The sequence below is a fragment of the Lonchura striata genome, chromosome 1 (assembly GCF_050655825.1).
Source record: "Lonchura striata isolate lonStrDom1 chromosome 1, ASM5065582v1, whole genome shotgun sequence".
NCBI classification, from domain to species: Eukaryota; Metazoa; Chordata; class Aves; order Passeriformes; family Estrildidae; genus Lonchura; species Lonchura striata.
This window is the reverse complement of record NC_140703.1, coordinates 2,436,055-2,508,143: the sequence shown is the minus strand read 5'-3', so window position 1 is coordinate 2,508,143 and position 72,089 is coordinate 2,436,055. Positions and strand designations below refer to the sequence as shown.

At 38.3% G+C, this 72,089-nt stretch overlaps 2 long non-coding RNA genes across 2 annotated transcripts; one reads left to right on the top strand and one right to left on the bottom strand.

Moving 5' to 3' along the window:
- The first annotated feature begins 10,849 nt into the window (after positions 1-10,849).
- Positions 10,850-20,268, top strand: LOC146768563 (uncharacterized). Its single transcript, XR_014954273.1, has 2 exons — positions 10,850-13,726; positions 19,775-20,268. It is a non-coding gene; the product is annotated as an uncharacterized LOC146768563 (long non-coding RNA).
- A 2,222-nt stretch (positions 20,269-22,490) lies between these two features.
- LOC116184163 (uncharacterized) lies at positions 22,491-67,594 on the bottom strand. Its single transcript, XR_004148909.3, has 3 exons — positions 62,986-67,594; positions 59,130-59,228; positions 22,491-22,623 (listed from the first exon to the last, which is right to left on the bottom strand). It is a non-coding gene; the product is annotated as an uncharacterized LOC116184163 (long non-coding RNA).
- Positions 67,595-72,089: the final 4,495 nt, after the last annotated feature.

Sequence of the window (72,089 nt, the reverse complement as noted above, 5' to 3'; positions counted from 1 at the left end):
ACAGCTTTGCCGTACCTTGAGAAGTTCTGCCCATGAGGGAAATATATAGTTTCTGTGATTCTTCTGACACAGACTGATTCCCAGTCAAATTGCAGAGAAAAAGACAGCATCAGTAACTTTGAAAAAGAGGGTGAAGCAAGAGCATAAGTTCAGGCATTAAAAGCTTTGCTTCATTTATAGCAGCTGAAGGATTTACACCAGCATAACTTGTGTGAACATCTCTGAGAATATATTTTTATCTTTAATCTATCTGTTGATGCTATTTTACTTTACACCACTGTGTTTTATGATTTTATCCTTCAGCCTATTCCTGCTTCCTACAAGGCAGGATTTTCTGAGCACATCATCAAAAACATGAAGGCCAGCCTCATCTGATTCCCCAGTGGCTGCTCTGGTCCAACAGAGATCTGCAGTTTTGGGGAGCATTGCCCCTACTCAGCCTGTATGGATCTTCTGTGGGGATTTCTGGTTTCCAGGTTCAGCTGCAAATGAACCCTTCCTGACAAACAGGTTAAAGAACTAAGGAATACTTTAATTTGAGAACAACAACAACATCATTCAGGGTTTTTTTTGCTTTACTTAAGATGCTTTACCAGACCAAAGCCTGCTTTAACAGGTACCACACTAGACTCTGAAGATTCAGGTCAATTCCCATTTCATCAGCAGACTCTGTATGTGACCTCTTTAATCTATTCCGCAGTACTTATTCACAGATGTGAAATGGAAAAATTCCCTGCTTCCAAATGACGAGAGGAGAGAATGCATCAAGGATTGTGAAATAGTCAGCTATCATGGTGAGCAGGAGCTTACAAGCACATAGACAGTGATACTTCATTTGGAAGCTGACCTCTGCTTCTGGAGCATTCACAGTCCTTGCTCTTTTAGACCCATCCATTTACACCTCATGATTAATATCAGTAATTCTGCATTTCTCTTACTCCCTAGATCATTATAAGAAATACCAAAAAACAATTCAGTAGCTCAAAGAGATGGTTTTTAGCTAGGATTTTACATTGAGATTACAGCATTTGGTCCACAGGTTTTCTATGCATTTAGAAGCATTTTTTCCTTGTTTTACTATACCATAATTACAATTAAATTGCATCTGGAAAAACAAAATACTGGATATTTTATGATGCATTATTCTTGGGCTGGATTTGTTTTGCTTATTCACTGAGTAATTTGTGAAACTCAGTAACTTGCCATGGCTATCCCAGTCATTAGTACAAATTATTCTCCTTCTACTGTATTTGTTTGTAATTGCCTTTTGAAATTAATTCATTTTAATTTCTTAAAAATAATTCATTGCAGGATGTTAGCTTTCTTAAGAGGTTTTAATTCCTTAAAAGAGTTCTAGGATTGTGATTAAGATGCATATTTAAAGGAGGTGTTCTTATATATTCACCTTGGAAATTTATGCTTCATGTATTAAGAATCAGTGTGTGCCACATGCTGGCCACACTTAAATTGCTTTTTTGGGGTAAAACTCACTCATATTTGACTGTCTGGTAAACTATGAGATTGTACACCATGCCTGGGTCAGCACTTCCACTGAAACCACATCACATTACTTTCTAGAGAAAAAGCATTCAGGGATGGCCAAGGTTTTCACCCTGAGTATCACACTGAAATCCTGGACATCTTTGTAAATTTACAGTTCCACAGATTTTTTTTTTTTTAACCAGTGTTTCTCATATATTTATTTATTTATTGTGAGAGGTATAGAAAGTGCTTCTTCCCCCATTTGCATAATAAAGTTGTATTATGATGAGACAAATAATCTTGTGGAGATTAACACTGAACTTTGATTTTTCAGCTATAATCACCTGAGCAGCACAGCCTCCTTTTGTGCAGCTTCTACATCAGTAAAATTTAGAGTATCTCTGTAGAGCCTGGAGTAACAAACCACTTAAAAGTTTAAGCGAGAAATCTCAGAATCAGAGGGAACAGAAAAGTAGCTCCATTCCACCCAAACCATTCTCTGAGCTTTCATAAAGCTCCAGTTACATTTCAGGTTGTAGGATCCACCCAGCTCCTGGTGACATTATCATATGGTGAAATACAACACTCTTTTCACAGAGGCTGAAACAATTATTTTTTCTAATGACAATTCCGGTAATTAGTTAAATATGTACTTAAGAGGGACCTGAGTACAAACTTTTACCCTGATGGCTCCAGTCACATTCAAATTTCAGCCATTAAATTTAAGGAATTAGATTTTTGGAAGGTGACACTCTGACTAATAGGGAAAAAATAATAATGATGGAAAATTTACTTTGTACAATGATTCCTTTCAGTGTAATGTGCCTTGGGCTCTTTAAATCACTGAATGTCAGTATTTGTCTTCCTTTCAAATCCACCTTTATCCAGTCTCAATGAACTGCCCAGCAGGTATCTATCCATGTCCTTTGGTTGCACAAAAGTGTCTGTGAATCTTTGAGTACCATAAGACATCTTTGTATCACTGATTTAAATTAGCATGTGTGTGCATGCACACACAAAATACAATATCTTCATACAGCGTATATATATACAATATCTACGTACAGGGCATAATTCTAGATTCTAGGTTCATAATTCTAGGTTCTTGCAGATGAGGTTTTTGTAGATGAGCCAAAGAAAAACCATCCTCATGACATGCACCAGTGCAATTGGGTGATACTGTACAATTGAAACCCAAGGTGAGAGAAGCCAGACATCAACAGATTCACCTTGTTTCATCTGGCAGGTGATCACAAGCAGTACCTCATTTAGGTGATTTATTAAGCACTGGGAAAGCAATCTCAAGTGTATGCAACACTGGGAAGAAAAGGAGCCTGCATTTGTAGGAATTCTTAGTCTAGGAGAGAACAAGGAGCAGCTGAGATGCAAAGCAGCAAAGCCAGTGGGATAAGCACACTTCAATGTGCATTGTTAGTGCCAACAAGGCTGCAGCAGCTGCAAAAGCCATTTGGAAAAAAAGGCTGGAAAGTAAGGATAAAAAGGTACTTCTTATACTGGTCATCCTGCTTTTTCTCTTTCTTCACTCCAAGGTGGGGGCAAAGAAGAGGGTTTGATTTTGTTAACACTTAGGAGAAAATCTCCATGGGAGGAAAGCAAGCAAATGGTTCATTTCCAGGACATTTTTTTAAGAATTTTATGTTTCCTAAATAAAACAAAAAGCCTTCTGGGGAGTTGACACATTGCAATTTTTGTTTTACAGGGATTCTATTTCTAGTCCTGACTTTTCTGAGTAGGCTTTCTCACTAATGGCAAAAAAGGAAAAATATTTGTGGATGTGGAGTTCTGTACAGATTTGTGCACAGAAATGGAAAGCTTAAACACCAAAATCTAACACAGAAGGTGGAGAAAGCTATCTGGTTCTGAGCTTTTAAGACAGTTTTAATGCCATTAGGTAGAAATGGACTGACTGGAATATAACAAGACAAACCAAAAATCCAGCAAGAGCAGCATACCAAAGAACCACAAAAAAGGCAGTTGGAAGCAGTGTACCAAGTCCAGAACTATGTTTACAGATGAGCATAAAAAAAATAAAATAGAAAAGCAGAGCATTTTTACAATGTATGACTAGGAACACCAGCCAAATTAGTTCCAGGAAGAATATCCTATTTACAGAGATCTCTAGAGATTCTCTGGGTTCATTCAGCTGGCTCTATTGCACAATCACTTCAGTTTAGCTTTCTGTCTTCCACATTTGCAGTATATTTGTGGCTATTAGCAGTTCTCTGAGGATAATTATTCTCTAAGCAGCAAAGATATTTCCCCTTTTCCTTACTCACAGACTCTTAGGAGAATACATGCCCAGAAGGTAAGAGCTCAAAGCAGAATTAAGCTGGATGCCTGAAGATGGGACTCCCTGACAAAATCATAGCTCGTGTAGGAGGACAACTGCATTACTCTGTTATATGGTCACAGTGCATTTCTTCCCATCAGTTGAGTTTTCTCGTTCTTCCTGCAAGCTAGAGAACATCCCTGTATTTGCTACACTCTAACAGTAAATTAAACAATTATGGAAATGTTCATGGAAGTGCTTCATTTTGTCACAAAGATGCAGACAAAGAATCTAGAAGAAAGGAATAAATGTTTCCCTATTGCTTTATGAAGATTTTCACTTCTGACAAGTGGATGAGCAAATCTAGGAATTTACTGATGTTCCTGCAAGTTTTTAATTCCATTATTAGCAACATCTGAACTAACTGCTTTGGGAAGTGTTTTCCAGCCCCTCTTGTACTTTTGAGAATGGATGACTGCACCCATATAATAGGTTGAATGTAGTACAATCTGAAGAATTAACATTTGAATAGTGTTTGTGATTTTCAGCCTGAATAGGAGCTAATTAAGAAATCACAAATTCCAGGAGATGGCATTTCTTGTTACAATTTTATATCCTAGTTTCCAAATGCAACCAGGTAGAGCTGGATAAGGAAAACTGGAAGGTGATATATCAAAAGAGCCATTTATATTTCTTTCCCTGATTCTGTGTTTTTTATTCTAGTTTATCTTCTGTCACAAAATTGATGTCAGCTTCTAGTTGCTCCTTCTGGTTAATCCAGGGTGAGTAGAGGAAGAAGATAGCCAGTCACACACTCTTCCTTTGGTCACACACTCTTTTCCTTTGGTCACACACCCTGAGGAAGGGGAGTGGAGAGGGAGCTGCTGATCTTTTCTCCTCAATATCCAGGAATGGAATTGGGTGGAAACAACAAAAACCTCCATCAGGGGAAGTTTAAATTGAATATTAAGAAGCATTTTTTGCCAAGAGGGTGGTCAAGTACCTGAACAGGCTTCTAAGAGGGGTAGTTGATAAAGCTTGAGGATTCCACAACGAAGCAATGGGGATGGCAAAAGAATCAGGCAGAACAAACTGAGTGCCCTGGTTACTTGGTGTCTTGGATCCATTCAAAGAAAATAGACTTGCTGCAGTGAAAGAAATCAATGAAGAAACATCTGGGAAGAAGAGATAGAGGCCCTGTCAGGACTGTATCATCTTAGGAGCTGTGTCCTAGAATGAAGGGAGTAAAAGAAAATTTTGTGGGTTATGTTGGATGAGCCACAGTGATCACCACACCAGGGTAAGAAATGTTGGTGCATTTCTTAAGCTTTATGTGCTAGAGCATGGAGACTGCATATGGGGAAATTATGTACCTCTGTTACATTCATGGTGCTGATATTAGAAAACTGCATGCATTTTTAATAGACACGTTTAAATATATTTTAAACACGAGAAGTGTGTGGAAGTAGGGAAATGTCAGATAAATTCCTTCATGACTGGAAAAAAATATTTTACAGTGCCAGAAGTAGGAAGTTCAGTCTGTTGATTTTATCAGAAAAATAGATTGACAGCTGACTTAATGCCAGCATATAAATATCTTCATGGAAAGAAAATGAAGGTGCTAGAACAGTATCTTTCTTATTAAAGCAAGGACAGACATAGATACGATACTTGGAAAGAGAAACCAGACAATTTGAGATAAAAACCAAACTTTTTTTGACAAAAAAGTATGGTTAACTCACTAAAGAGAATGACAATGGAAAAGAGTGTATGCTTTCAAAACAGGACTAGATAGCTTCTTTATATACTTGCATTTTAGTGAGCTCTGAACATGAGCTGAAACATGGGCAATAAGGTGAAAGTTATTACCTGGTAAGGGTTGGTTTGCCAGCAAACATGAGAAAATTGTTCTTGCTGACCTGAAACTGGATTCACACCTGTCCCCTTGAGCATGATGGGCATCCTTAATTCCCTCTGTATTCACATGATCTTCACAGAATCCCCAAATCACTTAGTTTGGAAAAGACTTTGAGATCATTAGTCCAACCTATGACTTAACACCACCTTGTCACCAGGCCATGGCACTGAGTGCCACATCCAGCCTTTCCTTGAACACCTTGAATACAGATTCCTCCTATCCTTTATGGATACATTTCAAGAGTGGAAATTCATTGTCATTTTTACACTCTTGATTTACAAGTCTGGAAAGAGTGAAGGGTGAGTCAGAAGGCCCTATTACAGTTTTGGAAATCGTGCTTCTGTTCAATAATCCAAGGAGGAACAAAAAATAAGAAATAAAAAAAACCCCTACCAGTAGGAGAAATACTAAGATAACTTTAATGAAAGTTACCAGGGAAATACTATTTCAATGGCATCTCCAGGCTTTGTAAACATGCTGTTTTCAAGCCCTCTGTTAACCAGAACAACAGCAAAATCTGTAGCTACTCCTTTTTTAGTGGCTTGAACAACAGTGATAACAAAACCAGCAGCTTTGCTTTTCCCTTCCAGAAAGCAGCAATGTCAGCTAGAATTGGCAGCCAGCTGAAAATAAAGTGAGGCCCCAAACAACTGAGGGACAAAGTTGACATTTCCCACACTGCTGTACATCCAGGCTTCTCACCCTATAATTCAGGCTTTTTGCTGCTATTTGGAAACAGGATTAGGGCAAGTGAAAGTGAGCTAGGAGTTCAGTAATTTGTTCCTCTGCCTTTGTTTGCCCAGTTACTTTTCCAGAATGACAGGATACATTTCAGTTGAAGCAGTTCACAGTCTTTGTATGCCCTCACTGCAACCTTTTTATAGAACATTTCTTTTCTTTTCCTCCCCCTGTAACATTTGGTATTAATGCTATATTTTACTGGTAGTAACTAGTATTTTTTAAGTGTGAACAATGCTCTTTGGGACATTTAAGATACAGGGAGAGAAATTATTAACAATATTTAGTGACAGGACATAAGGGGGAATAGCTTCAAACTGAAAGAGGGTAGGTTTAGATTAGGTATTACAAAATAATCCTTTACTGTGAGGATGCTGGAACTGGTTGCCCAGGGTGGATGTCCCACCCATGAAGTGTTTAAAGCCAGGTTGGACTGAGCAACCTGGTCTAGTGAAAAGTGTCCCTGCCTCAGGCCAACATACATTTCTGTGAAATAGGTCTCAGTTCTAGGCAATTTTTATTGAAAAAAGAGAATATAGTTCAAAAAAACCACCCACAAAACAAAACAAGTAAAACCAACCACCCTGGCTGATCCAGAGAATAATCTTCTGGCAGGCTGACTTGTTTCTAGCACAACCACATATTATAAAGAATGTTATGGAGGGTCAGATGCAGCCACCCATGTTGGAGAGAAGCTCTGCACATTTCAGTAAAAACTACTTACTGCATTAATTAATTTTACCAAGTGGGACAAAATCAGTCCTGCAAAAAGGGAATATACTTTTACAGAAATGGATTAGCATTAGCAAGTTTTGCAAAACAGAAATGAGATTTTGAATACAGAGTTGGGTACAGCAACAGCTGAAAGGAATTCTGACAACAGAGGAGAAAATTTTATAAAAAGGTTTCATGACAGAGAATATAGAAGTTAGGAAGGAAAGATAAAAGTACATACATAGACAAGAGAATCTGTACAGGACACTAAAGGGAATGAGCATCGTCTTAATTTATTGAATAAACAGGGTTTGGATAAGGCCCCCTGAATTTCACATTCAGAACAACAGTCTAAGCTTGTTTTAACTCTTGCATTTCTGATAGACAAGGATAAGACTTCAGCTAGAAAGAATTAGAGTAATAAAGTAGAATCCCGTACAGGAAACTAAACCAGATTTCTGAAAAAGGAAACCAGAATCACAATTTTATCATTAGACTTTGTGTTAGGAGACAAGAGAGTAGCACCCAATGTACCTTTGAGAGGGTTTGGAAAATGATGATGGGCAGGAAGCTAAGGAAATTTGCATCAGTTGAGGAAAAAGTGAACTGGAAGAATCATCCTAAATGAGAACATTCAAATGTCCTTTAGATCAGGACTCTGCAAAAAGCTAACCAGTTTCAACACAAGGACAGTGCACAAACAGGTGAGATCACCCACAATTTAAATGAAAATACAAGCTGGCAGATTTTTTTAATACACAGATGAAAGATGCACCTAGATTGTGACTCCTTTAAAGGATTAATTCTTGTCCTCTCCAATTAAAGACCTTTTGAATCCCCTGAGGTAACACATTCATGAGTGACCAAATATTCCTTTAAAAGATGCCAGTAGGACTGAGGAATTCAAATTGAAATGGGGAAATATGAAATTGAAATATGGAAGATTCAACAACAGAACAATTTATTAGTAGTAAGAAGAAAGAAAGAAGAAAGAAGAAAGGTGCTGTAAGACAAAAAGCAGTCAAAGTCAGAGTAAAGAGAATGGAAAAAAACAATAAAAATAAAGATGATGCCTTAAGCACCATTCAGAGAGAACAATTGGAGTTTTGACAGAAATCAGTAGAAAGGGGAACTGTATCAAGGACTAGTAAAGATGAATCCAAAGAAGTAATCAAAAAAATAATGAAGACATCAAAACACTTTACATCTTTATTTTTCTAATTAATTGTTCTTAACAAAAAAATCAAGGTTTGCTTTAATTAATATTGCTTTTTCCTCCTTTTGTGATAAAGCAAGAACAAAATAGTCAATTTTTTGGTTTTAAAACAGCTTTCTATTTCAACTCAACCCTTTTTTCTCAAGGGCAAAGTGAAAATGGAAAAGGACTTCATTTTGAAGTAAAAGTGTGATATTGATTTTTTGCAACTAGTGTATCTGGTTACTTTTTGAGCTATGCAACCTAAAAATTAGATCAAATTTTAAAATATGAAGAGATAAGAAAGATGGCATTAAAGACAAAACCCACATGTTTGGAAATTACCAAGCTTGGAAAGTGAATAAGCAAAGGCTTCATTTCTTAGGGGTGAGAGCATGAGAATGAGCAACCCTGGTGTAAGTCACAGTATGGCAAAATGCAGACTCAGTCTTTCCAGCCATACTAGCCTAATGCAGCTCTAAAATCAGCATAAGGTAGTGAAATCAGATCTTCACACAGCAGGCTTTTTAGGAAGGTAAGTCACAAAGAACTGTGTCCTGACTGGCATGTGTTTTTCCCTGGCAGCCAATAAGAGGTGCTGGAAGAGAACAATTTGCTGTTTCACATACACCGGGGCTGAATCCAGGATGAATCCTGATTACCTCTGCTGTCCAAATGGATATTTGCTTCTGAGAGTGTCTGGGCTGTAACACACAAGTGTGAAATAAATGAGAAAAGCATACAAGATTTAGAGACAGGAAACTCCGTGGAGACAAACGGAAAGGTAATTGCACAGGAGAACAAAGGGATTTATGTAAATGTACCTGGGTACCTTAGGTGAACATTTCAGTGACTGCAGCTCTCCATGCAAGGGAATTCACCTTCTGAACTCTCTCTCTCAACATTTTCTTTTTAATCTTGTTTTTTTTCCCACAGATTTGTGGCTTTAATTGTGCAGATCTTAGACCTTAAGGATGTTGTTTTCCATTAATGATGATACACAAAGCTGACATGAGGTCAGAACTTAATTAATTTCAGCTCCTTGACTACTTCTAGAAGGCAGCAGGAGAGGGGAAAAGATTAATACTTTCTGTCTTTCGAAAAACCAACAACAATTATTTTAAATAAAAAGACCTTCTCTCTCCAGGAGTAACAAAAATGTAGTGTACAGAAATAGATGGCACAATTTGTGACTGTGTGAATTTTTTATGAAGATGTATTTCCACATTTGCTTCTCCTGAATCATGTGAGTTACAAGCATGGCTTCTGATAAGTATCCTATTTTTGTGGCTCTGACTGTGTACTGCTAATTCCATTTTCAAATAATGTATCCTTAAGTGGCATATGTATGTTTGTGTCCTAAGAACTCATCAGTAGAAAAGAATATTGAGTACAATTGATCCAGTTTTGACAGCCACAGAATGCAATATTTTGTTTGCATAGGCAATTGGTGCATTTGTCTATATCTCCTTAGCCTAGGAAAGAAAATATTCTGGCTTCTGTGACAAACATTATCAGTAAAATGCAACAGAGTTGTACCAATCACAGTAAAAGTTTCCCTCTGAAAAATCTTTTATGCGAGAATAGTAGTTATTTCAAATAACATAGCTCTATGTGAAACTACTTGCTTTCTTTATAATCAGAGCTTGCTTTTTAAAGTACACTAGAAAAACAGTAAACTTGTATTTTAGCAACAAACAGCTATTTTTATTCTGTCATAATATCTTTGGGTACATGAAGACAGTTTATATTCTGTTTCTGTTCAGGCCTGTGAACCCAGTTCTGTGGTGAAGTTATGGAGCTACTGTGAAGAGTCTGCAAAATAAACACCATCTTGCATCTTGGGTGCTGTAGTAATTCTGCTGGCTGTTAAAAATTACTAGGCAGATGAACTAAGGGAGAATGTAGCTTTTCCTGAAAAGTGAAAAACAAATGAACCAGCCGAATCTCAAACTTACACAGAAGAGACTGTGGAAGAAATGAGTACTCTTAAAACTTTATCTAGTGATGGGTACCAATAGATACCCATATAGATAGACAGACAGACAGACAGACAGATAGATAGATAGATAGATAGATAGATAGATAGATAGATAGATAATAGATAGATGGATAGATTGTCTTTTTCTCTCTACCAGAATGTCAGTGAAAAAATAATAATGTTCACAAATACTTTCTCTGCAAGAGTGACATTTCATCATTAACAGTACTGGTCCCTTAGCTCCCTCCAGAAAACCCTGGGTTTATGTGCATGTCATAGAAGAATAGCCATATTTCCTCCCCTTATCTCTTCCTCTTTCCCTCTGACTGCCTTTCTTTTCTTCTCTGTCCCACTCCATCTCTTTTGCTTTGCTTTCCTTTTCCCTCTCCTCTCATATTTCCTAGTTAAAATATCAGTGGATCATTGTCTGCTTGCACACAGAGAATATGGGCAGGACAATTACCTCTTCCAAATGCTATAGCACAGCTTCCAGTCAGGCTGGGAGGAATTGTGTCAGCCATAGAGGAAACTGCCCAGTAGTGTCCTTGGCCAAGGTGGAGGATCCTGCCTTGAATAAGTAAGAATTGGAAAAGACTTTGAGATCATTGAGTCCAACCTATGACTTAACACCTCCTGGTCACCAGGCCGTGGCACCGAGTGCCACATCCAGTCTTTCCTTGAACACCTTGAATACAGATTCCTCCTATCCTTTATGGATACCTTTCAAGAGTGGAAATTCATTGTCATTTTTACACTCTTGATTTACAAGTCTGGAAAGAGTGAAGGGTGAGTCAGAAGGCCCTATTACAGTTTTGGAAATCGTGCTTCTGTTCAATAACCCAAGGAGGAGTGGCAAGAGGAGCCAGGGCTGAGCAGGGCTGTGTTGGTCACACTCCACAGAGGTGACCTGAGAAGGATCACAGCTTAGGCACATGGCTAGCGATGCTGCTCTTCCAGTGCAAAACCAGCACACCAGGGCTGGATACTGTCAGAAAAGGAGAGAAAGAATGAGCTTCCAGCTAGTGGGATGAACACAGTCAGCCCCCTTAGCAGGAGGATTTCACTGCCCTGGCCACGCTGTGGTGTCACGTCAGGGACACGCTGCGCGTGGGCAAACTGGGACACGGGGTGACACGGAGCAGCTCCAGCGCTGGGACGGGCGCTGGGGCACTGCAGCAGCTCTGCTCAACCAGGGGGTCACTGGGAAGGCAGAAGTGCCCAGAACAATTCCTGGAAATGTTTGCAGGCCCAGAGGTTGTGCTCTCCTGGGTGACTCCAGAGGGCTGCTCTGGGCTTGGCGTGGCTCTGAAGGTGACATTAGGAGCCTTGTGACAGCACCAAGCAGAGGCAGGGCATGCAAGCAGAGCAGTCAATATTCACAGGCAAGCCCACTTGTCATGTAAATGGCCAGAAGGCACAAGGGAACAAGCTTGAGTTAAATAATTCCTTGGCAATTTCCCCAGAGAGACAAGGACTGTTCTCACTGCCCTGTACAGGACAATTCATGTCCCCTCCACGCCTCTGTGGCTCACAAACACAACCCAGCACACAGCCACACATGGACACAGCACTGCCAAACCTGGGCCTGCGCTCACTCCCCCCAGGCAAGGCCATTATTTCAGTTTTTCCATGCACTTGCCAGCATTGCAATCTTGGCAGTCACAGAGATCATCTCCAAAAAGAGGACAGCTCTTCTATCCAAGCTCTTCTATCCAAGCTCTTCTATCCAAGCCAACACTGACCACAATCCCCTTCTCTTTACTTTCCTGTCCTTCCTGTCCCTCCATAATTCAGCACCATTACAGTTACTGAGCATATACAAACTTCCTTCCCATTAGCGGAATAGGACAAAGAAATAGGAATGAATATTTTAAAATTCCATTTGGCAAATCTGCCTGGTTTTTGCTGGCCTTATCTTTCACTGGGAGCAGCCTTTTCAAATCTGAAATTATGTTTAATACTTTCATTTTTTCCAGTAAAAATAACCTCCTGCAAACTAGTTGAGTTCATCATAAAAAGGCATAGTTCCTTTTATAATTTCTTGTAGAAACACCCCATTAGCATGTTGGTGCTATTAGAGTACAATTTCCTGAATCCAAATACTGCTGTGAACAGAGCTGTGGAGATTTTTCTTTATTTTTTTTTTTTCCCTTTTTTAAATAGAACAGAATATCTGGGATTCTATATGGTCTAATTGCAAGTAAGATCATGCTTGAGAAATGAAAGCCTGTGTTCAAGCTGAGGTGACAGATAACCTTCAAGACCACCATAGCTTGCTAAGGGATTAGGAGAAAAAAACTTCAAAGTGAACTTTTTAATCAAATATTTTGAGCTGGAGCTATGAAAAGGGAATCCAGCTCAGTCTAAACACCATCTGTTTGCTGAGTGTACTTGCATATTTTCAGTTGCTTTATTCCACAAACTGCTATTTACTACCTCAAAATGCCTTTTGGTGTGAAGACAACATCTCATAATAAGATGCTTTTCCATTTGGGGCTACTGTTGGTGGGCCATGCAGTAGTATTAAGATCACCAAACCTCTTCAGGATCTGAACAAAGCAAACAAAACAATTAGTGAAACATTAAAAAACAGTAAAAATTATGCTCTCTGCTACAAAAAGTATGCCTAAAGAAAAATTGCAAAAATAAGAATTATTTAGAGATTATTTTTCTCATCATGTGTGCTTCCAACTTCAAATTTCCTCCCATACTTATACTTTCTGGTTTCTGATAATTGAAAAGAACTGGCACTGTATGTATTCTGATATGAATGCTAACATTAAAAGTTTCCTACCCCAAACAGCACTTTCTGGTTTATTCCTAACTTTTTAATGACAATTTCTTTTTCTCTTCCCTTTTAAGATTTTACTATCAATGCAAACAGAGATGTTATAGAAAAATTACATATAGAAGCAATACTTAAAGCTGCAAACAGTAATCTGAGTTGGATTGTACTGTTGAAAGCAGGGATTCATCTGCTTTCTATAAAATACAGCAGGCACAGTGTGCTCCCCTAAATTACAGCATTTAAGGATGGCCTCCTGAATGACTGTCTGTGCCAGCACAATTGTCTGTGCAGCAGAGAACCCCAGACAGGGAGCTGCTTCCACAGCAGAGCTAAAAATTACACCCTGCCTCAGCCCATTTCCACATGGATGCTGTTCCCATTTCTGGTGCAGCAGCCACAACACAGAAACATTTTGCAGACAAGATGGCATTTCTCTCTCCCTGCCAGATTAAGTTGGAACATTGCTGTTCCCTAGGGTGGTGGGTAATGGAGAAGTTCCTACAGACTGCATGCTGCCTGTGAACCGTGGGTCAAGATTATCTAAGATCTACATTTGGAGACCCTTAGTCAGAAAAATGAACCTTTATTCTTTCAGGAAGACTGTTTTGAAGCCAGCTGAGGTAAGTAACTGCTACTGAGGGATATCCTCATGTTCTTGTCAAGAATCTGCTTGTTGCTGAATTAACCATAACTATTTGATTCAAAAGGATAGTTGTGATAAATGAAATGTTTCCTGTGTGAAACTCTTTTCACAGTGAAAGCACTTGCACAGCCAAAGAATGATGGAAAGCTTCCTGTCCTCAGGAAGCAAATTTATAAACATATATCATTGCAAACATGTAATGTGGTAATTTTACTGCATATAGAACATAACTACTGATGTGTAGTGTAGTCGGTTCAAACTTACTGAACATGAATGATGATGAGGCCAGCAGATAAGCAAAATGTCTTTATGCTGCTCTATAATCAGCTTGATCACGTTGCATTAACACATCAGTGCTGTTTTGGGCTCAGTGCTATTAGCAGATAAAGCACTTAAAAAATTATCCTGACATTTATCTTCTCAGTTACATTAACCCATTCCCTGCTCCATTAGAAGTTAATTTATGAATTTAAATTTCTTTTCTTGTATCATTACACAAAAGATTGTCTGAGAGGAGGGCTGCTGAAGCACTATTTTTGGCCCCTTTGCTTAACATTTTTTCTTTAATTAAATTGTTTGAGTTATTTATGTTGTACTGGCATTTGTTTGCCATTAGGTCCAATACAGCAAGGACAGTGAAGGTCAATGAATCCAACATTTTTTGATTCCACTATGAATCAGCAAAGATATTGGCCATTTCAGTGACACCATCCCACTGTCCTTCCCAAAACAAGCCCTCTCTCCCCCTACTCATATGATTTAGGCATATAGTAACATCAACACAGAACAGCTTGGCCTTAAACAATTCCTGAAATCCTCATGGAAACATATATCCAAAAAGCTACTCTGACATTGGCTAGACACTACATCTTGGAGTCCTGGGAGAACCTAAAGCCTTGTAGCTTTTCTGTTTCAGTACTTGGGAATGCAGTGGAAATATGCTGATTTTTGGTTATCCTGTCTATTTTGGCTTTCCTCTCATGATTTTTGAGTGGACCAGAGTTTTTCAACTTTTGCACTGCTGACCAAAGTGTGCTGCACCCAAGTGCTCAACCTTCACATTCAGTCACCTCTCACCAGAGTGCAATCTGTGGCACTCTTGGTCTGACGGGTGGGATTTCTCAGCTTTCAGCTTGTTCCCTCAGAATTTAATAAGTCTTTTACTTTCAGAGGAAATGGGCACAGAGCCAGACTAATGCTGAGAGCCTTAGAAAAATCTCATTCTTCGTGTCACCTCTCTTTCATTAGTCTTTGAGTCAGATCCTCACCTTGAGTGTACTAGAATACCTTCATTGATTTAAAGGAAGCTGCACTGATTTACACAGCCTAGGAGCTGTCTGCCTCTATTTACAAAGCAGTTCCTCTGCCCTTTAGTGGGTATAGGAGCCTTATAATGAGGGTTTAGAGAACAGTTGTCCAACCAAAGTATGATTGCTTCAAAGTAATGAAAGATTAGCTTAAGTCGCCATGAACCTGCCGAGCCCGAGCTGACGCTGCTCTGCACATTGTGGGTACCTCTGAGCATCTCCACGTGCACTGCCCATGACAGAGGTCCCAGCTGGCTTCCAGGGGGTAAAGCCAGCTCTGAGCATCTCCACATCCACCTGAGTGTGGCACTCACAACAAGGTTTGATTGCTGAAACCCCTGCCTCCCCTCAGAATGAGGCAGCCCGGGAAGGCAGGCTGTGCCACTGTGCTGTGCAATACAGAATATCCTTGAGACTACGTTATTCAGACCTGACCCTCTACCACCTCTGTGTTTTTATCACTTTTAGGTAGAAAAACAGCTGCTTACCTTTGCTACCTATGTAGTCTCACACTCTTTAAATGCACTTATCATTGAACTATAACAGTGTTATTGTTGCAACATGGACAGGACAGCAACTGGAAAAAACTTTGCACTAAACCCACCTTCAGAAAATTAAAAAACAAAACAAACAAACAAAAAACAAACAAAAGCAAACAAACAAAACCCAAAAAAGCAGAGCATTCCAAACCATTGTCCAGAACTCCCATGTATAAAGCTAGCGTGTATAACAGGATAATTTCTAGCACCTCATTCCCTTTCTTACTCAGGAGGCATTGAAACAAAAGAAAACTGAAAGGCTAGTCCATATGGGTGCTCAGCTGTGCTCTTCAGGAAGTGCCCAGCATCCACTGATAAAAAATGCTATGGTTTGGAGATCACTGCAAGCAAGAGACTGGAACTGGCTCTAAGAAAAGCAACCTTTGTGGATTTAACAAAAAGAGATTTGTTCAAGTTTTCGCAAAAAGTTTGTGGCAGAAGAAGAAATCCAGGTGGGATCTCTTGAGTTCACATACATTTCTGTAGGACATCCTTCCTCTGTATAGCTGGAGGGAAATGTCTAGAAAAAACACCACATTATGCACTGCTCTCTAAAATGATTCTGTGCTCTTGTCAGCTGATACATCTTTCTCCATGAAAATCAGTCTCTCATCATCTAACTAGCCCTGCAGCTCTCTCTGCATAGATTGTCATTTCTGAGCCTTGACTCTGTTTTGCCTTTGAAGATAAGACAGCGTGTTCTTATTGCAGTATCTGTCTAAATTTCCTAATGTGCCAAGCCAGGGGCTGGTCTGCGTTTCCTTCTCCTCCTTCTCCCACTTTGTTGCTACTTCTCTTACATGAAAATGTCTGAAGGCTGGTACAAAATTTAGAGAAGTCCATGGAATGACCCATTGACTTGACTAGAAACTGGATCCAGTATATAGCAACAGACAATTTCCGAAGCAATTTAATTTAAGTTAATTTGGTAAAAAATTAATTTAACCTGATTTAGATTACCTAAGCAGCAGAACTAGAGGTACTTCAAGCCAGTGCACTCCATGTAGCAATATAGGATGGTTCAGAGACTTCACCCCCTCCAACCAAGCCAGCACCATTGAGTTAACTATGACACTGGGAACAAGGTACTCAAACTATGTCAAAATAGCACTGCCCTCAGCATAATGATTCCCCCAAGAGGCAAGGCTCGTTAGCTTGTGCACTGTGCCATACTAATGTGCCATTATCTGGGGTACTTCCATGCTTTCAAACCCGTCTATAGAAGCAGAAATGCCCTGTGGAGCTAACAGACATGAGTCGTTTCCCCCATTCCTAACAGAAATCAGGGTATCAGTCCATCCCTTTGTTAACTGCTGATGAAAAGGTCTGGGACCTGCTGCAGAGCTGCTCAGCTATCTCTGGTCATTATGGCAGAAAAGCAGCCAAAAACTCTTGTAGTAAAACCACTTCTGTCTAAATGCCTGATATATATTTTTTTACACCAAGGCTGGTGTGGACAAATTACTTCTTCTCTACCCAAGAAGTTCATCAATTCAGGTATAGATGATTTTGAGGTATCATTTATACATATGTGTCTGTATTTGTGCATACGTGTAGGGAAATAAATGTGTTCATATGAAATAAATGGAGGCAATTACAAATTTATCCATTTAGCCAAATTTAGCCAATTTATCCATTTTTCTTGAAGTTTCTCTTGATATTTTCAGTGAAATATCTAAATTTCATAATGAAATAGCAAAATTTTCAGCATTTAAATGTTTAAAATTATCCACCTAACAAATTTCACAGGTGTAACATACATTAAATAAACACAGGACTGCCCTGGGGTACATAAGTGGTCTACATTGCATATACATGGATTCTTTCCAGATTAGAAGTTCTCCTTTTCCTGCCATATAGCCAGCTATTAATCTTCCACTAGGAAAATTATTTATTTATTTTGTGGGAATTCAATCCACAATTTTACTGACAGTTGTGACTGATGGGGGGGAAAAAATGGCAGAAGAATGCCAGCAGTGTCTTCAAAATCAGCCCAAATCACTCTCTCAGAAACATTTTGAAATTCATCAGTTGTCAGTGCTGTCCAGATTCTGGGACGAAACGACCTTACCTGAAAAGCTGAACATATGGAATTTGTCAACATTTGCTCACTGCCTCTGCTGCTGGCTGCACAGCTGATCCAATTCAAGCACATCTTCATTCCTTCAGCTGGCTGGCCCTGCTGCTTTCAAGGATGACTAGATCTTACCTCAGCGGCCCCAGTTCTCCCGTCTGAGTGACAACTTCTGACGTTTCAGACTCCAGTGAACTGCAGAATTCAGTTTAGAAAGCATCCAGTTTCCCTTCCAGTCAGTAGGGAACCTTGACATCTTAATTCATGCCTCTCTTGGGGATCTCTTCAGCTTCTAGACAACCTCCAACTTTGTCTTGTTTTGCAGGTTTCAGCAATTCACTGACAATTCACTTGTTTTGTCATTGAGTTCCAGTGCAAGATGCCTTTTCTGTTATGTATGTACAGACAGCTTTTAAAATTTCTTTAAAGCTGATCTTCCTTCACTGTAGAAATCCTCATCTTTCTCAGCCAAAGCATTTTCCAAGTTTCCTTTGTCTGCTTCTCTAAGAGAAAAAAGGCAACTACAAAGAATATCTGGATTGCTTTTTATTTTTCTCTGCAAAAATTCCACCCCAGTCAGATATGTTTGTTTTTTTCAAATTTCCCGTTTTTTCTGCTATTCATATTGTTACTAATACGGTGAAAATATGTGACTAAATAACAACTCTGAATTCTGTTTTATTTCTGGTGTCCCTGAGCATATAAACTTCTCATTTTCGTTTGTCTTTAATTATTCTTCATCTATACCAAATGTCTATTTTCTGGAAAGTTTAGGTGCATTCCTAAACAGGCACTTTTTATCAAGCAGGAATTCTATTCAGGGGTCAGACCTTGCATTTTCTTCCTTTGTAAATATTAACTATAGAACAGTAGACATTTGAAAATCAAGGATGTTTGTTTAGCAACAGTTAGGCTTTAGTATAATTGCTTAGCTGGTAGAAGTATTTCAAAAAATCATCAGCTGATATAGATATAGATAGATATATAGATATAGATATAGATATAGATATAGATGATATAGATATAGATATAGATATAGATATAGATATAGATATAGATATAGATAGATATAGATATAGATATAGATATAGATATAGATATAGATATAGATATAGATATAGATATAGATATAGATATATAGATATAGATATAGATATAGATATAGATATAGATATAGATAGATATAGATAGATAGATATAGATGATATAGATATATATAGATATAGATATATATAGATATAGATATAGATATAGATATAGATATAGATATAGATATAGATAGATATAGATATAGATATAGATATAGATATAGATAGATAGATATAGATAGATATAGATGATATAGATAGATATAGATAGATATAGATATAGATATAGATATAGATATAGATATAGATGATATAGATATAGATAGATATAGATGTATAGATCTATAACTTAATCTTATCTAATGCTACACTTCAGAAATACCAAGTTACATCTTTGGCAGGAGAAGTCTGATTGTTCTTTGTGTCTTTTAAAATACTGCTGCTGTTTGTTTCTCATTCAAACCTGTCCCCACATATATTTTCATTTTCAGATGGTAACTCGTGGTAATTAACATCACCCTGTTCTGTACTTGCCTTAAGACAGACACTCTGAAGAGAAAGAGGGTTTGAATTAAGATGCCAGGCTGAACTGCAGGCACATGCCCTCTTCTGGGAAGTCTTCCAGAGACACAAAAATATTTGGCAGAGTAATGGGTTACACAGCTGAAAAACCACGGTAAGATTCAATAGAGACCTCATCTACAAAAGCTCAGACTGGCTTTCCTTACAAACCATAGAGCAATGCTGCAGGGTTTCCCCAGAGATCCAAGGTGCTTTTAGCCCTCCCTTCTTCACAGGCATTCCTCATGGGTAGTTTTTTATTCATGTTTGCAAGAGTTTTCTGTATCTGCTTGTTTACACAGAATAACGTAGCAGTCTCAAAAGCCAGCTCAGAGCAAGATGATGTGGCAGACTACAGAGACACTAACCAAGCTATTTAATCCTATTTGTTAGCAAAGCTGGTCAGTGTGGGTGGAACAATGTTCTGATGTATATTCTTTGTACTTAATCCTGTAGCTTCTGAGAAAGGAGTTGAAGAGGAAAATGGCCATCATCCAGAATAAAAAGCAACCAGGGAATTACACTGACTTTTGTTACAAAGAAGAAATCAACAAACAATAAATGGGAAATATGAAGATCTGTAACATGGAGCAAAGATGCCCAAATGGAAACAGAGGGCCAGACAAAACCTGGTCTGGCAGAGACAGGACTTGCCAGGCAGTATGATCACTTCTACCACAGCCTCATAGAGCAGCCCTCCCATCCCTCCCACCCAGCCACGGGGCTGACAATGCTGGGGACAACGTGCAGTCTGCAGGGTGAGGGCAAAATTAGCTTAGTTTTATTTTTTTTAAGATTCCTTCAGAAGGATGGTTAGAAATTTATACATGTTTATTATTATTTTGGAAGTGTGCTATTGTGGTTTATTTTTGGTATAGCTGTCCCATGTGTAAAATTTAGTGATTGGCAATTAATGATGTCATCAATAAAACAACAAGTTACTAAAACCATTATCTGATTTAAACTGTGTGAACCACATAGGGGGTTTTTTGGGTTTTTTTTTGTCCCCAAGACATGCCTGGTCTTTAAAAATAACCAATATTGCTTGTATTTTGAGACACAGTCAAGATATTTTTGTATCATTGAGAGCTAGGGCTGGATGAGGTCCCAGAAGACCTCTTGCTTCTGTTAAACATTGCCTGCTTCTTTTAAGCATCCCCTTTCTATCTGCTTGATGTTAGACAGGTCTCAGAAGAACTTCTTCCTTCAGAGCCCCTTTCTCTCATGGGTTTGGTCACATCCTTCTTTATTGCACCTGATGACAATCATTCCCTGCCCTGCTCTGACTGTTTCACACCTTTTTGCCAGAAACCATTTCCAACAGGACAGGCCAGATGTTTTCCCCCAGAAATCTGTTACTGAGGCCAAGTCCAGAAGCCAGGGACAGCTAGGAGAGACAGAGGAGAGATATATATATATTTTTAATTATTTCTCATGTATGTGTTAACACATAAATGAAAACAGGAAAGGAAAAACAGTAGGAAGATTACTGAGGAAAATAGGAAGATGCAGAAGGAAGAGTATTAGAAAGCAGAGGAATAGCCTGGGAGTGTAGGAGGGACACATAGGAGAACAGCACTGAGAGTCTTTGGTGGAGCTGAACAAAAATTTGGAAAGCTGGAAAAAGAAAAACAAAGCTCTGCTAAAGCAGAGAGAGTAAGGAAGGAAATGAGAAGAAATGACACAAAATACAGAAGGAAAAAATGAAAAAATATGAATAAAGGAAATGGGGAAAAAAGATCAAGAAAAAAGAGAGAATCAGTGCAATACATGTTCTCCAAAACATCCATTAAAGTAATGGACAGAGGGTTTAATTTAAATCCCTTTTCTGTGTAGCACATTACTTTAAAATGACAGCCTGTGTTGCTATACAGTGCATATACATTTTTTAGATGTCTGCATATAATACTTTTATTTATTCCATTTCAACATTTTAAAAAATTAATGAATTCTTCATTCAAAAAAATGCTGGAGGGAAAATAAACACACTATTTATGCAGAAAAGAACAAACAAGCAAAAAATCCTACAAATGTGTGGTTCAAATTTTCTGTAAATCACACCAAGTAAATCTATTTCAAAGTATCACTTTTGCAAAACATTAAAGGATCTTGATTTTTAAAGAAAGCCTCCCACATATTCTCTAAAAATCATACTGCTCTGAAGTGTCCAGCTGAGACAGGCAAAGTTAACAATCATGCCTGGAAACCAAAAATCACATTTTTGTCACCCTTTATATCCCCCTCCCTGCCCACACAGACTCCCTGCTGGACTCACACATGGAGAGGACAAAGTCATGCTCAAGACAAAATCCATCTCAGGAATGGTGTCAGCTTCCCCCTCTGGTGGAACTCGTTGGAAGCTATTAATCTAATGCCTGTCTTCTGGCAATTTCCAATGTGGACAGACAGCTATGGATGACTGAAGTTTAATTATGTTTCTAAAGATGTAAATGAATCCAGAGGCTTAGGGAATAGGAATGTGTTTTAATAAGTACCAACATAGGTAAAATAAATAAACCTGTTATTTAGTTGGAAGGGAGAAGGAGCAAGTTTATATTAATTATCTCTTTCTTCTTGTTATAATTGAAGGGCAGCTCAACTAAAAACCCCACTCAAGCAGGACTGGAGAAAAAAGCAACTTCCACAAGGTCACTAGCTACATCTTTTTGATGTCCTTTGCTAGAAAAACAAAATTCAAGTTAAACTGAAGAAAAAAATATAACCATTTCTTTGCAAAATACATAAATCCACCACCTCTTGCCACAACATGCACAGCACTAACCTGCTTCCAAAGTTGGTACTAATCTTGGAAAAGTATGCACTCTCTCTTCCTATTAGTAGAATTCCAGTGTACATTCATGAATTTACTATTTACGTTTCAAAAATATAGGAAGAAAGTAACATAGTCCCAAAATTTCCTAGCCCCTGAACAACTCCCCTAACAAACAGCTGTTTCCTCTACACTTGGAATTTTAATCTCTTTATTCTTCTTAATATAACTTGTTTTATTTTATTTTTAAGTACTAGAATCAAGTTTACAGGCTGTGGTGATCTACTGGTAGCACTGCTGCTAAAATAATTTTGCATTACCATAATCAGTCACGATTCTTTTCTTCTTTTCTGATATGATTCTGTGCAAAGGGAGAAAAACATCATTCCTGAGGCTGCAAGGTCAAGGAAGCAGTATTTTCTTACAAGAATGTGGTGGAGCACCTTCTTGGATTCTTGATCTCCAGAAGATCCAGGCTCTGCAATCCAGCCAATATGGATTCACCCAGATTTTATTGCATGCAGATTTTTCCCATCTAGAATAACAATGAGTTTACAGAAATGTCACAAATGTATCTTGCTGATGGCGCTTGCTCCCATCAGATGAGCATATATTGCTAACTTAATTCCCACAAAATGAGTAGTTTTCTTCACTATTTTTTTCTTTTTGTAAGAGTTTCCATGTGGTACTAATAAGTACTGCTATTTCTCTTCCAAGGGGATGCACTTTTGACTCCAATAATTACTCCCATTTTGTCCTCTTTGTACAGCTACTAAAATAGAACTGTTTCATTTTTTTTCCTAGATGTTCCCCAACTTTCTGATAAATTTTGCCTGTCTTTCTGTCCCTTACCTGACTGATACACCCTTAAAGTTGCAGTTCTCTCCCAAAAGTCAACCAGTTGACAGAAGGAAATGTGTTTGTGGTGTTACAAAAGAGAAATAATTTGTGTGTCATGTTCCTCACAGGCTGCTCTGGTCTCTTCTAACCCAGTTTGCAAAAACATCCCACTGCTGAGTTCCTGCACATCTTCTCTGTCACGCAGTGTCTTTTTACACCCTAGAGAATATTATGGTTATTCTTTTTCTGACAGTTTTACCACTTTTTTCCCTGTCTTTCTGTTCATCAGAGTTGCTACAGTGCACTGTATTTGAAAATACAAACCTTGAGCAAGAAAAAAGCCATTCAATTGTATTTTACTGATCTGAGGTCATGGGGTGGTGTTGTATATGTCAACCCTGACCAGTGGATTAAATACCCCATATCTGTTTATAAGTCAGAGCTTTGAAAACTTTAAGGTTAAGATTCAGATTGGCTCAGATTTTCGGCTTCACTCTTGAGTCTCTAGATTTGCTTTTCAGTGTAGTTTGCAGTTAATTATCTTACAACACAAGCACTTCGGAAATTGCTACCATACTACTAAAGACACTGAAACTCTGAAAAGAGAGTCTTAATATTCCATGCTGACAGCTATTCTTCAATGCTTACTTCCACTCCACTCTTGGTTGGTTTTTTTTTTTTTTTTTTGGAGCACAGACAGAACAGCTGCCTTTGACAATGGAAGCTGTTATGATCATTTTAGTCTAATTTCAGAAACATTCAGTCCTATTCCAATAGCTCTATCAGTTTTGTCTCTGTCTGTGCAGACAACTCTGTCTGCAGTGAGTGCCATGGTGTTGGGCTTCATTCCAAATAATTCATTCCCAAATGCACTCCACTCCCAAAACAAGGCATGAGACCAAGAAAGAACTACCTTACTCCTCATGATGCAGCTGAAGGTGCATCATGCAAATAAAGAAATCCATGCATGACTCAGAGTCCTGCCACCCTTGTGAGTCAGTAACTCAAATATTTCCACTGTTATCATGGAGAAAGTCAGCATACCCAACCTCAGATGAAGCTTCTGCTAAACCTTCAAGCAGAAGCAAGCCATGTGTTTTATGTTGTAGGAATCTCATTCCTGACATAATTATCCACCAGTTTAAAACGCAGACATAATTATCCACCAGTTTAAAATGCAGTTCAGTAGGAAGTAGACACAGTGCTCCACTTAATTAGGTGTGACCTTTAGAAGCACCATCACGTGGTGGGTTGACTTTGGCTGGACACCAGATGACCACCAAAGCCGCTCTATTCACTGGATAGAATCAGCTGGATGGGGGAGGGAAAATATAAAAAAATATTTGTGGGTTGAGGTAAGGATATAGAGATATCACTCAGCAAAACACAGACAAAATAGATTCAGCTCGGTGAAATTAAATTATTACCAATCAAATCCAAGCAGAATAATGAGAAATCAAGCCAAATCTTAAGATATCTTCCACACACCTCAGTTTTCTTCCTAAATTTAACTTCACTTGTGCTGTTTTTTTTTTTCTCCCCCACAGAGGGGGACAGAAAATAGGGACTGTGGTCAGTTCATTATGTTTTGTCTGCTAATTGTTCATCCTCAGCAGGAAGACTCCTCACATTCTTCCCCTGCCGCAGTAGTTGTCCATGGACTTCTCCAACACAAGCTCTTCCTGCAGGTTGAGATTCTTCACAGTCTGCTCCACATGGGTCCCTTCCACGGGGTGCAGTCCCTCAAGAACAGACTGCTCCAGCAAAAATCCCCCACAGCTTCACAATTCCTGCCAGCAAACCTGCCCCACTGTGGGCTCCTTTTTCCATGGGTCCACAAATCCTGCAAAAGCCTGCTCCAGTGTGGGTTCCTCTCTCCATGGGGCCAGAGGTGCTGTCAAGTCTGCTCCAGGATGGGTTTCACATGGCATCACAGCTGTGGGAATCCAGGGCTTCCCCCTGGCTGCCCTGGCAGGTCTGGGACCCTGGCAGGGGTCAGGAACCCCCCTGGACAGAGCCCCAGAGACACTGGCTGTGATCTCTGCCCATGCAAAAGAGTTTGCAATCTTACAGGATGAACTACCAGCTCTGAGGGTTTGATATAAGTAATAATTAAGTGTGGCATGGGTGAAAAAGTAAAATTTTAGGATTCTAGACTAGGGGTCCAAAGGGGACAAGATGGAGGAAATTGGGTGTGTCTTGTCCTTTTTCTCCTCCTTTATGCCCTCCATGTCTCACTGTGGTGTTGGCATTTTTCTGTTGGTTCAGGCTGGGGACACACTGTCCAACGTAGGTGACAGATATTGGCACGTTCTTGTAAATGCAGCCCAGGGAGTTTCTGGTATTTAATGTTTGTCACATCCCACTGAGGGCAGAGCCCCACACGCTGCCCTGCAGGACAGAGTTGGGCAGGGCAGCAGAACATGTGAGAGATAAACAGAATAAACAACCTGGAAACCAGCACAGAGCAATTATGGCTTCTGCTTTGGCAGCGGGGCTGACAGACAGAGACTTTCTACAATCTCGGAATGATCAATAGCTCAGATTCCAACACACAGCCTCCTTCAGGTATCCAACTGCTTCCAGCGTGGGGTCCCCCATGGGCTGCAGGGGAATCTCTGCTCCAGCCACTGCAGCACCTCCTCCCCTCCCTTCTCCTTTGCCCTTGGTGCTGTTTCTGTCACATATTCTCACTGCTTCTCCTGCTGAAGTTGTCTTTTCTTTCCCCCTACTTCTTAAACACATTATCCCCAAGGTGTTAGCACCTTGCTGATGGGCTCAGCCTTGGCCAGGGCTGGGGCAGTCTCGGAGCCAGGTGGCATTGGCTCCATCAGACATGGGGGACACTTCTGGCAGCTTGTCCCAGAATCCATCCCTGTATGTCCTCCCAGTACCAAAATCTTGCCATGTAAACCCATTACACAGCAACATTAGTAAATAATATTGTAACAAATAAATTTTTTTTGGCAGAATAATAATGAGAAAATTATAACAAGTACTAATATTAAATCCAGAGAAAATAATTTGATTTTGACAGCAACAAAGCAAAAGGTATAGCTGAATGCCCCCCAAAAGGAAATAGGAATTTGTCTAGCACAGTAGCAATACTGGCTTTTCCTTTTTCTTACTCTGAAAAAGTAACAGTTAATTTAACATAATCTAAAAGAAAATTGAATTCCTATAAGCTACTCTCAGATAATACCTTCTAGCAAAACAGTGTATTAAAGGGCTTTTACTACTCAGTTTTTTCACAGAAGTAATCTAGGAATCAGATTTAGTCCTTCAAGTACACTACAAGACTAACCCTGAAACCTAGAATACTGCAAGCAAACTGTTCACAAATAATATTGTTCACTTCCCAAGCACATGCACCTTTCAACAGTTGCTGCTAAATATGGTTTACTTTAGTGAGGCTAGGATGTTACTTTCAGACCTCATAACAGAATAGCAAATCTACATTATAAACCTCATTGATGTCTGGAAAAAACCTACTTATTAGCAGACCTCCTTCCTACCTATTCTTTCTCCTTTCTCTCACAGGCTTATCTTATTTGCACATCTGAAATTAAATTAATTCTAACCTTGCTAGTGTCTACAAGACTTGATCAGCAGAACACATATCCAAATAGGATTCAGAAAAACATTGATTTACAATTACATAATTACCCTTGTTAATGGTTTACTTATATGTGTTAGCAACTTTGAGTTTATTCTTGCATTCTTAGCTGGAAAAAAAGTATGAAAAACCATTTAATAGATCATGCCTTATGCTGCAAACAAAGGCACGGATGCAAAAAGTAATCATGCTTGACCTCTATATTGAAGGGATGATAAGTCACCAAATTCTTAAGGACTTCATCCAGAGGAGTCAACTTCTTTCAGAGTAAATGGTATTTATATCTATGCAAGCTCAATCCTCTTGAACAAATGGGATCACATTGCTAAGCCTTTTAAGTGTCTATCTATATGCAATGCTGGCTGAAACCAATCATCCCACAACTCATTTCTCCAGGCCTTGCAAATTGGACTTGGAAAGGCTGAGAGAGGGTAAAGGGTGCACTATCATTGGCATACAATATGGTGAGGTCAGGTCTTTGGCTGCACTGGGAAAGTGTCAAGGGGCAAGGGAATCTGCTAAGCCAAGCTATGGAGGTGATAGCTGTTGGTGTGGCTCGTGACACAACAGGGACACAGTTCTCAACAGCCCTAGGCATGGCTGACCTGAGCTGGGATCATCCACAGTAAGTGCTGAATGGTGGGTTTCTAGCTGGAAACATACCCCTTCTACACTACCATGTGAATTAAATGGGCCTTGGACTATTCCATGGCACTAAGGCTAGATGCCAAAATCCAACCCGTCCTGCAAGTGATAATAAAAGGGTTTTAAAATCATGGGGATTAAGGGTTAAAAGGGAAAATCAGCTTAGTAGGCCCTGGAAAAATGAGTTGTGGGATGACTGTGGTCAGTAACCTAAGAAAGATCACAAGAAACTCATGTCAATGTATACAATAGAACAATATAAGTTTAATAATTAATATGTGAGTTATGTAACGGTAGAATAGAAAATACGTTCAGCTCGAAAGCCACATCCGAGTCAGATTTGGGTCTGTACCCCTGATTCCCAGAGCTCTTAATAAAAGCATCTGCAGATAATCATATCCCATGATTATGTGTGTTCCTGAACGCTAACACAAGCAAGATGTTCACATCAAAATAACCTTTTGGGAATATTCTTACCACATATGAATTCCTTAAAGGTGCCTTAGGTTAATGATAGTGTACTTAGAAATGTGGAAAAGTGAATTATATTGCCCAGGACTTTTTTTTTTTTTTCTGCATAATTTCATATACAGGTAAAAACAGCCACGAAGCCCTCTAGTGAACCTCTACCCCTCATTTGTCATGCTAAAAAATGTGCTTCTATCCCTTCTCCACACAGCTGAATTTGAATCTTTCAGGTCCTGACACAGTTCAACCCCAACCAGTAAAAAAGCACCAGCCAGGTGCTCACCCAGTTTAATGGCACAGAAAGGGGTGCAAATGAGAGTGGTGATAGTAATGATAAAAGCATTAGAATATACAAAACAGGCCATGTCCAACACAATTCCTCCCCACTTTCCAACCAATGCCCAGACAGTTCCCAAGCCATGGTCCCTGGACAGCTTTCAATCTAATTAATTTACTGAGTGTGGCACAAATGAATCTCCCTTTGGCCAGCTGGTGTCACCTGTGCTGGCTGTGTCCCCTCCCAGCTCCTCGTGCCCCACCAGTGAGCAGGCTGGAGGGCCTGACTTGGTGTAGACATTACTTAGCAACAACTAAGCTCATCAGTGTGTTACCAGCACTATTAACATACAAAATTCACAACACAATACCATAAGAGTAAAATGGGAATAAAATTAACTCTATGAATAGCAATAAAATTAACAGACTGCTGCCTCCAGCCCCAGTGATGATGATTCCACCTCTGATTTCACCAGACAGGGGCTTCCTACATCAAATGGCCACCACTGACCTCTGATGCTAATGTATGAAACCAAGCAGCAAAATACACAGCTTTGTCATCTAGAGATGCTCACAAACTGTCTGTATCTATGAGCTGCAATTTAGGAAAAAATTGCCTATGAAGAGAGTTGAATTGAATACAAAAGGCTGGTTTTCTTTCCCCAGTATGCTGTTTCCATCAAAATCACAGAGCTTTGGGCTAAGTCAAAACATTCAGAAAAAATGTCATAAGAGCTACTTTTTTATACTTTTCTTCCAGCATGGTAATTTTTTTACCAACAAAAACAAGGATAATGTATTTGAGATGTTTATGATTAAACTTTTTTTCCTGTGTTGTTATCTTCCTATTTCCCAAGGATTAATTGTATTTGGAAAGCAACTTTCCCTCTTAACTGTGAAATTTATCTCACCTTAGCATAAGCACACACATAGATTTTTGGAGAGTAGGACTGAAAGCTATGAACACAGACTTTTCTCCTTCTAGAAAATTAAACCAAAATTCATTATTAAACCAATAAAGGTTGTGTTAGACAAGCACCAAACTTAGAGAGCATGGGAGACCACAGTGCTGAGTATTTAATCATCCATATTTCAGAGGCCTGCCCTTTATCAACTTGGTAAATAAGTTTAAAACTTATGGCTTAAACCCACTAGTCACTTCCAGAGAGCTGTTGGTAGGTTAGAGCAGAAACAGTATTTTCCTGATGTACAGTTTCAAAATTCAGCATCTTTACGCCCTGAAGTCCTTTTTATTCTCCAGAAATTTTCAAACAATCTATTTTCAAACTATAAGATACCAAACTTTTGAGGAAGAGCAGGCTGAATGGGATCTAAGAACTGTCCCTCCCTTGAAGAAGAATTAGGGAAAGGTGAGATCTGCACCAGCAGTCTTTTATCTTGGAGATAATAGAAAATCCTTGGTTGATACTAAAGCTTCAAAATGTTGGAAAATCTCCAGGAGGAAAATGAGTTTCCCCATTGAACTTCTTACACAATTTGCATTTTACCTGCTGATTCAGATAATTTTTGTGTTTACAGACTCCAGAGGGATTAATTCCTCTAACCAACAGCTGTCTACTCAAGCTTTGCAAAGTTGTCTTTTCCATTTAGCAGCACACCTCTAACACAGCCACTTGTCTGTGGGCCTGATTTCTTTTGTCCATTAATCTTTTTTGTTGTGGCTGTTTTGTTTTTTTGTTTGTTTGTTTTTGTTTTTTGGTTGGTTGGGGCTTTTTTTAATTGTTGTTGGTGTTTTTTTTTTTTTTGTTTTGTTTGTTTGTGTTTATATTCTTTTATTTTTTTGTTAGGCTGATATATATGCACTGAAACTCTATGACTGATGTGGTTAAAGTCAGGTTTCCTGACTGTTTCCTCTGCTCTTTCCTTCAGACAATTTCACTACATATTAACCTTTAAATAAACTCATAATTTTCATAGTATTTTGCACAGGGAAGACTGAAACTATAGTTAACAAATTGATCTAGCAATGTCAACTTTTAGTTTCTATTTATGTGCAAACTCTATGTTTTTTATGTGGTAGGCTATTCTAACACAGTGTGTTTTTATAAGCCATTATAATGTTAACTACTAGATAATATCTGAAAAAAATAGGCAATTAGCCACAAAGTTGATGAGAATAGACAAGCTTAAATCTTGTTAAATACTTTCTGACATAAAAGAAATTGCATGGAAACAATTAGACAATGCATTAATAAGCAGATGGATTTTCTTCCCACTTTTTCCTTTAGAAGTTTAATGTGTTTGACAATATGTGGAGAAAGCCTTCTTCAGTACATGAACTCATGGGTTATTACAGAACTGACACTGAACACTTGTAAATGGGAGTGTTGTCACATTGCATGAACTGCAGAGGAATCAACCAACAGTAGAAAACATTTCCCTTTGTCCTGCACAGTCCACAAGATTGCTTTTTCTGCAAGTTTTCTATATGTAGAATTATGCAGTCCACTAAGTTCTACCCTTTTCAGAGAGCTAGCTTTGACCTGATGTAAATCTTTGTAGTTTCATTTATTGCAGTGAAACTGCCCAACTTTGTGTGCCAATGGCACCTCAGCCAACAATATATATTAATGCTGTTTTCACTGTGTTGTATCTGTTTCACAAATTGGTCCAACAGGTTAGAGAGTAAACACATTATGCAATGTAACCACAAGAAATACTACCAAACCAGGAACATAGCCCAGAAGTTCTGACATCTGCTTTTAGGTGTCCTAAAGGGGATCTACAAGACTAATTACTTGTAGATTATCGGTATGTTGTGATAAAAAATACTGGAGAATACTCTGCATTCCATGTATTATTCTAGTAAAAGCTATCTAACTTCTTTTACTAAATCAAAATAAGTCCTCAAAAATACTGTCTTTTAACCATGTCCAGAAAATAAAATTAATATTAAAATTATCTAAAACATCATATTCAAACCAAAACTGCAAGATACTGGTAATAACTGTGGGTTTTTAAAGAAAACAAAAAAGGCCAGGAGAAAATAATCATTACATAAAAAGAATCAATACTACAAGAACAAGTTAAAAGCTAGTCATGGAAACAGCTCTGGAGTTGAGAATATACCCCTTGAGGGGGGACATTGGCTCCACTGGAAGATGCTTTTCTGTGTGAATATCTTTAGTCTTTGTTACATGAGTGGGTGAGAATGTTGGGACAGCAGTGATGCTGTTTGCCAGCTCTCAGGATGCTGATGCAACATGTGCCTACTTTTATCAACACACTGAGCCACAAGAGCCTGCAATATCACCTTGTAGTTCTATTAACCAAGATGTTTAGATGGGCAACAGTTTTTCCTGAGAGTTGCTTAAAATTATAAGAACCAAATAAAGGAGAAGGAGAGAGCTCAAATACTCCAGGCTTTGAAAGCATTCAAAGAGAAGATTGCAGATTTGCCTTGATATGACACACTCTCTCACACTTTTGCTTATCAGGGTGTTTAAATGCATTGTTGATGCACACAAGCCAGGTGGAGTGACAACCCTAAACCAAAGAGTTTGGTTTACTCCTCAGATGGAAATTTGTACAATTACGGTACGTTTAGTTCTCCAACTGAAACACCACAGCTTTAATTTTTTTCCATACCCATTATTTAAGCAAAGTTCAGCTTCACAAATTCATCAGACATGAGTGTGCTGGAGTAGGGGAGGGCACTCAAGAAGGGTGTTAAAAGAAAGAATCAGTTTGGGGGTTTTAGCAGGAGATCTCTAAATATAGTCCTAAATACTTGGAATTGTCTAATAAGCATAATTTCAAATAGTATAAGGGTAACATGGGTTAAAGGGTCATTTTGTGTCATTTTTCTCCATTTCATATGCACTTTAGCAAAGTGGGTAACAAGCTAAATTGTGCTGACCTTTATCAGAGACAGGGTGCAACTGCTGAAGGAGAAGTGACATTGCTACATGCCATGTTTTCATTTGCTGCTGCACTTTCCAGGCTTCCTGGTATCACATAACCACACTAATGAGCACATCAGCTCAACACACTTACAAATCCCTCTTGAGCCATTCTCTCAGTTCCAATTGCAGGGGCGAATGCAAATGCCAATCCAGGATGCATGCAGGAAATTAGACACGTTTTAATTGAGAAGCCCCTGAACTATGTATCATCAAAATAAGAAAGTCTTCACCTAATTATATTCCATGCTGTCATGACATTTAACCTTGTGAGACTGCATTGTCATGTCATGACAACATGCTCAGCAGGCTTCATAAATGTCATTGTATGAGGTACCCATAGTGGTACGTCAATATAGTTAAGCTGAAAGGTGCCCATTTAGGAGTCTTCCAATTTGCTTACAAAGAGAGGGATAAAATCGAAGCCATTCATCCCTTGATTCTTCTTAGGAGCAGTTCTACCACTTTTCAAACTCATGACAGAGTTTGCTGGGAGCAGTTACAGGAGGGGGTAGATAAAGGTGAATTCAAAGTCCATTCACAACAGCTAAGAAACATCGACTTACCCTCAGGTAAGAACTCCCTATCACAGCAGTAGATGTGACTCTCACATATTCATTTTCCTCAATAGGCCAATACAAAACTCAACAACCCTGCAATTTCCCCTTCATTTTCTCACTGACAGTCTAGGTCTCAAAGCAGGTACTGTATTCTCTTTCTTTCCTGCATAATTATCAGAGGCCATTTTAACACTGCTAAAAATGTCTTTTTCTGCTAAATTATGCTAATCTAATATTTAAATATTTACACGTAATAGAAATTATGTCTCAATCCTCTTATGTAAAAACTTCTGGTCATCTTCAGCAGCTTCACTGCTGTTTTCTGTCCCTGACACATCTTCTCTTAATCTCTCCAGAGCTTTGACTTCAGTTGTGAACAATGAGCCTGATGTAGGACTCTGCTCTGTGGAAAGACAACAGTTAGAACTGGAAAGAAGGAGCCTCTTCATCAGTTAAGCAGGAAGCTTTGTTTACCATTTTACCAAGTTTCAGGTGCAAACCCAAACCAATAGGAGTTTTTTATCCAGGTAAACATGTGAAATCTGCTTTCTCCTTCCATCTGGACCTGCATGGAGTTACAGTCAGAGGACAAACAGCCCAGAGAACACATGGATTGTCAACTGAGCACCAATTCAAGTGCACAGCAAGTGACACACACAAATGCTGTTGCTTTTGGGAGGTGTTATGGATATTACTTCCCATACAATGCAATACAGCCTGTCCTCAGTATTTTCCTCATAGTTCTCATAATTTCAGGTAGCTGCAAAAGACTCAATTCACCACTCAGTTTAGTGCACACCTAACCTTTTAGCCCACAGATACTTTTATTGCCTTTGATGGAACAGCTGTTCATAAGTTGGAAGTTTAGGTATCTATTCAAAAGCCTTGCTGAGTTTCAGCCACAAAATTTTACCCTAGAATAAGTAAATAGTATAGTTGCATTGACATCTAATTAATCATCCCAGTGTATGTTCACACCTGAAACAAACAGGAAAATAAACAACAAAAAACCACATTAATCATCAGAAAAAAATAAACCAGAATAACACCAAGGGCTTGTTTTTGCTGATACTTTACTAATGGCAAGATCAATTTGTCAGTAGTATGTTATTAGAAAAAGATTTTAATTATTTGTTCACAATGCCTGCGTTGAAAGGGTTATCTCACTTTTCTCAGCTCAAAGTTTAATTTTAGATATAAAAAATGTGCTGTCATTAGTCTATCTGTGAGTTATTTAATCATAGAGCTAGCAATACATAAAATACAGACAGTGATGAAATCTTTCCTACATCCACCTTCTAGAGATTCCGATTTATCTTGCAGATTGCAACAGATAAGAGAGTTAGGCAGTAAGCCAAAGAACTTCCAAATCCTCTCTTTTCTCAGCTATTTGGCTGGAGCATTGAAATAGGGGCTAGAACAGCAACCCAACTCACCTTTCAGGAGAAAAAAAGTAGCCATTTTCCATTTTTTAAAGTTTGTTTAATGTTGAGAGCTTGCACACTTTCTAAGCCCAGAGGCCATGGTCAAAGAGGCAAGCAAAATCCCAGCACACTACTAGGGTGAATTAAGTTTAGGCTATAAATCCTAAATCAGTGGACAAAACTAGATTAAAATATAAATGCATTTTTCTAAGAGGTCAGAGGGTCAGATGTCAGGAAATTGGACAAATAAATAGAGGTGAATCTGAGTAAAGTGATAGGCAAAAACTAAGGCATTTTTCAATAAAAATGATAATGAGCAGTAGCTTATATAAGTCTAGGAATAATAAATAAAAGGGCAATATGACAATACATTTCTGTAGTTATTGAATAAAAGACTTGGGAAAAAAAACTTTCCAATAAGATGTTGAGGAAGTATCAGCTCTGGCCAGGGATAGTTGAAACAAAAGGGGGAAAGTTATTCTGAAACCAAACAAGTCTTGAAGTCAAACTTATACATCCAAAGGACATAAAGGGGGAAAATTCACTTGAGACATTGATGTTTCATGGAGATGCCACTCGTAAAGGAGGGAGTGATTTGTGTTACATACACGTGGCTGACCAGTGTGCCTGCAGTTCCCTCAGAAGCTCATACTGGACACTAAGGGCTAAACAGACCCAAAAGTTTCTGTGCTACCAGAGATGATTGGCAGAATCACTGATTAGGTGAGGTTGGAAGGGATCTCTGGAGTTCATCTAGTCCAACCCCCTGCTAAGCCAGGTGACCTAGGGCCAGCTGCTCAGGATTGTGTCCAGTTGGAGTGTCTCCAAGAATGGAGGCTCCAAAAATTCTCTGGGCAATCTCCATTAGACCACATTTCTCAAAGACCGTCCAGCCCCTCATCGCCCTCTGAGTAAAGAATTTCTTCCTCATATCTAATGTAAGCCTACTCTTCCAGTTTAAAACCATTCCTGTTGTTCTTTCCTTGTGAAAAGACCCTCTCCAACTCTCTTGTAGGACCCTCAAAGTCCTGGAAGGTCACCTCTCTACTGCTATGAGGTCACCTCTCATTCTCTTTTCCAGGCCAAACAACCCCAACTCTTTCAAACTTTCCCCACAGCAGAGCAATGATGCACACATTGAAGCTGTGAATTGATTGTCCCTAAAAAAATTAAAAGACCCTTCTTAGTGACTGGCTAGTTTAAAGTGTGATCATATTGTGATCTATGCACACACTGTCACACATGATAAGGTATCACGTGGACCTCAGGGAAGTCAGGTCAATATTTAAATTATCATAAAGCTAGCCATACTTATGGCCTCCACTAGACCTGTGATATAGATTTGCACTTCCTTTTTTCTTCTTTTGTTACTTAAAGGTGCTAAATCTTAATATCATAAAAGTTGAAGAGAATTTTAAAATCTTTTCTGGCTGATAAATATAATTGTCCATCAGGTAGGTTTCCGGTTATAGAAAAAAATTATCCTTCAATTAATGAAATTAGTTTTTGTTCATCTATAGTGAAACTATATTTTGATTCCCAGAATATTTCATTCATTAGCATTTTCCATAAGCTGTTAGTGATAGAAATTTTATATGTCTATCTCTAAACTTTTAATTTGCAATGTCTTTGAAGATCTGTCATGAAAACTCAACTAGGCCTAAATCTTGGACATAAAAGGTTTTGCTTGAATTTTTGTAATTGAGTAGTGCTATAACATCAGAAAAATCTATGACTCAAGTAAAAATGGAAATATCTTTGTATTAGGCAAACGTCTTCACATATTGGAATCCAAAACAAGACTTTTCACATTTTGCAAAACATTTCTAAAATATTTCAACCAGTTGATTTTTAAGATTGCAGCAAAACTTTTCCTTGTTGCTGTAGAGATTGAAATAGGCATAGATATAAAAGCTAAACCATTTCCATAAATATTTCAAATACTAGATAAGGTAAGGACCTGTCAGCATTTCTTTAGCAAACCATAATTTTCAGAGACTGTGACTCAGAATGTGAAAACTTCCCTTTGGACTCCAAATCATCTTAAAATTAAGGATGGCTCATTCAGTCTGACAGAAAATTGCTTCTTGCAACTCTGAAAAAATACAAAATTAAAGTAAAACTTCCTACCTCCATCCCTCCTTGCAGAAACTATGGATCTCAAATGTGGGGCTGATTTTGTAAACTATATTCCTGTACCTTAGCTGTATCTTTTTACTGTAAAGTGGAAACTGTTTTTCCAAGCATCCCTAACATAGATTAGCAGTTTTGGATAAGAATTAATATAGGTTAAAGGAGAGGAAATAATCATATCTGGCTTGATGTGTATTCATTCTTTATTTTTAACAAAAAAATTAACAAGCATTTGAGAAGGTGGTGTGAGCTTTTTACCTCTGCCAGCCAAGTAATTCTGCAGGAGTCTGTCTGGCTTTTTAACCCTTCTTTTAAAGAGATTTTGTTGTATTGCATGGCTTGTGCTATTACATAGCTACAGAATCTACAGAGAACATCAGATGCCCAACAAACAAGGCATCAGACCCAAGAACTCCATTCACAGCATCAGCTCACAGACCTGTAATTCTGGAAGGAGGCTCCAACCTGTTTCTCTGTTGTGATGTTGTCTACAACTCCATTGGATTTAACATCATATCCCACTTTGCTTTGTTCCTTCTCATTTTAGGCACTGTCATGCCTAGGTAATGCTATGAAGGAGAAAACACTTCATGGCTTTAAAAAAACCTCAATATCTCAAATGTTCAGTAGGTATTGAGGATCATGAATAGACTGTGCAGAATGGTGAGAAAAGTTTACTTTGTCATAAAAATATTTAGCACCTCTTTCTTGCACTCCCCACCCCAGATGTCTCATCAATCACCAATCTCACTCAGTAGCTGTTTAGCACAACTTCCTGCTTCAGCTAAAACATGCATTCTGTAATACATTGGCAAAAGTTCACTAAGTGGAATTGAAATATATCTTTCAATAAAGAAGTAAGCATTTGTATTAGCGATTCAAGATTTCCACATTTGATATACTGAATTTTACTTCAGTGATACCTGATCAAAAAGGCCAATGCCCAGGATCTCACTACCATTTGTCAATCTCCAAAGCACCAGAAGTTGTAAGCAACATTACCACTCTGAGCATATGCAATTGCATACATAAAACTCAAGTAATCCTCTGACTTTTTACCACCTCTACTTGAGAGCTCCATTTTGCTGAACTCATTATTCCAAGTATTAACTGATAGAGCTGAACTGTATGTGAACCCCTTCAAGGCAGTCTCAAATCTATCTGGGATCAGCAGCACTGGCTTGGAAGCCACTAAATTCCCTCTTCTCTGTAAGTAAAAGAACCAAGAAAATTAGCACAAGGTAATAGTCTTAGCATACTATTCCACATAAATTAATGATAAGTCTTTTAAGATGTGGTCAAAAACATCTTACGTAGCAAAAGGTTGGTACTTCAGCCTTTTATTTAGTAATAGTGATACCCAACTTCAAAAAGAAAACTAACATCTCAGCAGGAAGAAAATCATTATTTGAGATCCCCTTCAAAACTTTACAAAGCTACATGCTGTCTTGCAGAAACAAGTATCATTATTCTACATGGTGTGCCCAGCTACATATGCTATGAAAGCACAAAGTGACATTTCAGCATTTTTGTAACGTGTTTAAAAGGAACAGCACAATGCTCTGTATGGAGCTAGTAACCTTATTAATGATATTTGACACTTTTCTAGCACAAGCCTTTGTTGCAGTTGGTTATAACTTCATGTTTTAAATATTGAAGCTGAACTTTAAACTTACATTTAGAGAGAAAAATAGTGTGCCATTTTCCCACAACCAAAAGACTCATTATTTTTCTTTTATCCAAGCTGATTCTCCTTTTCTTTTAAGACAAGTTACTATCTCCAGGGTTTAGGACAATGGCTTAAGACCTGTGGATTTTATGTCTACATTTGTTAGTTGTCTTCCTTGTCATCTCTGCAGCAAGGGAAGAAAAAGCCAAATCTCTGAAAATTTCTATTTCAAATCTGCAGAAGTTCCTTAATACAGGTAAGCTCTATTTTTTCAGAAGGTTTTATGCATGTTGAACTGTAGCTCTCTTTCCCTTCCCCTGAAAGGTTTTAGGATAACAGAATGTTAAGATTTTGCTAAATTGGATCTCCTCACCTCATTCAGTAAACATGATGACCATCTGAGAATGAACAAGGATTATGCATCAAAAGACTGCTGCTTGTGCAAGCCCTGGATACTTGCCAACTGCTTTAGAAGGTCTGAAGTCAAGGTTGCAGGAAGATGCTTTTTAGAAAAGGGATTATTTAGTGGATAGGCTACTTAAACAATCCAGTAAACCCTCCAACACTTCTGGTGAAAATGAATTTGTCACAGGCTACTCTCTAGTAAGCAGTCATGGTTATTTGAAGTACCTGGGAGTGCTTTTATATCAATTCTGTAATTGAAACCTTTGAAAAAGGGTTTGAATGTAAGAAGAATCCTGTATGCTAAGTAACCTGAAGATTCTTGCCTTCAGTTGGCAGCCCAAACTTAGCAGATGCTTGGTTTTGCCTTCTTGGGCCTATAAAAACAGATATTAATAGCAGCTGGCCTCAGCTAGGAGCTAAATTCATGAATGCTTGCAGAACAAGTTCCTCAACAAATTAATAATTTTCAATTCAATACAAGGATCAAGGAGGTGGAGATGTGAAGGCAATATTAAATAAAACATTCATTGAAAAATGCTAAGGTCTTAGGGGAAAAAAATACCACAATCTATAATTACATAACTGTACATTTTATTATAAAAAGCAGGCAAAGGTGGTAAATTAAGGTCACAGAAGCAAACCTAATTCTGGCACTTCCTAATTTCAATATATTTGACTTTGCAACCTCAACGTTCTTTTACTATTGGATTTTTGGATACAGGACAGGATATTTTTGTAAGACAGCCAAAATCAGCTATGTGAATAAATGTCCCTTGCATACCACAAATATACTGAAATCTGTCTTTTTATCTCATTCAAAAAAAAGAGAGTAAGTCTGCAAGTGCTTGTTTTGGAGGTTGGAATTTATTTGTTTCCAATAATTTAGTTATTAGTGTCAAAGTGTGTCAAATCCCTCTGCTCTCTAATTTCCACTAAAAAACATTACTCAGAGAAAACTCGTTCTGGACAGTGTGAAAGGGCTCCATGAGCATGAGAATCTCACTAGGGTCAGAAAAAACCTCTACGAAGTGACTGGACTGGCTGAAGTGTGGCTCATGAGTTTTTAAGGGAGATAGAGCAGGGTACTGAGTGAGGAGGAGGACTAGAAAGTCAAAGAATGAAAAGACTGTATTTGTGTGGTTAGAGCAAAAGACAAGGAACTAAAAAGGCAGCCAATTAACAGTGGAAGCACAGGCAAAATTTATCTTGGTAATTTTATTGATGATGGCTGTAATTTCTTGAAACATTCCAGCTTGCAGAGTGCATGAGACATTTCATGCTCGCAGGCTTCAGAAGCAGCTAAAAACATGAAACATTTTATAAGTCCTAGACTAAAGATCTATCCAATTTCCTGTCCAAATTGCAATATCTTACATATACAAATATGTTTAGCTATTTTCAGAGTGGAATTTTACCTCTTTAAGGACAGAATTTAACTTACCCTACTGGAGTGGTTTCAGGACTTAATGCAGTTATGCAGCAATACTTTGTGCTCAATGTTTGATTTTCCTTGAATTTATGAGTCAGTTGACACTGATCTTTCCATCCAGCTCAGGATGCTTCAGTTAATGATGGGTTAAGAGGGACATGCTCAGCATGTTTTTAAAGCTGGGCAAGCTTGGTGCCAGACCAGTTCCAGAGATAGGTAAGAGGAAAAGGAGTCTGGAGGAGACCTCCTAAAAATTTACTCTGTAACAGACTATAAAGCTTTATGGGATAGCTGGCATGTTCCTATGGCACAGAGCAGGGATTTGGACATAACATAGGTGATGTAACCCCTTGAAGCCAAAAAAAATTTGGCCAAAACTACCATACACATTATGGAGACAACTTATGCCCTAGCCTACAATATAAATTCACCTACTTTACATCACCTCAGCAGTTATTTTTTAAAGTCTAGGAAATGAAATGCAAAAGCCACTCAAAGCAACCCTTAAATATGAACAACTAGGCTTTAAATTAGTTAAATATTTAAGTGCATTCACCAACACTTACATTAAAGTTGCTCAATTTATGTGTTACTTGTTGGACTAGTACCATAAATCAAGAAGATTTAGAAAATGAAAAAGTTTATGTTCTAGCAGTGACATGATTTTGGCATTCATAGAACTTTCTATTCCTGTTTCCTCATTAAAACATATCACTTAATATGTATAAAGATGCTTAGACAACACTATTACTTGTCAAACTGATAAAATAATTCACTATCACTAATGCTTTCTACACTTGCATGTAAATATTCCTTTTTATAAACATCCTTTAAATAATTGCATCTTAAGATTTCTGAATTTTCTTGCACATTGGCAAGAAACAGCACATATTCTTAGATACTAGCACATTTAGTATTCCTAAAACCTTTTTTTACTTGCAATGGATCTGCATTCTTCATTTAATTTGTCATTGGATGAGGACCACCTGCAGCACATTTTTATCCTAAAGGATCCCAAAACTAAATGGAAACTAAGTGATCTGCAAATCAGTAGGAGTATTTTGATAAACTCTGAAATGCAATCAGCTGTGGCTTGAATTGCAGTCATTGTTTAGCAGTACATGCCTACCACTTTACAGCTTGTAGCAAGTGCTGAAAAATTGTACCTTCCCTAATAACCAAAGATGCCGTTGGAAATTAAGTAGGTAATATGTCATTAAGAGATCTGGAGTTCAGCCAAGACAGAGAAGCTGATTTCATTACTTTTCTGCTGAGTCCCAAAGAATACAAAGTGACTTGAGGAGATCCTCAGTTCTATGTGTTAGTCAAAGAACGGCAACTCTAACAACACACTCCACACCAGGCTGATTTCAGTTGTGGTTTTTCTATTTTTATAAAGCCAAATTAAAAAACAATTATTCTCCAGTCCTCATTTGGCATAATTCCCCAAAAATTATGGAATACAGTTTTAAAACCACCAAGTAGATATAGTTGCCCAAGTCTTAGCCTCGAATATTGAAGGTGAGCACTAAAATTCCCTGTGAGGTTATAGATTATCCCCTCCCCAGAACACCCTTGTGTCACAGAGTTTCTAAGTTTTCTTTCAAGACTGAAACAAACATTAAAAATAAGTATTTGTGTCCAAATTTGTGAATAGAATAAAACAATCACCTAACAAGACTCTTTAATTCTCTACATTTCAGAGCCTCAGCATACTCAATAGCCATACTCTAAGGTTTGCTGCATCTCAGCAGTAAATAGTTGCCCCAAAATTAAAGGTAAATTCTCTTCAGCAGAGAGGACTGGCGGTCTACTTTTCTGAAGGAATAATAAATACAATAATTCCATCACAAGGGAAGTGTATAACTTCCTAGCAAGCTATTGTTGAATTCCCTCAACTACGGAAATTCAATATTTCAGGAGAGACTGGAAAAGGCTTGTACTCAATAACCATTGTATTCATATTCTTACACTCCTATTCACCTTTCTGCAGCAGTTTCCAGCACCAATGCTCTGCACAAGATCACTACCTCCAACATTTGAGATAAAAACCAGAAGAAAACAATTTGTCAAAATGCATCACAGCTGGGAAATGGATGACAAAGGACTACAAAATGAACGTGAACAAGGAAAGAATGTTAATAACTATGGAAAACTTGATCATGGTGTCTGAATTTTTTTTTTCTGTTTGAATCACAAGATTCCTAGGGAAGACAAATACTGTTAATGGCAAATACTCCAGCCAACAAGAAAAATACAGTCATGCACATGCACAAGTCCCAGAACTAATGCACTTGTTGTATGGGCAAATGATAGCCCTGCACCACCTGAAGTTAAAGAATCTGGAGCACCCATATGCATCATCTCCTGAAAGAAACAGCAGGAATTGTCTTATTCTAGTGCTTAAAAAGAGAAAGTTTGTCTTCCAGTAGTTTCAATAACAATAGTGATAGAGGAACCATGTACAATCTTAGAGTAACTTCACGAAATGAAGACCAAGGTCTTAAAGACAGTGAACACCTTTTGCTTCTGTCTAGAAGCTAAATACAGCTTTAATTCTTTACTATTTGCATAATTAATTCTGGCAATTGTCCTGATAGATATTATTATCATTGTTTTTCAGAGGGAAAAATGGAAGAGCTAGCTGAAGATTCTCCTATAGACACAAAATCTCCAAAGTAGATAGCTTTGAATCACTGAATTATTTTTCCTTACAGCTCCATTTGCTACAGATGCATTCCTGCAGAAGGGAACAGACACATTCCTGGCCTTCAGTGTTGCAGGACAAGCTAGAGCTGTAAACATAATGTACACATGGGCTGAAGCCAGGATTTTGGATGCAAGCTCTGATGCCAGATCTGGGTTCAAATGACACTGATCTCCAGATTAAAACCAATAAACACTCAAATCTGTAGTCATAAGTACACAGATGGTGCTGCCCATATGTTTTTGTGGCATACACAGGGGAAAATCCAATAATTTAATGTGCACTTTTTCCTCTTCGTTGGTATGATAATTAAATTCCCTGAGAACACACTCAACAGCTTATGAGAGAAGGAATCATTCGGAACTTGGTAGCATGGACTTATTTAACAAGCAAGGGAAGTGAGAACTGCTACGATTTGTAGAATTTACATGATGACAGAGCAAATCTTAAGCACAGCATGTTAACTCCTGGACACGTTGTAGAGACTAAGGAGACAGGATGAACTGTTGGATATGGCATTTCATTTCTAGATCACTGGGCTACATTATTGAATCAGCCCAAGGTGACAGAATTATTTTTGTTACTTACTTACAGAGAAGCAAAGCTTTTTGTAAGAGTTCAGACACTGAAATAAAGAGGACAGTTTTTCTTCCAGGTTTATTGCTAACACTTAAAACAATGCTTCCATTAAATAAGTATTTTAACACTTGATCAGCTCAAGGGGTTCATTATTTTCAGGCTGTGTAATTAAGTAGATTTTTAGTAAGTATTCTCTTCCTCTGAACACTAGACCCAAGTGCTACTTTTGGTATTTGCTGGATGCTCAGAATGTGGTAATGGCACTTGGAAGAAAGTTTTTTGTGGAGATAGCAAAAAATTGTGGCTCACTTCCCGTGCATTTATGTGAAAAACATATTCAATAAGCATTTCTCTTCTTTTTTCCACTTCAGGTTAAGAGCTTCAAATGCAAGCTAGTCATCCTAATATATTTTAATATATGTAAAATGTCCCTATGGTTCAAATAAAATATATGTCTATGAAGAATATAGTTTTATTAACTATGTACAAAAAATAAAGGAAATTTATCTTTGTAAGACCTGCCAACTTATGAGTCATCAAAGTCATTCCATCTGATTATTGTATGATGCAAAGCCAATTTGTATATATTTATAGATTTATGTTAGCTTGCACAATAGTATATGACCATTAACATAATACACAGTAGGACATAGGGGTTGTTTATTACAGACCTAATCTTGCCTAAATGTTTTATATACTGTTTGGGAAACTCTATTTATGAATAACTCCTTCCAAATGTATTCTTCCTGTTTATTCTGTTATTGTATTCGATGGGCATTTTCTAAGGAGCTCCAGATTAGCACAATTCTAGCATTTTTGTGCATTGTTACCATTGAGAAAACAATTAAATTGCATTCCACATATGTCAGATGTCTTTTTACTTAGGTTTTTCAATTTATATGTCCACAAAAAAATCAATCAAGATTGTACTTATGTAAAATACAAGATATGTCACTGGCTAAAGCCCATAGTGAACCTTTTTTGTTGTTTTTTTTTGGTTTTTTTTTTGGTTTTTTTTTTTTTTTTTTTGTAAACCTAAAGCACTGTGTTTTTTCATGCCTTTTTCTTTTCTACCATCAGCTTGTTAATGAGTGTGTAAAAAATGTTAAGGTTGACTAAGATGCAGAGAGATGTACAAAAGCACATTTGAGAAGAGAACATTTGGAGTAACAAGTATGCGAGGAGTCTGCAATGCTGGCCTTAGGAGAATAACTAAAGAGTGGTAAAATCAAAGGAACTACTGCCCTGAGCTAGCAGTTCTTCTCTGGAGAGAAATACATCTTAGGGGAAATAGCCACCTTCAGGAAAAAAAAAAAATCCTTTTAGGGCTAAAAAAAAAATGCTTCTTAACAAGCTATTTACAAATAGCTGCCTATTTAGCATCCCTGCAAAGCCTAGAGAAAAATACACTGTTTTAAAAAGACCATTAAGACCACAATGATTGGGTATTCACAGTTAAGAAATACCGTTTTAAAGCTCCTGTACTTCCTCCAGCTCTTTTACACATGTTGCATTATGATGAAATCTTTAGTAAACACAATCAGATGACATTTTTCCCCCCCCAGGATCCTGCCTAATGCAATGCACAGGATTCAATGCTCTCCATTAATCAGCAGCTATTCAATAACTTTATCCCCATTATCTTCCCAGCATCACCTTTTCCCCCAGTGGCCTCAACACTTCTCCAGCTCTTCCTGGAATTCAGAAGCCTGCTCCCAGCCTTCAGAAGTCATGGCAGTGCACCACGTCCCACCAGATTCTGCCAAGAAGAAGAAGGATCAAAAGCCAGGGAACCTCAGGAAAACGGGAAGCTGGACAGGACAAACACAGATCTGAACCAATGTGGTTAATCAAACGTTCTCCCTTTATTTGAGATAAGATGGTAGTTTATATAAGCTTCTACATAGTTTACAAAAACAAAGACACTCTGATTGGCAAGCTAACATTGTTTACCTTTTCCTTAAGGTGGTCAAACTTTTCACACTGCAGTTCTTCTCTAATTCATGCTCGGATATCTCATTACTTTGTAGTTACCTTAATATAATTTCTGTCTGCACCACAACTGAATTCTCACTGCATCAAAGGCTTCCAGGCCCCATCAAGGCAGCTCATCAGGCCTCGTCTGAGGGGTGGCTCAAACCTCATTCCAAACATAAACCATGACCTCTGTCTCTCACAAATTCTGCAACAGGGGTCTGCTGGTCGATCTCCTTTGCTGCCCACTGTGAGGGGAGGTGTGACTAAAAGATGACAGAGCTCTTGAACGTTTCAGTCCTTTTCCTCTCAGGGAAAAGGACCAGAGTCATACTGCTAAGGGCAGGGGGAGATTTCTGCATGCGCCAAATTTCTGCCTGTGGTCCACCTCCTGACACAGAGCAAACATTCAAATGGACATCCTTCATCTCTCATGACAGCACCAGCTCCCTCCTCTGTAAGGGAATCCACTTCCAGCCACACTCAGGGAGAACTGGCGAGCCCAGCATACCCAGATATAAAATGCAAATAGAAATACAACTTCACAAAGTGCTTCTAAAATGATGGTTTCCATGAGATGCCAAGCCATAGGTGACACTTGCTAGGTTTTGGCAAGTCGTGAGATGTTTATGGCCTAATTTTTTTGAATGTTTCCCAAACACACTCCAGGGTGTTGTGTAAATTGTGACAGCATCCTGACCCATCTGCAGCATGGGCACCCAAAATGTGTGCTAAGTTTGGGTTTGGGTTAAGTCATTCAGGTATCTATGGTAGAGACAAGGTGAGAACATATTTTTTTACAGAGCTTTCAGTGTCCTCTGGCCGTTTTACTGTCCCATCTTTTCTTCACTCCTCTGCTTTTGATTCCTCACTGCATGCCTTTAAATAAATGAATCACAGGGTTTTATGATAAGAGCTGCTGTTCCCACATTTGCAGAACAGCTGGATGGAAAACCTTGTGATGTTACTGGTTCTGGTTAGAACAGCCACAAAACAAGTTTATTTCAAGACCTAGATATTGCCTTCTATTATCAACAATTACATTTACCTAACTGGGCATTTCAGCATTTTGAGAAAAATATGATAACCCTGGCAAGTTTTGGTAGAGATTTTTATATTCTTTTAATGGTGGTTTTCTTAATGGTAAACTGATGAAGAAAGGAAGTTTCCAGACCTCTCTCTCTCTCTCCACTACCATAATATTTCCTTTATGTCTTGAGAGGAAGAGAGGGGTTGTTGGCTTTTTGTTTTTTTTTAATGTTCAGGGTCTTTTGTTTGTTTTGGGGGTTTTGTGGGGTTTTTAATATATATTATATTTATATATATATATATATATGTATATATATATATATATATAACTTATCACAATTATGAGCTGCAACTCAGAGTTCTCTATTACCATCATGCAGGAATATTTCACTACTGACACAACTCCAAGTTAGTTTGATTTACTGTTACTCTTGTAATTTTAGGTGCAACTGCTCCTCCACCTCTGCAGCTTCACTGTAAGGAATGACAACAAAAGTGATCCTGTTTTGCTCACTACAAATTTGAAATTCAGAGGAGGGGGATAAGCCATGAAGAACTGTGTTAATTAGGTGATGGACTGTGGATAGAAAATACACTTGGGAATTACCAACATTAAAATACTTGGGTATTGTTTTATCTAAAGTAGGCTAGCTGTGGAGAAGGAATTATGTACAAAGTTTAAGTGCCTTAATTGCTTTGGAGATCTGCTTTTGGGCATGTTTAAACTCCCTTTAGGCTTGCGAATTTCTAGAATCCTCAAATTTAAATTGAGGGGAAAAAATAAAACAAAAAATCATAATCCTCCCCCTCCTCCAGATAATATTTTCAGACTTTCTCAGATCTAATTTACATCAGTGAATTAAGCCTGTACCTTTCGAAGTGTAACCTACATGCTTGCTTAAACTGTACTAAATTGCAACACTGAATTTGCTATTTTCCTAAGAAGAACTTCCCTGTTTTTCATCATTTAAGGTACATGCTACTCTTTGCATTCTCAGTAGGATGGTGGCAGAGCTGAAAGAATGAGAAAGAACTGTTTTAATCCCTCATAATCTCCCTAAGCATCAGGTTCTCTAGGCAGCTTCATTATTAGAAGTATCATTGCTCAAACTTCCTCTATTACTAAGTAATTATTTGAATAACCCATTTTGCTTCAGTATGTTCATAAATCATTTGTTTTGGGGATTTATTTTGGCAGCAAATTTAAGGGAATTCATCTGCTCAGACTAGAAAAAACTCATTTCTGGCTTGCTTTGCAAGCCTGGTACCCTATTAGCACTCAGTTTAACAAAATATCTAAGATAGAGGAAAACAATTTCTCTAGACACAGTGCAAGACTGAATCACATCTCATTTACACTGATGTAAATAAGAGAGACACTGAAAAGGAAGAATTTATGGCACTTTAAATTGGAACAATATTTAGACTTGAAAAGCTTTATAATGCCTCAGTGTTGTAGCTGAAAATACATGTGTTGAACAATCTGCAATGGCAAAAAATAATCAGAAATAAATTTTATCAACTTTTAAAATAAAATCTTAGAGAATTTTCAAGGGAGTCAGAACAAAAAAGCACTCTTTTGCTAAGTCTATGACAATTTGATAAAGACTAGTCACCCCTACAGAAATCATAGTGATTTTCTCTAACCATCCCTTCAGATGGGATTCAATTAGTAAAATAAATGGAATAAAGAGAAAGGAAAAAAAAAGAGAAAGAAACCCTAAGAAATCTTATTATATGCTATTAAACTCAATAAGGCTTTTCCATCAGAGAACATCAAGTCTTATTTCTGGTAATCCCTGTGCTGTAGTAAATCAGGACTACAGAATTCCAGCAGAATAAAATTGCAGTAAGCAGAAACCAGAACTTTGAGTCATAGTTTGACAGTTTGGCAGCTCTGCCCCCAACAGTCTGAAACAGGAACCTAAAAGGAACACACTGAGCTGGGTTTCAGCAGATTTTGTTCCACCTAAAGGAAACAAAACACAGGCAGGGGCATGGATCATCAGCCCCACTGCCAGCAGAGCCCCTCTTATCTCCAGCACCAATTTGACTCTCTCAGTTCTATTCCCTCTCAAGTCCAAGCTGCTCCTGCTTTTTTTTGCAGTCCTTCTGATCCCTAAAGCTGCAAGGATGTGATCCCCATCCCAGACCTGTCCTGTGGTAGAGGATTTTCAAAGGGTGTGAGAGAAAGGGGCTTAAACCCTGTAGCACAGAGGTGCCACATTTATCAGTCTTTTCTCAGGCTGTGGGGCACAGAAACTCTTCCCCCCGTGCACCCTTAAAAGGCAGCCTGTCCCTGAAATTCAGCTTACCTTAGGCAGAAGATGGGCAGCAAGCTGAAGAATTTGGCAAGCCACGGTGCAAGTGAACACCAGTTTTAGGTAAATATGTTTTGGAAGGCAGGGAGAGGGTGTGTGATAAAGGGATTTGTGGATCTCTGCAGAACCAGACCTCCAGGCTGTATCTATCACAAACCCTTCCACCCTGATATCTGCCTGCAGGTTTGGAATTGACGCAGTACAGTGATAGTATCCAGAGGTCCCATGCCACACACAACTTCAAACATACCCATCCATACATTTATATTAGGATGAATAAGTAAACATAGCTACTCCTCAGAGGCTTTTTAGGACTGGAGCCTGATATTTCTGTCTTCAGGAATATGACTCCTGTCCACTAATAAGCAAGAGAGTGTAGAAGAGATATCCTGACTGAGGAAACAGCAGAATATCCAGAATCTGATCCTAAAAATTATCATCAGGTGAAAACACATGGATACCTTGGAAAATAGAGATCATAGAAGTATTATATTCTTAAAAGATATAAAATATATATAAACCATACACAGAGTCCCCTCAATGGCAACTATTTCTTGGAGTTATCTCTTGGGAGGCAGATTTCAAGTCAAACTGTGATTATAGGTATGCTAACACAGTTCAGAGTTAGCAAGATGTTCATTATAGGTAAATATTTTCTTTGTCAAATAATATATGCCATAATAAATTCTTTGTTTGTACCGAAAGAATAAACAAGGCTTCACTTTTTTGTGATTTATGCCACAGTACAATATAGTTCTTCGGAAACATTTTATAGAAAATGTAAGCTATATCTTATCTGAAAGTATATCTGGATAAAAACCACGTGTGGTGTAAAGCAATGCCAGCCTCAGAAAAGTTGGTGGCATTTGTTTGCACTTAGCCTTGAATTGAAATTGGCACAAGGTATAGAATTCTGATGATCATGTTTCATATCTTTATCATGTCTGCCCTGATCCCAAGATAAATAGACCATTTCCCAGCAATACAGTATTTCTAGATATCATTTACTGTAAAATTCTCTGTAAGCAATTTCAATTCTCATGCAGACTCTACTATATTGTATTTTCAAAAAGTTCAACAACAAGAAAATGAAAGTAGAGGATCAAAGCAAGTCTTTTTACAGTTGAAAACAAGAAAAACTTGTGAGTTTAATATTGGTACTGTCAGAACAACTAAAAAGCAATGCTATCAGAGGACTTAGTGGAACCTCAGAAAAAAGTAAAGACTTAGGGTCCAGTTCATTCTTTTATTAAGTTTCTTGATGAAAACAAATACAGTTACCTGCCTGCTAAGAAAAAAAGAAACAACCAACTGCTCTCTCCTGCCCCACAAACAAAAAACCCACATAAAAAAAGGTTTTGGCTTGGTAAAACAAATAAAAAGAAATATAAAAAATCCTAAACCAGCCAAATATTGTGACTGACTTGAATGAGTACAGGCATTCACCTCAGACATCTCACTGTCACACAAAGACAAACAGTTCCAATTCAGATGTCTACCCAAATTCAAGGAACCTGTAATTCTGCACCTTCACCCCCAAGCCAGCTGCCCTGGGCAGAGCTGTTGTCATTGCCTGCTGATGGAGAGCAGAAACACTCCTCATGCAAAGGAGCATGCTTTGTTTCCTAACAAAGCTAAGAAATGCTTAGCATATCAGTTCCCTTTGAATAACCATATTAATCCTAAAAATGGTTGCTTTATGTGCAAGGAGTGAGTGTCATTGTCCCAGCACCAGTGGCTGCTGCAGCCAGCACTGCTGCAGGTGGCCTGCAGGATTTTATGCTGCTGGAGCTGAAGCTGCTCTTTGGAGCTTCCTGCTGTGGAGATGGCCATCAATCCTAGCACTGCTCAGCAACTTAAATTATGCAGAAGGCTCTTCTAAATTCTTTACACTTCCTACACTGAAGCCACAAGACCAGCAGACTAATTTGTTCTGTGAATTTAACTGGCTTTAGCATAGCTCCCTTTACTAGAGAATTTATGCCACTGATGACAGACTTAAATTTTCCCCAGGCTGTCAGCTTCAGTCCAAAATTAATATGAATCCCATCGGCAGTTTCACCCATGTGCTCTCATGTCTTAGATTTCCACATTCCCATCTGATTGTGAAATCCAGTTTTTCACATATGAAACATGATCCACATTAGATTCTAGACATGAACTGGAGATAAAGTTCTTTTCTGACTCTTACTTAAGACTTTTTTCTTTTACTATTGCTATGTTACAATACCACAACTCCAGAACAAGGAACTCAAATCATGAGCCAATTAATAGCAACATGAAACCAAATATTTGCTGCAAAATTGTTGAGTAAAAGCTAGAGAATCATAACTCATTTGATAAAGTGCAGCATCAATAATACATATAAATATTCTTACAGTTTTATACATTTGCATAATTATATGTTCATATACCAGGGGTTAATGAGATTCTGCATTGGCATGGTTGTCTTTCAGACATTATAGATCACTGATAAACAAGCAAAACATGTGAATCCACCAATATTCACCTGAATTGTATATTTATAGCAGCTAGTCTAGGAGAGTGGGTAGATTTTTACATCTCTTTATGCATCTTCTCCAGAAGGTGTTTCTGCCTCTACAATGCTTCATTTACTTTGAGTGCTGTGTTCAGTGCTAGCCTCCAATTTAGAAAGGACATTGAGATGCTGGAGAATGCAATGGAGCTGGGAAAGGGTTTGGAATACAAATCCAATAAGGAGCAGCTGAGGGAGCTGGGGTTGTTTATCCTGGAGAAAAGGAGAGATCTCAAGGGAGATCTTATCATTCCTGAAAGGTGGTTGCAGTCATGTGGGGGTCAACCTCTTCTCCCAGGAAAGCAGAGACAGGACAAGAGGACACAGTCCAGGCCAGCTGTGCCAGGCGAGGTTTAGGTTGGATGTTAAGAAGGATTTATTCACAGGAAAGCATTGGAAGAGCCTGCCCAGGGAGGTGGGGGAGTCACCATCCCTGGAGGTGTTGAGGAAAGACTGGATGTGGCACTCAGTGCCATGGTTGACAGGGAGGTGTGTGGTCACAGGCTGGACTCAATGACCCCCGAGATCTTTTCCAGCCTGGCTGACTCTGTGACTCTGTGATCCTATCCCCACTGAACAGCTTCCTCATGGTGTAGTGTCCACTTAGGTCGTTCAGGTTGAGTAGGAGTTACATGAGCCCTAAACAAAAACTGTGATTCTGGAGATCAAAATACAAATCCTTATCTGAACCACAGGTTCACAGCATGCTCTTGTCAAACCATGTAATCTATCCTAAAACTTCTTGTCTTTCTTATAAAATTGAGACACCTTGCTATCTGATGGGGGAGAGCAGGAAATGAGAGATGCTCATTTCTATGCTAATGAGGGCTTTAAGAAGATAAACACCAAAGAATTCAGAAATGCTTAAACTGAATACGGCTGGCACAAAAATTACTACCATTGTGCTACTGTGGGTTTGCATTTGGTATGGTTTAATTTAACCAGCAATATGACATGCAGCATGTCAGCTACCAAATGAGAAAGAAAGTGAAAGAGAAGGAGAAAAGGAGGGAGAAGAGGGGAGAGAAAGAGGAACAGAATGTAGCATTATGGATGGAAGGAAAGTAACAAGGGTACAGTCTATTATAAGAAATTACTTATGAATAAATTGCAAGGCTGTAAGAGCTAAGAAAACAAGAAGGGAATAACAATTAGATAGAAAGCACAGACAGTCTAAGAGAAAAAATTTCTTCTCAAAAGAAAGGTGCGAGGTCTTGTGCTGATTGAAGATAATAGGTACATTAATTGGCATTTTAAAACATCCTGGAGAAAAGCTCAGAAAGCTATTTGTTATCCAGGACTGAAACAAATAAATGAAGCAAAATATTTAATAATAATAATAACACTACTACTACTACTACTACTACTACTAATAATAATAATAATAATAATAATAATAAAGCACTCCATTGTTGGGAAGATGCAGAAGGATGGCTACAACTTTTGGTCGGGTGGAAACAGCACATAAAGCAACCTCTTTTAGGATTAATACAGTTATTCAAAGGGAACTGATATGCTAAGCATTTCTTAGCTTTGTTAGGAAACAAATTTTCAGTTTCATACCAGGGATACGATGCAGCTGGAGGGTTTTATTATAAGAAAAGAGCTCCTACATTAAAATTCATTTTACTTGAAATGTCTCACAAAACCACTCTGTTCTACGTAACTGAGGTAGAAGTCATGTACACTCCCTTTGTAATAAAATATCTCCCATTATCTAGAAATTTATCTTTGCCAATTTGCAGTCTATCCTTGTAAGTGGAACAATATTCTCCATGTGCAATTTATAAACATTCACAGCTGTTATCTTGTGGCACTTGCTTCCATGTAAAATTGTGGGATTTCAAATGCCCCTCTAATGCTTTCTTGATTATTGTAACATGCATTTACAGCCTACAAATACCTCAAAAAGAATGTCTGTCCTTGCTACCATTGCTGTGAATCTTCAGTGAAGTCAAGTAACTTTTCCACTAATTGTAAATGGACCTAGGGCTTCTGTCTTGGTGGACAGACAGCCGGACACAAGCCAGCAGTGTGGCCAAGAAGGAGCTGGTGAAGGGCCTGGGACTGATTGTGCTAGCCAATAACATTTCTAACCATGGATAATGTCAAATATCTGAATAACCCTACCAGTTAGCCAGACAACCACAAGAATCTGCACAAGATTAGAGTTTCCTACAATACAACATTAAATGGCACTAGTGTAAACCTCCAGTACAAAAGATGCATCATTTTATAAAATCCTATTGATTCACATAATTAGACAACTTGCTTAATTATATGAACAAAATGACAAAGAAATCATACTGAGATTAAAAGCCTGAGGGCTTCCTATGGCTATTTAGAGCCAGGCTGTCAAAACTGATATTAGCGTTTACAGGATTTCCTCACTGTTTACTGCGGTGTCAGAGAAACTACCTCACCCTCAGAAGATATTTGAGGTGTCTTCAAAGAGCTGAGCCTTAGAGACACCACGGACAAAAGGAAAAGGCAGTTTCCAAAGTCATGGAGACTAGCTTGACTTACAACAGGTTTTGATGCCACACAGACAGTCCTGAGGACCTCACAGGGCTCTTAAAAAAATCTTCATTTCCTCTTTCCAGACTAACTACCAATACAACCCTGTGTTGTACCTCATTCGTGGCTCCCTGGGGAAGACTTTGCAGCTTTCATCAACAATATTTGCTCAGAAGAATATAGTCCACAGCTGGGCGTGAGCCCCTTTAAGTAAGAAAAAAATGTTAGGGGCAGCATAAGGGATTTTATATCAGAAGAAAGTGCAGTTCCTTCGTGACAGACTTGCCTGAATACCTCTACCAGATTCTTCTCCAGATAATGTGTGTGTCCTACCAGCCCTGCTGAAGAAGGCAGAGCGACACGGCAGCAGCAAGCTGAAGCAGGCTTTGACCCAATTGACATTAGCAGGACTTTTTCTAATTTCTGTGCAAGCACGCAAAAGTAGTAGAAAGAAAAATTAAACAAATCTTCCCACCATGCCTCCTACATCCTTCCAGGTCTTCCTTGTTTGCCCACTGATACACAGAAGAAATGAAGAGAGCTTGGAGAAGCAGTGCCAGGGGCAGGGATCCTGCCCTTCCTCCCCTCTCTGAGAGGAACAATGTGGTTATCCAGAGCTCAGTGGCAGAGCAGTCAGAGCTGCTTTTGGTCACCTCTGACTCCCATTAGAGACTTGAACAGGACTTTGAAGTCGCCTGCCCTGGCAGATGAGGCACAGGTGAGCATCACTCGTGCTGGCCGCGCCGCGGGGCCGCGCGAGGTCGTGACCCAGCCGCTCGCCAGCGGGGCAGGGTTTTGTTATAAATGAAAAGTTGTCCAGCCAAATTTAAATGAAAAAATAAAATATTTATTTTACGATCCAATTCTATTTAGCCAGCTATAAGGAAAGACTAGTGCTGAGCCTGGGGTCCGCCCTAGGTGTGTAATAAAGAAGTCAGCTTTAGCAGAGGTTTTCCTCTATGCCCATACACTTCTATCTTGGCACAAATGGTTTTTATAGGAAAAATTCCGCCTGAGACCAAGATTTGGGCAGTTAGTTTTTTTTTTTATTTAGAGTTTATAATAGTTTATATATAAGATTTTTTTTTTGGTGATGAGGAGGAGCAAATCAGTGTCTGGAGCTGTTGAATCCTTTGGTGAAATTTATGGGAACTCTGTATTTATACATATATGTTTGAGGATTTCTATGATATTTATCTCAGGTCTTTTATGTGATGATTAGTGCTTAGGCATCCTCCTATTTCTTTAGACATGGCCCATCCCCAGGCTGAGACACATTCTTTATGTGTAAATTTGGTTTCAACATACACCAGGTTTCACTTGTGAGGGTGGGGGGAACTCCTAATACAAACATGTATATTTCAATAAATATTTAATATTAATATGTAATATATGTTTATAACGTATTAATATGTATATTACATATTAATATATGTAATATTAACATTTAATATTACATATATCATACTAGAAATGGCGTGAATTATATCTATTACACATTATATATATATATATATATATATAGTATCTATACTAGTTTGGAAGGCTTTGCCTGTCACAGGAACTGAGTTCAGGAAACAACAGTGCAAAATTCTGATCCAGAGCCATTTGGAGTCATTAGGAACCTGCTTTAAGGATGCTCTTATTGTTGGTTCAAGTAAAGCTTCAGCAGAGGCTAATAAAGAAAAAACCCAAACTGTTCTCCCAAGCCTCCACCCGCTCTCCTTCACCCCAAATGTGTGGCAGCACCAGAGTCTGCCCTGCCTCTCTTCAAACACTTCCAATAAAAAAAGAAAACCGAGGCCAAATCCGTAAACCTCTTCAGCTACAAGATTAAAAAAAAATTGTTTCATTTCCCTTCCTCTCCACTTCCTGCCCCCAAGAAATATAATCTTGAATCAATCTTTAGCTCAACCAAATAAAATCATGAAATAATGCAAAGAAAATGAACATTATTTGTGATTTCAGGGGCCAGAAAACATAGCAGCAGGAAGAATTTATTGCTGACCTTCATGCCAAGTGTCTGCTGAAGAATATACGATGGCTGCAACTGGATAAAAAATTATTTTCATTTCAACAAACAAAAGAAATGAATATTTCAGAAGTGATTTTTGCCTGTTTTTCAAGACAAGGCAACTATATATGCTGTCTGTGGATTTGTTTTAGCTAAAAAGCTCAATTTCTCATAAGCCCCTCACAGAGAAAAGAAAAGAAGGGTTAAATGCATACTTAATTGACTTCACACATTAGTAATCATAGCATGTGTAGAAATCAGATGTGTTTGAAATATTCATGATGAATTGCAATACCACTATCACACTTCTACATTTCGGTCAAGCTTGAAAATGGGTTTGTTTCTGTGAAAAATGTCACTAAGATACTTGCTTTTCTTTTTACTCTCTCATTATTTAATTTTTTTTTCTTTTTGCATGAAAAGTACTTTGCAGCTAGCTTACATGAATTCGTATTAACTTTAGCTTCCTAGGGGTGAGATTCATATTTCATGTTGATATTTCAATGCAATGACAGCCATATTCTCAACTACTACATAAAGAGATGTTTGGGTGTGGGGATAGCTGACAAAGTTGTATGAATGAAAAAACTTTAAGAAATAAAATTAGTAAGACATTAAGAACATGCTTAATGTTTGTAGAAAATTTAGTGTTAGAAAGAAAATTAGTAAGACATTAAGAACACATTTTAACTTCAGCTCTTTTCTCACAGGGAAAGAAATTTCAAACAGTTCGGAATTGGGTAGTGGTCAAGTTTAATTTGAGGGCAAACTTTCAGGTGTCATATGCTTGATAAAAGTTTATTTAAAGGATTAAAAAAGTTTGAAGCATTCTATTTGAGGAAATGTTAATTGAAATTTTTTCATCAATACACTTCCAAAATGCATTGCTTTTACCTGCATAGTTTATGTCCAGAAAATAGGCCATCAGAGGACATTCTTCAATACTTTTACACACAAACTGTTTTTAATTGTCATTCAAACCAAGCACTCTTCTATACTCTGATGGCTATCAGAGCTGTTTGGAAAGCAAAGCTCTTCTTGTAGAAGGAATTCACTTCTTTAGGAAAAAAAATAAGTTCAGTGCAGAATCAAAGGGTTTAAATGTAAACTCAGTATTATTTCTTGAGAAAAACAGAAATTAGTTCACCAAGACATTTGAAACAGTCATTTGAAATTCTCTGTCTCTGTTGGCAGGTAGGCAAGGTGCTTCATGACCATCTTTAACCAGCTCCCTGTTCAGCCTGACCTCCTGGTGCCAGATATCAGGTTCTCAAGTCTACTTGGTGCATGAAGAGCCAAGGGCTCAGGTGGGGATGTTTCCTGACAATCCCCTCCTCTCCTCTCACATCTCTCTGAAGAGAAGAAGCCAGAAAGGGAGGTCGTGTCAAGGGTGTCTGGTACAAACCACCCCTTTTGCTTTGTTGTACCCAAATGAGCTGCAAGAATTTGGTTTACTTTTGTTTATCATTGTGTGGAACAGCCACTGTTTCATACAGAGAGCAGGAACAAGGAGTTATGCTAAAAAAAATGAAATATTTATGACTGGCACAGTAACACAGCATAAAGAAATGGTACAAGAGAAGATCTGGAAAGGGAAGAGACAGGATGTGGCATGAAGTATCACTGGCACTAGAAGACAAGACAGGGGGCCTGGCTTGGCACTGGATATCCTATAACTCAGCCAGGCTCAGTTAAAGGCATGAAGATCTTGAGCTGCATAAACCTGCTTTCAGCAGTCATAAAGGAATAGTATCTTACACACATCAATTATATAGTAGATTTAGACATAACCTGAAGCTGTAGACCAGTGAAGAAGAGAGAAAAATGCAAAAGTTTGTTAACAAAGACATAAAAGTGATCCCTTCATCAATCCAAGAGAGATGAAGAAGAAAACACCAACTCCATATTCAGCAGCACATTCCTCCTGGCAAAGGATTCCAGATACTGACAACTCTTCATCACCCTTTAGAACACTCACCACACAGACTGAAATCACTGATTAAGATCCAGAGTAGTAGCAACACTGCAAGTGTAATGCCAGAAAAGGAGAGGAAACTCTGTGTGTCTCTCTGTGTGTGTGTGTGTGTGTGTTTGCAGCAATGTTAACTGCATTATTATTTTTTCTTCTCCTGCAGCAATTAGATGTGGACTAATAATGATCAAACTCTCAGAACTTCAGATTTACTAACAAGAAAGTCTTGGCATTACTTATACATAATATGTGCTTTCTCCTTGTCCCAAAAACATTGGAATTTAACGTAACATTGGCTGGGCTGACTATTGGAGAAAATGCCACACAACTACAAAATCTGTTAGTCTGGACAGAAGGTAAAATGCAGGAAGCACACACTGAAATAGAAACTTATTCAGCATGGATTTTTAAAATAGAAATATTTTCAGGATGGATTTTTAATCTACCATGTCAACACTTTTAGTCACTCAGTCTTTCAATTTGGCACCATCTGTGCATTACAGTTATTACTTGGGACATCACTCGATTATATTAGTTTTCAATCAGAAATCTATTTGAGAGGAAATCATTGTTTCCAATCCAATTAGACTTTGCCATATTTCTCTGATCTTGCAACACTTTGCTGTTAAAAACAATGAGATATTTACTGTCGACATTCTGCTGATTACTGAGGATTTTCACAAACTGGAGCACACACATTGATGCAGCTCATTGGTATGCTCTGTGGCATCCCTGTGATCAGCCAGTCACTTCCCTTAAAGTCCCAGTCCTTGTAGCTCCTGGTACTGTGAAGACTCACAATTAGGCTTTACTTTACCCATAAATAGAAAGTCATCTATTTGCAAACCAAATCTTCATGGGAAACTACAGGCTGGGGATACATCTGCTGGCTTGGCATTAACATTTTAGCTTCCAGCCAATTAGGACAGAACAGTACCTTACATTATTCTAGGGCATAAAGTATTGATTCCAAATTACAATTGCTGTTTTCAACTTTAAAATGTCACCTCACCTACCTTTTTACAAAGTGAAATTCATCAGATTTTACAGCAACAACCCTTCCTGCTACAAGAAAAGTATCACTTTATACCAATTGGAGATGAATTAAATTACAATGGAATTTTTTTAGCTACAAATTATAGCCATATTAATACCTACACAGTTCCCTATGAACATTAAATGCAAAAGGATTTTTTCTCCAATGATTAGCCATTTTAAAGAATAGCCATTTAGTGCATGCAAATTTCCTGCCTTGCAGACCAAGTATGAATTAGAACCTTAGGAGGCTGACTTATATGAATAAGCTTAGATAGTGCTAATTATAAAACCAACATAGTGCAGTCACACTTAAACTGTACAACTCTTATTGCAACATGGGTGACCCCTGTAAATTTGGTAGGCAAAACCAGAACTCTTTGTCGCCACATTTTGATGTAGGACAAGAGTTATCATAAAATAGGAATTAGAAATATTAGAAAATTTCTAACCTGTGGGTAAAATCTACTCAAGGCTTTGAATACATGAGAGCTTAAGCCCTGCAATATCTATGCATTAGGTACATGGCCACTAAATTAAAATTCAAACCCAGAGTTGTCAATATCCCTCCAAAATCATTGTGTTGTCACCTTCTTTCCTCATACTTTCTTCCAACACTTCAAAGGAAGGACAAGCAGGAATCCAAACCCAACTGCCAGCCCCACAGGCAGTTTAGGGTATGGCTTAACAGTGAACTTAAAAGCCCTGAGGCCAAGAAAGAATCTGAATTCATCAAAATTGTGTAAACAGTTCTAATCAATATATTTCTACCAGAGCACACACACTGAAATTTCTGCATTAAAAACTGAATATTTCTTCTACCCATCACAACTGAATATTTCTTGTAATACCCACCACAACCCCCTACAAAACAACAAGTTTTTGTAGCTTTACAGCATGTTCCTTGCTCTTCTCCTGACCCACATGGGAGCTGTGGAAAATCTGTGTTTCACTTCAGCTTTTCTGTACCTTAGCATTCCCAGGTTCCAGAGATTCTCTGCTGCAAGAAGAGATCAGAAAAATGGCAGTGGACAGAGGAGCAGCAGCACAACATGGAAGATGCCAAGTCTGGAATATAATTTCCATAGATAATGTGATGAAAAGAGACATACACCCCAGAAATATAAAAGTTCAGTCAGAGATATTGTCTCTAATTGTGGCTGCTGACTCTCTCTGCTTCAAGATTGCAAAAAAATCTTATCAGACTGAGAGAGCAAAGAAGCCCTGGAAAGCAAATAAAAACAAAGCACCATGGAAGAGCAAGAACCATTAGAATTTAATCTTAACAACACAATTTCCTCCCTTTTTATAAAGACTTCTAAAAGTTCTGTAGCTAGAAATACCCTACCTTGCAGGGCAAGGACAGGGACAAATGTTCTATTCTTCATTTTTTCATGGTACATGTTTTTGTCCTTGCATTTCAGGGTCAGTAAAGCAATTCACCCAGGCAGACAAACTTGTTTTGTGCATTAAGCATTTACTAAATTAATTCTTCTATTTCTATTTAGCACTTTCATAAATCTGCATGCCAATAGAACTTTATCATGCTAGTGTTTTGGTTTTTTTTCCTGCTTTTTACCAAAAATCAAAGCTCCATCAATACTTCTGTTGTCAATATATGCAGTTACAGAAAGAAACTGTAATCTGCAGAATTGCTACAAGGATGAAGCTAACACATGCAATGCACAGATAAAACAGTCTATATTTTACCATACCTAAACACCACACGTTGTTAGAATCAATTTAATGTAACAGCAACACCACTGGTGCTGAACTATGTGCAACATTAATTCCTGCAACATAGGGGAAATTTGAGAAATCCAGATAGCAGACAGAAAGCTGTCATTTCTTTCCCATCAAGTTCTGTGATTTATGCTCTAATTGTCAAACCTTGTAAGGCAGAGATGCAAAACCCACAGAGATCAAAGATTTTGCATTCCAAAAACCTTGCTTTACATTTAGCAAAATATTTCTTGTTCATTGTCAATTTTACTCTGCAGCAGAGGCTTTCTTACGCTTTTCATTTTGGCTGCCAAAAACCCAGCCTCATCTATGAAGACCTGTGTGTCTCTACTTTCCACTTGATAAAAATTAAAACAAACAGAAAACAACAGATGATCCTGTTTATTGCTGGAGTGTTTTTCTCATCCAAAATTAATCTGTTTTATTTTATTCCCTTTCTAAGCTAGGCTTTTGGTAAAGTTGATTTGGAAGTGGGGGAAGATCAGTTATTTGGAAGAATGCAGGGTAAGGTAGGGGAGGAGACTGATATTTTGGATGAACAGCTAATGCATGAGGAACAGATTAGTATGATTTGCAGGGATTAAAAGGGTTATATAATAAATTGATTATGAGAAAGAATTAATCATTGAGTTAGTGGTGCTACTCAGTTTTAAAATGCTTACCATGTTAAAAAGAAGATTCAATTTTCCACAGTGAGGAGTTAGTTTTTATGGATAAACTCTTTCAAGGTGCCATGCCACATAATTGACATACTGAGAAGTTTGCTATTACATTACTTCATTATTTTGATTTGAAATTTGAAGACTGAAAGCTTTAATTTGGGCCCAGTCTCAAGGGAGAAAAATCCTAATCTGGGGACATACAGCAGAAGAACACAAAGTGAAATTTTCCTACTGTCCCCTTACTAGTCCAATAAAATTTCTCTTCTGGTCTCAAAATTGTGTTGTTTGTTTATATAAGTGGCCTCAAATTCTGCAGCTCAGCCTAAAACACTGTAAAAGCTATCAGAGATGCACCATTAGGAAGGAAAAGAGGAAATCCCATGCAACCAGAGAACTAAAACAGTTCAACAACAATGCTCTTAAGAGAAAGGAGTTTTGCAGGCGTCTGTCTGAGTTCCTCTGAAATTACCACTAAGTCTGCTGATATTTTAATTCCATTAGTAAAACTATGTGACTAAATAGGAATGTATATTCCTTGTCTTCCTCTTCCCCAAAGGCAGCAAAAAAAGATGAGGTCTAGTTTCAGAGACAGTGCCTGAATGAGAAAGCAAGAAAATTATAAGCCCCTTCTGTTGAGCAGGAAAATTCCACTACTACAGTAAAGATTTCCCTAGAACATCCCCAGCAATGTTTCCCACCTATCAGATATTTCTATACACTGGGGTCATCTGCCCAAAAACTGTTACAATAGTTAAAATCTACGGTAGCCATAGAGACATAATAAAGTATCAAAAATAGCATTGTGAAACGTATTTAAAAGGATTTAGAAAAGGATATGAAGAGAAGAGCATGCCCTGCACAGCCAAGTAAAGGCACATGGTTTCTTCTGCTGTATATGCATTCCTCTCTGCACTCAAATACAAATACATCTCAGTAAGAGAGCAGCTCGAGCATTTCTTCATTACAACCAAACCCCTTGATGTGTCTGCAGCCCACAGAGATAAGTGAATATTTAGGAGCAGGAAGAAGATGCAGTTCCTGTTTCAGAGAATTTGAATAGGAGACATTGAGGCTGCTATTTTGGTAGCCTCCCCAGATTATTGCCATAGGTGTGGGAGAAAGAACAGAACACAGAGAGATGACAAAAACAGATCAAACACAGCAATGAAGGCAGGAATTGTGCAGAAGAACAAATGCAGACATAGCCACTCACTTTTCTCTACAGAACACAATAGTGTGCAGCTGAAACACACAGCAATATCTAAGCATTGCTTGCAGAAATAAGCAGCTTCCACTGCTGTTAAATAAAGGTGCACTACAATGAAGACAAAGACAACAGGAAGGAGGAGATGGACAACACAATTCCAACACAATTTCCAGCACATTATTATCTATATTAAGCTGAAACGCCCCTTAAGAGGCATTTTAGGCAGAGTAATATATAGGTGCAATTCTGATACTGAGCATCTCAGCAAAAAGAATATTTAGGCTTGGGTCTTGCTATGATGGTCTCTGCAAACATTTTTTAAAGGAACTGATTGTCTTGTATTATTTGAGTAGAAGGGAGATAAGTAAGGCACAGTCCCCTTAGTTTTTATAAATCTCAATAATTAATACTGTTGCCTCATGCATTGTATGAGCGAGGCATAAAAAAACCCCACTCAGAATTCCTAAAAAAATTATTATAAATGGAAATGTCCCCACTTTTAACATGTGAGACTTTTATTCAAGTCCTCCTGACAATATAGAGAACTCAGAATTATTCCAATTTTTATTGATTATTTTTTCCTAAAAATAAACAGAAATGTTTTCAGCACTATGGGAATTTATAGTATATTTATGTGATTATGTTATGTTATGTTATGCTATGTTATGTTATATTAATTATTATGTTATGTTATGTTATGTTTGTTATGTTATGTTATGTTATGCTATGTTATGTTATATTATGTTATGTTATATTATATATTATATTATATTATATTATATTATATTATATTATATTATATTATATTAATTATAATATTTTGTCTATGGAGAAGTAAAACTGAGATTACAGTTTCTTTGTTAATGATTATTTTAAAAAAGAAGAAAATACAAATTAAAAAACCAACCAAACAAACAACCAAACCAACAAAAAAAAGTTTAAAAATAAAAACAAACCAAAACACCCCCCCATGAAATGCAAGAAATTAAAACATTAGTCTATAAAAACTGTAGACAATTTTTGACATATTCTGTTCTGCATATACTATCTAGCGTTGGACAGAAATTTTTTTAGTACTGATAAAAAGAAAATTCAGCAGAGAAAAGGACCAAAAATCAATTTGAGTATGGCGTTCCAGATTTTCTGAGTTTGTCTGCTAAATGTGCTTTTTGCAGAACACCTGTTCTGCAAAACAGATCCAGGGATGGCTCACCTGCAGGGCCACCAAGCTGGTACCCTCAGCTCCCAGCAGGGAACTTGAAGCTGGGTGTCCAAGCTTTCTGCACTCTCAGAGGAAGGGGTTGGGCTCCTTGAGGATGGGATTTGCCAGAACAAGCCAGCTGAAGAGAAAAATTTGCCAGTCCAAGCCAACTGAAGAGAAAAATTTGCCAGAGCAAGCCTTGCTGAGGATGGAGCTGTCTGCAGGTCAGAGTAGAGCTCTCTTATCAAAGGGCAAATGGAGCCTTTCAGCCTGGAACCCCCAGTCTGAAGTCAGCCCTCCACTCAAATCACAAACTGTACTAACAGCTTGATCAAAAATCAGCATTTTCCAAAGTTTGCCAGTAGTTCTGGGCTTTGCCATTCTAATGCTGCAGAGTAAGTGCCAAGGACCAGCACTACTTCAAAAGTCTTGCCCTTCACCACTCCAAAATAGAAGGTTGCCAAGAGGAAAAGGAAAGTGACTGAAACCTCCCTTGACTGCTTGAACACTCGGGACATTAATAATTCTGTTCAAAACCTCATGCTTGGGTTTTTTCCTCCATTAACAAACAAGAGTTTTATAGTTTTCCCAAAAGAGGCTGTGTGAGCATCTTTCCTCTAAACAGAAAGCCTTCAGTTGCTGACAGAGGGACAGAAGGTATTTTTATAATTTTAAAACACATTTTTGTGATAGATTCAAGAGCTTTAATCAGTTAAACAGGAAAATACTTTGTACAAATGTTAAATTCCCCAATCAGGCCCCGTTTCTTTTTTTTTTTTTTCTGTGAAAATGGAACAGGAATTGTACTTGAGGAAATAAATAGCCCTCAACTAGTGTCCCAAAACATGCTGCGAAATGACCCAAACTCATTATTTGTTCATTGTCTTTAAAAGTAAACTAATACCCAGCATTCTCTTTTGAACAGTATGTTTCAGCAATCAGGTGAAAGATCCAGGACACCCCTTTCTGGATGAACAGGGTTGTAATGTATATTTTATCAGCAGATGGAATTTGTCAGCAACACACAAATGAGTCATTCTATTAGAGTTTCTCTCAAAAACATACATACATGCTTATTGCTGCTTTGTTCTAAAGAAAGAAAACAGCCTTGTATCAAACTGCTCTTCTCCAAGGGCTTTTCCTTTAATATGACTTTCAAACAGCTCCTTCCCAACATGCAGAGTGTTACCAAGGAAACCAGGAATGGTGGGAAGCCACAACATCTTTTATTTGTCCCAGGCAAAGGCAGCAAAAAACCCATTAAAGCAAAATTTAAATAACTTTACTCACTCCAGGTCCAGCCTTTCTCTTTCATTCAGGGAATGGGTTTGGCAGCACATTTGACTTCTGTCCCTGTTTTTCCTAGAGGACCCTAACCCAATAAGTACCAGGTACCAATAAGTTTCACACCCTGTTAACATTGCAGGATTCATTTGCCACCTGATGCTGCCTGTCCTAGCATAAGGAACTTGCTGAATGTTGCAGTAGTTCAAACCCCTGACAGATATTTGGCTAAATTACACTAATCCGTGTCACAAGCAGGAAGACGATTCTTGGTTTCACTCTCTGAGTCAGCTTTAGGTTTGGTCTGAAGCTGTTTGGTTTCTCATTAAAATATAAATATGCATTTGGGAAAAAAAAAAATTGACAAGCTTCTAAGCAAACAAGTCAGAAAGCGTAAAATGACATTTTTCTTGAAAGACAGGTGAGATCCAGCTTTCAAGGCTCAGCTAAGTCACAGTTATGTAAATTGCACAATAAAACTCAGTGGTAAAAGCTAATCTGTTGTGGAGATAAATGCCTAAGGCAATAGTAATAAAATGTCCTCAATAACAAACATGTCTACTCTTCTAAATTTTGTAAAAGTTTGCACTTTAGCAAAAAAAACCCAAATAAGCCACCAAAACAAACCAAAAAACAAACCCTGAACAAACAATAAAAGATGGCTTATTGTTGATGTTATGGTATTAATTAAAACTCTCATTTTGCAATCAATGCATTGTAAATTCTCTAAACTCTGCTTTCTGTGGAAGTAGGAATAGTCTCAATCCAGATCTCTGGCAGTGCTCTTGCACTTTTACATGGATTGTTTAACACTGTATTTGAGCAACTGATCCTTATCAAAGCCTCTGCTTGTGCAAAAATACCAGAAGAAATTTGTGTTAGTAGGATTGACACTGTTCCCATCTATGCCCTGTCAGGCAGCTATAACTTATTTTAGCTTGACTGAAGCTCCAGACTGATAGCTGAAGCTGTGAAAAGTGTATGGGCCTGACTGAAAGTCCTGTGTGCTAGGATGGAGTTTCTTCTGCAAGAATCTCACCACAAATTGGATGAGAGCATATAAATGTTTAATACTATGCAAGCCTAAATAGGAGGGTCCCTGCATGCTACTTATAATGAAGCTTATAAAATCCCTCTCCTTCCTTAAGGCTTCTGAAAGATGAAGGGATAAGAAGTCTGTAAAAACACGCCACATTTCAGTTCTAAAGGACTGATAGTCTAATTGATGGCTTTAAAATCTGCTAAGATTTCATAACGATCTTTCTCTGAAGTGAATCTATTAAAAAAGTGAAATTTGAGATGAAATTGGAAAATGAGCTTTTCATGTCGAGGAAATAAAGCTGATTTGTTGAATTTGTATCACTTGAAAATATCAGTTCCCCTGTTAAGTCTTAAAAGAAAAGGCAAATGAAAGAGAAAACCCATCTCTAAAAATCCTGTTAGAGGATAAAACCTTGTAAATCTACTTCTTCCCTGTTCTCGATCAAGTGCACAGCAACATTATTCCTGGTGTCACAAGGTGGTGCTCTTCCTTTCAAGGAATGCCTTTCACCTTTAAAACGACCTCATTAACTTGGAGAGAAAAGCACATGTTTTGAGACTTAGGCACATACACTAACACGGTTACTGAGAAGGAAAAACATCTAATCTGGCATAAAAATGGACAAAAGACAAGCTTTTTTTTTTATAGGTGGGTTGTATAACTTGGGCATGCTAATGCATGATCTGTACCAAGTTTTTTTACAGTCTTAAGAGCCCTTGATTAGCTGAGTGCTTAAACCTGATGTTATGTGGTTGTTTTGCAGGCAGTTCAATTTACCTAAAAGTTTCAACTCTGCAAGTAATGTTCTAATGATTAAAGCACCAAACTTATTTGTGCAACCAAGAATGCAATCCCTATACGGTTTAATTTATACTAAATCTATTTTATTTTATACTACTTCCATGTGTTCCACCTTTGGTACAACAAATCTTTTTGCACTGAACATTTATAATTCCATCAAAGATATCATGGAAGAGCTATAAGGTTTGACAGCTAGGCATGAAGAGTTGTGATTTTTGGTGCCCACTGATGTACTTGGAACCTGGGGGTTTTAATTTTTCCCAGTTAATCCTGAAAAAAATTACTAGCAGCACAGATGTTTGCCTCCATTTCCTGATTTATCAGTTGCTTGAGATCAATAAGATAGATTATGTTTCCATAAAATCATCTTTCCAGCTGCTAATAAATTCAAAAGCTAATACTGTATCAAGATTCACAGCATGGTGGTTTCTTCAGATGCATTGTTCCAGAGAAAATTCCATGGCCACAGCAACACAGGGTGCCTGTGGTACTGCTTATCATCATAGGATCATTGAGGCTGGAAGGGATCTCATCATGGAATCTAGCCTCTGGCTGAGATTGATGATTGCTGAACCTCTGAGCTAAAACTGCAACTCCAGCTGAAGTTTCACAAAGCACAACCAAGACAGCAAGCTATATAGGCAGAGAAACAGCCTCATGCAATAAAATTGATATATTAACTGATGAGACATCTAAGCTGTATGTCTGATCCCAATGGTTGCAAACCCAACCAGTGATAGAGAGCAGCACCCAAAGAGAGGGACGTGGCTGAAAACCAGCTGAGAGGTGTAGCCAGAGAAGGACACAGCAGGAGCCTGCATGCAGCAGGGCAGGAGGAGGGATGGTGCCAAGCAAGGACAGGTAAGTTTAAGTCTCTCATTGCCTACTTACACTTGAAATGTGCACCACCACCACCATGTAGCCCCACAAAGAGCTACGTGCATCACAACTGCATGAAAGCTACCTTCTCCCTTATCTGAGGCTGAGTTAAGCCTAAATGCAGCTATTTGTTTTTTTCTGAGGTACAGAGCATTCCAGAGGAAGTGTTCAGAGCTTTAAAAACCCCCAAGTCCTCAGAGAGGAGTAGTTCATGAATATTTTACCTCTGAAAATCCCATTCCTTTACTGCACCTGGGATATGAAGTGTATTGCTCCTATTTACTTTTCCCCTCACGTCTCAGTTCCTCCAATACCTCAGAGGCTCTCCCAACTAAACAGCCCAGATCATCCCCTTGGCACGTTCAAATGCCTCCTGATTTGCCACTGGCATCTACAAAACTGCTCCACGTCAACAATGCAAACATCTCTAGCATGTTTGAAAACTGAGAGCAGAGAGCAGTGTGAAACCAACAGAAAATAGCAAAAGAGCGTGTATTAGAGAGCAGAAAATGCAGTTCCTGGGTTGGGGAGGGTCACAATTAATTTGTTAGAGCCCCAGTCCTTTTTCCCTGCTGTGGAATTGCCAGCACGCTGCAGCAGAGCTCTGCAGCAGCTGGGGCTCTGATGCAGGGGATGAGCTTGCCAAGCTGCTGGGGTGCCTTGAGACCTGCTCTTTAGCAAGGCAATGTCAACAGAAGATTTTACTGCCCAATGCAGCTCTTACCATCTGGGGAAACCATTATTCTGAAAGTCAAACTCCCAGTCCTTACATTAAGTTAGGACAAGTTTTGCTGCTGTGAAAAGCTTTTTTTTTAAATGCAGAAGTGATTTACTACTGCATAATTTGGTATGCCTAGAATTTATGACAATCCAACACGGGTATGACAGTCTGCTGCCATCCTGAGTGAAACATCTGGGACTCTACAATTTTAAAACCTTGAGAGAATGAATTACATGTGAAGCCTGTGTCTCACTAAACCCCAAATTGGACTAAGCCACCACATCTTTCAGGCTGACATAGACCATGAAATTCACTTTTCAGTCACTACTGGCATGGGAAGAGTTGCACAGCAGTAATCCAGACAATAACCCCAGAAATAATGTTTCTCTGTATGCTTACCATACATCTCCAGGAAAGAAACATTTTAGGCTTAAAAACTACTAAAAGAAAGGATGGCTTTCCCCAACCACTTAATGCTTCCAAAGCATTAAAAAAAAAAAAAAAGCCTTCTGATCTTCCACTACATTTAAGTCTTCAAGCCCCTTAGAAATTCATCTCCTTCCTTAAGCATCTCTGAAAAACCTTGGTGAAGGCAAAATGCCCTAGCACCCATCACTCCTATGGACTGATTCCTCTTGATGTGCATCCATGTGCACATTCTGCCTCTGAGGCATCCCCATGGGTGACTTTGATCCACAGCACGTGCCTAGACTCTGGAAAGGCTGAAAAGGACATTTAGCTAGAATGAATACATGGAGAACTGAAGCTTGCTGAAGCTTGGGATTTTTCACCTTTCAAGAAATAATGAAGCAATGGTGATATTGACACAGCTGTCTGAGCAGAGGACAGGAGCCACCACTTCAAATAGTTTCCCCTCCGGATGAAGGCAAAGGAAGAACTGCATTGGACATAATTAGTTTTGCAGTAGAAAACAAATCAATTGAAAAAGCAAGTTTTCAATCCTCTAACACAATAACAGGAAGCATAACATTGATTTTGGTTTGAGGTGGAATGGTCTCTGCCACACAGTATCTGTGGGCCTTTCTTTGTTTAATTTATTTTTTTCCTGTCCAGAAGGTGACAACTTTAAATGGGTTAAGGCTGTTTACTAAGCACTTCCTCCATACCTGCTCAAGGTTCACCTATAAAAACCTAGAGCTGGATTTAACCATCAAAGTCACAGATATTGTGGCCCTGGGTTAACAAAGAAACATAATGAGAATTCCATATTCATCTCAAGGCATGAAAAGCCTTAGTGCAGCAATCCAATCTCATTAAACAATAATTCCAGCAGGAAGGTAGCGAGCCCCTTCAAAAACTCATCATCATCCTTTCAAAAATCTGAGACAGGAATGCTCAGCAAGTTCAATAAACTTGGTCAACCTAATTTTTTTTTCCCAGCATATCCCAGAAGGCTGCCAGATTCAGTCTTTTTGACCAGACAGAACACCAGTTATGGACTCCAGAGGAACTTAATTCTGGGCCCATGCTTGGCAGTGACTCGGCTCATGCTTCTTGGGCTTCTTCTGAATGAGGTTCTTATCTAAACAGTGCCTGAAGGAACATCCAGCACCTGCTTTTTTGAAAATTTCTCTCTCCATACAGTGACACTCACAGACTGCCAGATGACTTCACCACTCCTCTTGCATTCTGCAAGTCTCGCTGCTCTTCAACTTTCTTCATCCCATGGCAAGGTCAGGCACATTCACCCCCATCTGATACCTCTTTCTTGCTATAATTCTGTATCAATATTTTGGAAGATTTAATCAGAAGAGGAAGCCCAGAGCAGGAGAGATCAATAATTGATTATGCAGTTTCTTCCTCTCTCGGAGCGAATGATTCACCACCAGAGCAGTTTAGTGATTTCCGCCAAGTTCCTGTGGATATCCAGCCTAAATAAACTTTTGCTGTCTGAGAGGCTGGTAAGTAGAGGAGTTGGGGACAAGCACAGATCAAATGTATTCATTTTATAGTTTAAAAGTGATTAAATTTAAAAAGCATACCTCAGATGCAACCACACAGTGGAATTACACCTCAAAGTAATTCAGCTGTTTCAAAAAAAAGATACTCTTATGGTGAACATAGCATTTGTGTAGATTATTAGACTATATATTACAGAATAAATATTATAAACCAGTATTAAAAAAAGGTTTGAGAGAACTGATGAGATTCTTGATTTCTCAGAGCACCAGAGTACAAGAGTATTGAAGAACACAACAGTACAGCATTAACTCGTGAGATACAGAAAATAAAGCAAACCCACAGACACAGGGTGGAATCAAGGCACAGAATTTTAAAAAAGACAGCCAAAAACCCTCAACAAAGTCTCCAAACAGAAGTGCACCTGGAACCACTCTGTTATTCAGTGTATACGATGAGCTATGTGAGGGCACAGCAGAGATTCTTTCAGAGTCATGCCGAGCATCAATTCATAATTCAAGGTGCAGGAACTTGCCCTGCTGCTGCTCTTCTTCCACCCTTCAAGGACTTTGCTTAGGAACAGCACCCCACCATGGAAGAAAGTGCAGAAAACGAGTGCTGTAGGAATAATCTTGCCCAAACATCTGAACTGCTGCTGTGCTGACAGACACGTGGGGTCTTCACTGGCTCCTGAGCAGTCACAAAGGCAGCACGCCATTCCCAGTGCCTGCTTGTGTTTTTAACACCTGGAAAATTCCCACATGCTCTCACCCCCAGTGCCAGTCCTGATTTTATTCCCTGCTTTCCTCTGCACAGCCCTGCTGAAGGAGAAGCTGGCAGCTGTGGCTTCCTGCAGGGTTCTCCCATTTGCTAATGAGAAGGGAGGCTGAGTTAGTTACAACTCCCTTCTTGTCACAGAGCTGCTGTAAAAACAGATACCTATTTATATCATACAGTTTCTGAGCTGACATCTTGTCATCTTCTCTTGGCATCCCATACTTCCACTGGAGTTTATCAAAGTCCTGGCATTTCCTAATATATAAAGCAGATATGTATCATATATCAGAATATACAAACTGTGTTGGGCTGCCTGTGAAGCAATGTGTGTACTGTAATAACAGTGTAAAAATTCTGGATTGTTTCCTGTCAGCTACACATTTCCAGAAAGTTAGTGATAGACCTATGAACGGCCATCCTATGTGAATCACATACCAAGAGCATCTCCCACGGATGGAATTATGCTCACAACAGCTCTGTCTTTTCAATCTAATATCTGCTGAATCTCTCAGAGGAGGTAGGCGATGTAATAGACCAAATCTGCAGGAAAATGCTCTCAGTGGCTTAGGTCATGAAATTTAAGAGTAATGTCTTGAGCACAGCTTGCATTAAATTGCAGAGAGATGCAAAACATGAAAACTTAAAAATAAAGAAATATAGAATATCTGTTTTATGGAAGATTCCAGTACCTATTTTTACCTATTAAAATTATTTCCATAGATTCTAGATAGGTTTCATCTACCTATTTCCTAGTATTTTTAAGGACTACAAATATAATAAACAATGAGATAGAATCATTGAATGGCTTGGGTTGTAAGGGACCTTAATGATCATCTTGTTCTAACACCTGCCATGGGTGTGTCCCCAATACACAATATAATCCAGACTCCTCAATCAAACTCCTCTTGTCACAATGAATTTGCATAGAATTAATTGTAATGAAGAATGGCATAGTAGTCTGGAGCCTGAATATTTCCCAAAAGAAACCTAGTGCTAAATTGCATCACCCTCATTCCACTTTGAACATCTTGGTAGAAAAAAAAAATTAAATTCTTAACTAGGTCTGAAAACAAATTAAGTATTCATTTCTGTTACCTCAATGAAAAAAAAAAGGAGAAAAGGAAAAAAAAAAAAAGAACTTATTTCCAAGGTGTGCTTTGTACCAAAACCAGTAACCTCACCTTTTTCCTTCTGCCATAAATGCCTCAACATTTATCTCAGTGCTAAGTTCAGAGTATGAAATCCTTTTCTAGAAGTCATGTCAAAGCCCATTGCTTTTTTTGTCTTCCAAAACCCACTTCCCTTTGGGATGCACTTAGGAAAAGAGTGCTTGAGGAGCATTTAGGTACACCAGGCATGCCCTTATTTATCATTAACAATGAACAGCACAGCAGCAAGTTGCCCGTTTTGATGGGATCACTTTTTTCAGGCACACTTCAAATCTGCCCCTGGAGACCACCTTGTCCTGTCTGACCCCAGGCACTCCTGAAGTGGAAACAGCACTAAAATAAAAGAGCTGAAAATCACACTTACATTACAGATTTACTTTGTCAATCAGAAATTTTGCTGGAATGTCAAGTGTAAGAACAAATTTAAAGTGTGGCTTTGTAGTGCAGGTTCATTTCCCACTCACAGCTACACAGCCATAATGGAATATCCTCAATAAATAATTGTTCCTCTTTAAATTTACCT